This window comes from Ovis canadensis, chromosome 1, assembly GCF_042477335.2.
Source record: "Ovis canadensis isolate MfBH-ARS-UI-01 breed Bighorn chromosome 1, ARS-UI_OviCan_v2, whole genome shotgun sequence".
NCBI classification, from domain to species: domain Eukaryota; kingdom Metazoa; phylum Chordata; class Mammalia; order Artiodactyla; family Bovidae; genus Ovis; species Ovis canadensis.
Genome location: NC_091245.1, coordinates 81576148 through 81648236, shown reverse-complemented (window position 1 = coordinate 81648236; position 72089 = coordinate 81576148). Strand labels below are relative to the sequence as shown.

The 72089-nt window shown below is 36.4% G+C and overlaps 1 protein-coding gene across 1 annotated transcript; it reads right to left on the bottom strand.

Moving 5' to 3' along the window:
- Positions 1 to 41486: 41486 nt before the first annotated feature.
- On the bottom strand, positions 41487 to 54356 carry LOC138445280 (alpha-amylase 2B). The gene is made up of 10 exons (XM_069599167.1): positions 54189 to 54356; positions 53688 to 53834; positions 48855 to 49052; positions 48244 to 48474; positions 47265 to 47398; positions 46327 to 46449; positions 46132 to 46231; positions 44353 to 44471; positions 43785 to 43910; positions 41487 to 41717 (listed from the first exon to the last, which is right to left on the bottom strand). The coding sequence occupies exons 1-10, from the start codon at positions 54354 to 54356 to the stop codon at positions 41528 to 41530; spliced, it is 1536 nt and encodes a 511-aa protein (XP_069455268.1). The 3' UTR covers positions 41487 to 41527.
- Between the last annotated feature and the right edge of the window lie 17733 nt (positions 54357 to 72089).

Sequence of the window (72089 nt, the reverse complement as noted above, 5' to 3'; positions counted from 1 at the left end):
TGTAACTTAATTATTCCTTAAGAACGTAAAATTTGCTGAGTTTAAAGCTGTTGTGCTATTCTTTCTAAAACTGTACTTTTAAACAACTTTTATCTCTCTTGGTAACTTCAGGCAGAAAGGTTGTTTTTAACATTATTCCTTTCTCTTTAAACTTGTGAAGGTGACTGTTTGCCTTTAGCAAACGTTTATTCTTATTAGTCTTTCCAGCCTGCTTAATGAGCGTCACCTCTCACCGTTTGGCTTCTGTAGCTCAAATACTTTTTATTCTGAAAGTGCTGCTTTCATGTGAAAAATGATACTCTGTAGCTGTAACTATAACTATAGAAATGACATGTACAGTGAAAATAAGTCTAAATGAATATTTTTCACAGAGACTATAGGAGTGCATAATGGTATTTTATTCTGTTTTTATTTTTACTTTGTGCATATGAGATGTACTTTGCTAGTAAGCTCTATTATACTGGCTTCTTTTCAAAATAACAATTTAGAAATATGAATTTTTCTCTTTCATAGAAATAATGTAATTACTAACTTTATGGAAAAAAGTTGATTGTCACACCCTAATAATGACATTAATGAAATTGATTATTTTCTTAACAAGTTAAAAAGACATGAAAGTCAAACACAGTAGTATTATGGCCTGAAGTATGTCTGTCTGCTTGCTTTTGTACCCTAGGGGCATTAGATTAAATTGGTATGTCTAAATTCATAGTCAGCTGTTAGAGACTGCGAACTTCACAAACCAAGATGGAAAAAAATAAAAAATGGGAAAATTATAGCCAATAGGCAACACTAATTGTGGATGTTACTCTAAAAGTTTATCTAGATCTAAGCTCCTTAAGGTAGTATGAAGTATTTTCAAAATATTTTAAATATTTTAAAAGATCACCCCAAAAAAGAGAAAGCATAGGTATAGCTTCATATTTGAAACAGCAGTGCCACCTTGTGACAAGCTACAACATAGTTCTGTTCCTTGTTTCCTTATTCCTAGCCAATTCTGTTTACTTATGCCATATAAAGATATATGAGAAAAATAATGCACTTTGATTTCCTTCAGTCAGTTCAGTTGCTCAGTCATGTCTGATTCTTTGTTACCCCATGGACTTCAGCATGCCAGGCCTCCCTGTCCATCACCAACTCCTGGAGTTTACTCAAATTCATGTCCATTGAGTCGGTGATGCCATCCAACCATCTCATCCTCTGTCCTCCCCTTCTCCTCCCACATTCAATCTTTCCCAGCATCAGGGTCTTTTCAAATGAGTCAGTTCTTTGCATCAGGTGGCCAATTATTGGAGTTTCAGCTTCAGTATCAGTCCTTCCAATGAACAGTCAGGACTGACCTTTCGGATGGACTGGTTTGATCTCCTTGCAGCCCAAGGGACTCTCAAGAGTCTTCTCCAACACCACAGTTTGAAAGCATCAGTTCTTCAGTGCTCAGCTTTCTTTATAGTCCAACACTCACATTCATACATGACTACTGGAAAAACCATAGCTTTGACTAGATGAACCTTTGCTGGCAAAATAAGATCTCTGCTATTTAATATGCTGCCTAGGTTGGTCATAACTTTTCTTTCAAGGAGCAAGCATTTTTTAATTTCATGGCTGCAGTCATCATCTGAAGTGATTTTGGAGCCCCAAACAATAAAGTCTGTCACTGTTTCCATTGTTTACCCATCTATTTGCCATGAAGTGATGGGACCAGATGTCATTATCTTGTTTTTTGAATGTTGAGTTTTAAGCCAACATTTTCACTCTCCTCTTTCACTTTCATCAAGAGGCTCTTTAGTTCTTCTTCACTTTATGCCATAAAGGTGGTGTCATCTGCATATCTGAGGTTATTGATAGTTCTCCCAGAAATCTTGATTCCAGCTTGTGTTTCAACCAGTCCAGCATTTGTCATGATGTACTCTTCATATAAGTTAAATAAGCAGGGTAACAATATACAGCCTTGATGTACTCCTTTCCTGATTTGAAACCAGTCTGTTGTTCCATGCCTGGTTCTAACTGTTGCTTCTTGACCTGCCTACAGATTTCTCAGGAGGCAGGTCAAGTGGTCTGGTATTCCCATCTCTTGAAGAACTTTCCACAGTTTGTTGTGATCCACACAGTCAAAGGCTTGACATAGTCAATGAAGCAGAAGTAGATGTTTTTCTGGAACTCTCTTGCTTTTTTGATGATCCAACAGATGTTGGCAATTTGATCTCTGGTTCCTCTGCCTTTTCTAAAACCAGCTTGAACATCTGAAGTTCACAGTTCATGTACTGCTGAAGCCTGGCTTGGAGAATTTTGACCATTACTTTGCTAACATGTGAGATGAGTACAATGATGTGGTAGTTTAACATTCTTTGGCATTGCCTTTCATTGGGATTGGAATGAAAACTGACCTTTCCCAGTCCTGTGGCCACTGCTGAGCTTTCCAAATTTGCTGGCATACTGAGTTCAGCACATCACAGCATCATCTCTCAGGATTTGAAATAGCTCAACTCTAATTCCATCACCTCCACTAGCTTTGTTCGTAGTGATGCTTCCTAAGGCCCACTTCACTTTGCATTCCAGGATGTCTGGCTCTAGGTGAGTGACCACACCATCATGGTTATCTGGGTTATGAAGATCTTTTTGTACAGTTCTTCTGTGTATTCTTGCCACCTCTTCTTCATATCTTCTGCCTCTTTTAGGTTTCTGTCCTATATTGTGCCCATCTTTGCATGAAAAGTTCGTTTGGTATCTCTAATTTTCTTGAAGAGAGCTCTAATGTTTCCCATTCTATTTTTCCCCTCTATTTCTTTGCATTGATCACTGAGGAACACTTTCTTATCTCTCCTTGCAATTCTTTGGAACACTGCATTCAAATGCGTATGTCTTTCCTTTTCTCCTTTACCTTTCGCTACTCTTCTTTTCATAGCTGTTTGTAAGGCCTCCTCAGACAACCATTTAGCCTTTTTGCAAATTCCTTAGGACACTATAAAGTCATTTAATTAAGGAAAGTGTCAATTTTCCTTTATAAGTAATCATCAGACTAACAGTCATTAACAGTTTTAAGCAGTCCTATACTAAAACATTTTTCTAGGCTAATTTTTAAAATTAAAAGTAAAAAGATGAAAAGGATCAATAGAATGAAATTCCTTTGTGCTGGAGGCCTACACTAACAGACACTTTAGAAACTTTTTAATGTTTTCCAATGTTGTTTTTTTTTTTTTCCTCCTGATGAAATCGCTATATTTAAAGGGAGATTTTTAAATCTACTGAATAATTAAATTATTATATAACATGATCTATGTTCCTAATTGTGCCTAGTTGTTCATTCATATCTGACTTTTTGAAACATGATGGAGTATAACCTGCCAGGCTCCTCTGTCCATGGGATTCTCCAGGCAAAAATACTTGAAGGGGTTGTCATTCCTTTCTCCAGAGGATCTTCCTGAACCCAGGGGTTGAATCTGGTCTCCTGCATTGCAGGCAGATTCTTCAGCACACAAGGGAAGCCAAACATGATCCATATGGGTCTACCAACTACAATGAGGTTTAGTGCATATGGCTTAATCCAAACCAACCATTCGTATTGAAGGTCTACTGACAATAAAAGGGATAGCAAGTACATTTATCTTCCTGGTGTGCAAGTTAGAGTTAATAGCAAGAAAAATTGCCAATTTCTCTGCCCTAAAATCCAACTTCATTTACCCTCCTATTGTGGGGCTAGGCTAGACTACTCTGGAGCTGGACTAATCTTAATTTTGGAACACTAAAGAGAAATGAAAAGAAAGCAATATAATGAAAACTACTGCTAGTTCTTCCCTGGTGGCTCAGACGGTAAAGCTTCTGCCTGCAATGCGGGAGACCCGGGTTCTATCCCTGGGTGGGGAAGATCCCCTGGAGAAGGAAATGGCAACCCACAAATGGCAACCCACTCCAGTACTCTTGCCTGGAGAATCCCATGGAGGGAGGAGCCTTGTAAGCTACAGTCCATGGGGTCGCAGGGATTTGGACACTACTGAGCGACTTCACTTCACTGCTAGTTCTTATCTTCCAACCCGTCAAAAGTATTGTAATTTAATCTGTTTCTACAATATCTAATTTGGTAACAAAAAAAGCAAATCAGTAAAAGGATAGGAAAATTGGTCAAACGCGTTTTTGTTTTTTTTTTAATTCTAAGCTCTTTGCATACTCAACATTTTCTTGTTCTCTGTGATACTGTAAGGTGTCAGTTCAGTCACTCAGTCGTGTCCAACTCTGCGACCCCATGAATCGCAGCATGCCAGGCCTCCCTGTCCATCACAAACTCCCGGAGTTCACTCAGACTCATGTCCACCCAGTCAGTGATGCCATCCAACCATCTCATTTTCTGTCGTCCCCTTCTCCTCCTGCCCACAATCCCTCCCAGCATCAGAGTCTTTTCCAATGAGTCAATTCTTCGCTTGAGGTGGCCAAAGTACTGGAGTTTCAGCTTCAGCATCATTCCTTCCAAAGAAATCCCAGGGCTGATCTCCTTCAGGATGGATTGGTTGGATCTCCTTGCAGTCCAAGTGACTCTCAAGAGTCTTCTCCAACACCACAGTTCAAAAGCATCAATTCTTTGACATTCAGCCTTCTTCACAGTCCAACTTTCACATCCATACATGACCACAGGAAAAACCATAGCTTTGACTAGATGGACCTTAGTCGGCAAAGTAATGTCTCTGCTTTTGAATATGCTAGCTAGGTTGTTACAATGATAAATAGCCATTCAATTATTTTTTTAATTCTTTCATCAATACTCTTAATATATTTCAAAATTCTTGGAGTCATTTTATGGACTGGCAAATGAAATTTAGCATTAATCTGAAGGATAACTATGTCTTTTCTAATTGGAGGAAAATAGCTTTACATGTTGTATTGTTTTTTTAATATACAACAAGAATCAGTCATAATTATGTATTTATCCCCTCTCTCATGAGTCTCCTTCCTCTCCCCCCTCCCCACCCCAGATAACTGGGTCATATCCACTAAATAATTCTTTTACAGCAAATGGATATGTTTCAGACATTCAGTAGTTTTGTAATTCATATTTAATTATAATTTTAAAATAATCTAAGAGGATATTTCCCCCCTAAAGACTGCTAAAAATATGACATCATCTCTGAATCCACTGATATTTTAATACAGAAAATTAAAGAGAAGTATGTTTTTCCCTTAGGCTAATCTACTGAAAAGGTGCAGACTTTTTGCCCATATTGAATATTTTTTCTCTTCCCTTGATTTTTTGGGTTCTCTTCCACATGTCATTGCTACCTTACAAAAAAAAGTATTTTATCTAAATACTTTAACCTTACCATCTCTCTCTGTAATTTGTATATATATTCAGTATACATATATTTCTATAAATATAAATACATGCACAGATTCACATGCTTTCCCACCACATTCTCACTTTTAGAGCTTACTTACTAGTCATTATTTAACAACATATTTACTATGTTACTTAGAAAGTAGTTTTCATTTTCTGGCAGAGGTTGAAGCAAGTTTATGAATCACTACTTTTAATTATAAAAGGTGTTTAATATGCTGCCATGGATCTAAAATATAATTTAATTAACATATTCTAAAAGTTAAGCTAGTTGTTGGTGATAAATATTTACCTTTTTTAGCTGGTTAAAATTGCGTTGACATGCAGAGGTAACAGAAGATAAGCTCTCTTTGGGTTCCATTTCATAACAGGATCACTTTAGGTGACAAAGCAGATGGTCAACAATGTGTAAACAGACCACTGATTTAACCAGATAGATTCAAGCATTGGTATAACTCAGATGCATTTGAGACTCACTCTCATCATTTAACTCTGCCTATATCAATTCCTCCCATTCCCTGATTCATAATAGTTTTCATAGAAAAGTAACTAATAATTAAAAGTTTATTTATGCTATGATCATTACTACATACTATTTTATATACCAATGTTACTAGCATTACAAATATGCTCAGAATTATTCATTTTAATTTCATTTACTTTAATCTTACATTGGATATGTTTATTTGACTCAATCATAGGTAATATATATGGCACCATATTCTTTTATGTAACTGGTCATGCAAAAAATAATATTTAAGAGTAAAGAATACAGTTGTATTGTTTTTGTTCAGTTTTTTCTCTTTCTGTTGCTACATTTGGTATGATTTTTACCCTAAAAAAATGTATGAGGATTACATGTGACACATCTGATTGCTCATGGTTAAATTTTGAAATAGAAATGTATAATCTTTGTTAATTTTGAAGTGCTAAGTGAATATTTCTCCAATTCTTCCTTTAAAACACATTAAAAATAAGCTGTAGTTTTATTTTAACCTTAATTTTTAAAATTTTATACATTGTCCATTCACATTTGAAGTTTTATATTGACAGAAATAGAACTGGATATTAAATAAATATATTTTCTGTTATAAATGAAAACAAATTTTAAAAAACTGACAAATTATGGGGAAATCTACATTGAAATGATTTTGAAGAGCCCTAATTTTTCATCCTTCATACTCATTCTTCTTCTCTCCCCAGGTTGTATCTCTATATATTTCCTGCTTATGGCTCATAATTGTCTTTTATGGTCAAGAGGGAAAGTGGTTCATCAACGTTCAAATTCTCAGGGGAAATTTTTTCTATTTTTCTTACAAGCTATGTAGTGAGAAATTTCTTTTTTAATCTTTCTCATTTCTACTTAATCTAGCCTAAGGGAAAAACACAATTACTCTTTAATTGTTTGTGTTAAAATTCCAGTGGATTTAGAGAAGGGGTTATGTTTAGCAGTCTTCAGGGAGGAAATATTCTCTTAAATTATTTTAAAATTACAATTAGACATGAATTACAAAGCAGCTGAACATCTTAAAAATATCTATTTGCTATAAAAGAATTATTTAGAGGAAAAGTCCCAGTTATCCTCTGGGTTAATGCTAAATTTCATACTATGAGCTTCCCTCATAGCTCAGTTGGTACAGAATCTGCCTGCAATGCAGCAGACCCAGGTTTGATTTCTGGGTTGGGAAGATCCCCTGGAATGGCAACCCACTCCAGTATTCTTGCCTAGAGAATCCCCATGAACAGAGGAGCCTGGCTGGCTACAGTCCATGGGGTCGCAAGAGTCAGACATGATTTAGTGACTAAACCACCACCAGGGTAATAAAAGGACTCCTAGAATTTTGAAATATATTAGGATTAAGAGAATTGATTTTAAAAATTTTAAATGAATTTAATGAATATTTATTATTGTTAAGCCTCCATGGAATCATAGAGAACAATATGTTTCGTTTCTAAGGAGTTTGATATTTTAAAAAGTTTTTTGACCAATTTTCCTATCCTTTATTCTTACTGACTGCTTTTTTTTATTACCAAATTAGATAATATAGATAAAGATTAAATCACAATACTGTTGACTGGTGTTAGGAAGGCAAGAACTAGCCACAGTCTTCACTGTACTGAAATCATCTAAAATTCAATAGACAATATTGAGAACTCTAATTGACCACTCTGTCCTTTAATATAAATATCTCACTGTGAAATAAATTCAACCCTGAAAACTTAACTCTCTTTTTAATTCAGTTCTATTTGTAATAAATAGCTACAATTTATATTCTTTCTGTGTGTGTTCAGACCAGTTTATTTGAATAAATCAAATGTTCAAATCTATATTAGTCATCTGGTTTAGTTTCTAAGTTGATTCTGACTCTTTTACTATCACATGGACTGCAGCCTGTGAGGCTCCACTGTCCATGGGAGTTCTCAGGCAAGAATGGATTGGGTTGCCATTTCCTTCTCCAGGGAATCATCCTAACACAGGGATTGAACCCAAGTCTGCATTGCAGAGAGTCGTCTGCATTGTAGGCAGATTCTTTACTGCTGAGCCACCAGGGAAGCCCATATTAGCCATCTATATCTAGGCAAACCACTTCCATCTACGCTAACCACTAATGTGTCCAGATAATAGCAAACAAGAAATTTTCAAAGCCATTGTTGTTGTTCAGTCACCCAGTCATGTCCGACTCTTGTGACCCCAGGGACTACAGCAAGCCAAGCCTCCTTGTCCCTCACCATCTTCCAGAGTTTGCCCAAGTTCAGGTTCATTGCATCAGTGATACTATCCAGCTGTCTCATCTGCTAATGCCCTCTCTTCCTTCTGCCCTTGATGTTTCCCAGCATCATGGACTTTTCCAATGAGTTGGCTGTAATAGATTACCAAAATAGTGGAATTTCAACTTCAGCATCAGTCCTACCAGTGAATATCCAGGATTGATTTCCCTTAAGATTGACTGGTTTGGTCTTGCTGTCCAAGGGACTTTCAGGAGTCTTCTCTAGCACCACAGTTCGAAGGCATCAGTTCTTTGGTGTTCTGCTTTCTTTTGGCCCAGCTCTCACAACTGTATGTGACCCCTGGGAAGACCATAACCTTGACTATATGGACCTTTGTCAGCAGAGTAATGTCTCTGCTTTGCAACACATTGTCTGGATTTGCCATCGCTTTCCTGTGAAGAAGCAATTGTCTTCTGATTTCATGGCTGCAGTCGCCATCTGCAGTGATTTTGGAGTCCAAGAAGAGGAAATCTGTCACTACTTCCACCTTTTCTCCTTCTATATGTCATGCAGTAATGGAGCCAGATGCCATGATCTTAGTTTTCTTAATATTTAGTCTTAAGCTGGCTCTTTCACTTTCCTTCTTCACCCTCATCAAAAGGCTCTTTAGTTCCTCTCCACTTTCTGCCATGAGTGGTATCATCTGCATATCTGAGGTTGTTGATGTTTCTCCCACCTATCTTGATTCCAGCTTGTAACTCATCCAGCCCAGCATTTCTCATGATGTACTCAGTGTATAGGTTAAACAGAGTGACAGCAGACAGCCTTGTCATACTCCTTTCTCGTTTTTGAACCACTAAGTTGTTCTATACAGAGTTCTAACTGTTGCTTCTTGACCCCCACACAGATTTTTCAGGAGACAGGTAAGATGGTTTGGTATTTCCTTCTCTTTAAGAGCTTTCCACAGTTTGCCATGATCCACACAGTCAAAGACTTTAGCATAGCTGATGAAACAAAGAGATGTTTTTCTGAAATCCCTTGCTTTCTCTATAATCCAGTGAATGCTGGCAATTTGATCTCTAGTTCCTCTTTTCTAAACCCAGTTTGGACATCTGGAAGTTCTTGGTTCACATAATGCTGAAGCCTAGCATGCCAGATTTTAAGCATGACCTTACTAGCATGGGAGATGAGTGCAACTATCTGATGGTTAGCACATTCTTTGATACTACCCTTCTTGGTAACTGGGACTAGGATTGATCTTTTCTGATCCTGTAGCCACTGCTGGGTCTTCCAGATTTCTTGACATAATGAATGCACAACCTTGATGGCATCATCCTTTAGGTATTTGAATAGTTCTGCTGGAATTTCATTACATCCGCTAGCTTTATTAACAGCAGTGCTTCTTAACGCTCACTTGACTTCACACTCCAGAATGTCTGGCTCTGGGTGACTATACACCATTGTAGTAATCTGGTTCATTAAGATATTTTTTTATACAGTTTTTCTGTGTATTCTTTCCATCTCTTCTTGATCTCATCAACCTCTTTTATATCTCTACCATTTTTACCCTTTTTATGCCCATCTTTGGGTGGAATGCTCCCTTGACATTTCCAATTTTCCTGAAGAAACCTCTAGTCTTTCCCCTTTTGTTGTTTTCTTCTATTATTAAACACTGTTCACTGAAGAAGGCCTTCTTGTCTCTTCTAGCTATTCTTTGAAACTCTATATTTAACTGGATGTACTTTTTCCTCTCTCCCTTGCTTTTTGCTTCTTTGTTCTTCTGCTATTCGTAAAGCCTCCTCAGATAGCCACTTTGACTTCTTGCTTTTCTTTTTCTTTGATATGGTTTTGTTTACTATCTCCTTTACATCATTATGGACATGTGTCCATAGTTCTTCAGGCACACTGTAATCTAGATCTACTCCCTTGAATCTGTTCGCTATCTCTACCGTAAATTCACGTGGGGTTTGATTCAAGTCAGACCTGACCAGCTTAGTGTTTTTCTTGGTTTTCTTTATTTTAGGCCTGAATTTTGCTATGAGAAGCTGATGATTTGAGTCACAGTCAGCTCCAGGTCTCGTTTTTGCTGACTGCATACAGCCTCTCCATATTTGGCTACAAAGAATGTAATTAGTTTGATTTCTGTATTGACCATTTGGTGATGTTCACATGTAAAATCATCTCTTGTGTTGCTGAAGAAGAGTATTTACTATGACTAGTGAATTCTCTTGGCAGAAATTTTAAAAGTCATATTTATTGTAATTGGATGTATTCATGGCACAGCAGCAAATCTCTTAAAGTTGTTATAAACCATGCAGAACCACTTCCTTGAAGCTTGTTGAACATTTAAAGGGAAATCAGAGAACCTAAGCTTTCTATTTCAATCCAGCTAACAATTCTGTGAAGCTTGCGATGTAAAAGCCACAACATTGTAAACCAAATATATTCCAATAAAAATGAATTTTAAAAAATCTAAATGCTACAGTACCATCAAACATTTTCACAATTAAATTAAAATATATAAAAATTACCTTACCTTCAAATACTAATCTCCTTGTAAACATATATTTCTTTTACAAAATCACGTACACTATATAATGACCACATTATGTGTATTTTCTTCAAAATGCTTTTATATTCTGATTCAATTTAAGCTTTAGATTTCTAAAAATGGTTATTTGAAATTGCTTATCCTCCCCATATGATTCTCAGAGGGGAGGTTTCCAGTTGCACCACTCTAAGGAAACTACTGGCTTCCCTGGTGGCTCAGAGGTTAAAGCGTCTGCCTGGAATGAGGGAGATCCAGTTTTGATCCCTGGGTTGGGAAGATCCTCTGGAGAAGGAAATGGCAACCCACTCCAGTACTCTTGCCTGGAGAATCCCATGGAGGGAGGAGCCTGGTAGGCTACAGTCCATGGGGTCGCAAAGAGTCGGACACGACTGAGCGACTTCACTTTAAGGATACTACAAAAGTCATCAATGGCAAGGTAACCAGTTGTTTATCCAACACTTCTGCCCCTGTATGTTTCCTGTGACTCTTTTCCTTATTTTAGTTCTTTTGTTTTATTACACTAAGACCTAGTTCTCCATACTGATTTCTCATCCTTCTTAAAATTTCTTCTTCCAAACTTTGACTGTTTCCATTCCCATCTTTTCCATTGCTATTTTCTTTTTTTTCTTACCTTCATTTCATCGCTTTTCACTTTATAAATATAAGAACTCCACATGAGGCCTCAACTACCATTTGTATATTGAAGACTCCAATACATATAGCAAATATTTTTCTAATAAAGCCTGAATCTGTATGTTCAGTTGTGCACTGAAAAAAACTACCTAGACACTCATGTGTTCAAATCTGAATTATCATCTTTATCCCATTTCATTCACCTCCAGTTCTTTATTCTTTTTCTTTTTTCAACTCTTCTCCAGTTCTCCATTCATATTCAGCATGTTCTCTGTTTTAGTGATAGCACCATCTATCTTCTAAAGTAAATAAGAAATTTTAGAGACTATTCTTAAGTCATTCTTCTTCATCATCTATATTATCTTAATCAGAAAACATTCTTAATTATACTTCCTGAACATTACAAGGACTATTTTCTTAATTTCTATATTCACAATACTGCCTGTATTCAGTTTCTCCCCATCTTTCACTAGCAACATCCTGACTAGTTTCCCAACCTCATCAAAATTATCTCCCTCACTAAAAACACACTTTCTTCTCTTTTCTTTTTCAAAATAGTACCTGTTATAGATATAGTAAATACATAGAAAACATAATAGACTCTCCGGAACCAACACTAATAAAGTGATATTCTCTTCTTCTTGCTCATATATTACCAAGCATTTAACAGTGAGTGTTTACCTAATCAGAGGTCATATAATTGGTGAGAGAAACACAAACACTGGTTTCTCTGGGAGCATGTCTAATTTCTAATGCTGTGCCCTATAATTCTTCTATATTTATCCTTCACTTTCATACTCTAAGCATTCCACTCTTTTGCATCTTACAAACATTCCTATCAGAGTAACACTTGCCTCATATAATGAGCTCAAAAGTACTCCTTCTTTTATTTTTTTGGAAAGAGTTTGAGAAAGACTGATATACTTCTTTTAGTGTTTAGTGGAATTCACCAGTTAAGTCATCTGATCCTGAGCTTAGATTTTCTATTTATTCTTTATCGAGTATTGATAGATTGTACATTTCTAGAAATGTAGACTTTCTTCTAGGTTATCTAGTATCTTGGCATATAATTGTTCCTAGCAGTCTTTTGTGATCCTTTTTATTTTATGGTATCAGTTTTAAAATCTTCTTTTATTTCATCTTTTATTTGTATTCTCTCCTTTTTCTTAGTTATTTTAGATAAAAGCTTGTGAATTTTATCTTTTCAAAAACCCAGCTTAGTTTCATTGATCTTTCTATTTTTTTTCTAGTCTGCATGTCATTTATTTTTGTTCTAATCTTTATTATTTTATTCCTTCTTCCTACTTTGAGTTGTTTTTCCTCCTTTTCCAGTTCCTTAAGGCATGAGGCTAAATTGTTTATTTGCTATATTTATTCTTTCTTAATGTAGGCAATTATTACTATACTTTTCCCTGATAATTGCTTTACTGTATCTTGTGTTTTAGTATGGTGTATGTCATTCTCATTGAGGTAACATTGGTTTATATATAAAGTTTCATATGCATAACATTATATTTCTACATATATATATACCCTCCAATATGGTCACCGCCAAAAATTGATTTTCCATCCATTACCATACAGTTGGTCCCACGCATTTCACCCTCCACCCTAACTCTCTCTGTATTTACATGATTGTTGTTGATTTCTTTGTTCATATATTTTCTTTTTTAATTCATGAGCACAGAATATCTTTCCATGTACTCGTGTCTTTTTCAATTTATTTCAACATTGTCTTTAATTTTCAGTGTTTAAGTCTTTCATTTCCTTGGTTAAACTGATTCCTAGACATTTTTGTTGTGGTTGTAAATGGGATTGTCTTTAAATTTCTCTTTCTACTATCTCATTTTCATCATATATAAATACAACAGATTGTGTATATTGGTTTTATATCCTGATACTTTACTGTATTCATTTATCATTTCCAATACTTTTTGGTGAAGTCTTTAGGGTTTTCTACATATTAAATCATTTCATCTGCAAATAGTCACAATTTTGCTTCTTTCTGTTCAGCTTGCAAGTGTTTTATTTCTTTTTCTTGCTTAATCACTCTGATTAGGATTTCCAATACTATGTTGAATAGCAGTGGTGATAGCAGGCATCCTTGTCTTGTTTCTAATCTTAGAGGGGTAGTTTTCCATTTTTCACCATTGACTATGATGCTGGCTCTGGGTTTCTCATACATGTCCTTTATTATTTTGAAGTATCCCTTCTATACCCACATTATTAAGTGTTTTTTTTTTTTAAATGAGAAATAGGTGTTGAATCTGTCAAATGTTTTATACATATCTACTTTTTATCTGATCATATTATTTTCATCCTTCATTTTGTCAATGTGGTGTAACTATATTTGCATCCCTGGAATGAATCCCAGTTGACCATGGAGTTTGATTATTTTAATGTATTGTCAAATTCATTTTAATAATATTTTGTTGAAAATTTTTACATCCATTTTCATCAGAGATATTTGCCTGTAGTTTTCTCTTTTTTGTATTGTCTGGGTACTGTTGGCCTTGCAAAACAAGTTAGGAGGTGTTCCCTTCTCTTAATTTTTGCAATGGTTTGAGAAAAATAAGCATTAGATCTTCTTTGAGTATTTGGTAGAATTCAATTCTGAAGTCATCTGGCCCCAGAATTTTGTTTTGAGGGAGCTTTTTGATTATTATTTCAATCTCTGAACTAGTGCTTTGTTTATTCAGAGTCTCTTGTAGCTTGGTGTGACTTAGTTTGTCACTCAGTTGTGCCTGGCTCTTTGCAACCCCTTGGACTGTAGCCTGCCAGGCCCCTCTGCCCACGGAATTCTCCAGGAAAGAATGCTGGAGTGACTAGCTATTCCCTTCTCCAGGGAATCTTTCTGAACCAGGGATCAAACTTGAGTCTCCTGCATGGTAGGCAGATTTTTCATCACTGAGCCTCTATTTCTTCCCATTTCAGTCTTGGAAGATTGTATGGTTCTAAGAATATGTCCACTTCTTCTAGATTGTCTACTTGCTGATTTTATTTATCAGAGCCTTCTCTCTTTTTTTCTTACTGAGTCTAGCTAACAGTGTGTTGGTTTTGTTTATCTTCAAAGAATCAGCTCTTCACTTCTTTGATTTCTATTTTTTAGTCTCAATATCAATTACTTATTATTTGATCTTTGTTACTTCCTTCCTTCTATTAACTCTGGGCTTCATTGTTCTTTTTCTAGTTCCTTTAGGTGTAGGGTTAGATTGTTTATTTGAGATTTTTCTTACTTCTTGAAGAAGGCCTGCATTGCTATAAAACTCCCCTCTCAATACTACTTTTTCTGTATTCCATTAATTTTGGTATGTCATATTTTCATTTGTCTTCAGGTAATTTCTGATTTCCCCCTTGATTTTATTTTCATTGATCCCAAGTTTATTCAGTATCCTGTTCAGTTTCCACATATTTATGATTTTTCTAGTTTTCTTCTTATAGTTAATTTCTAGTTTCATTCCATTTTCAGAGGAAATGATGTTGGATATGATTTCAGTTTTGTTAAATTTATTGAGACTTGTTTTGTGTCCCAACATATACTCTGTCCTTGAGAAAGTTCCATGTGAACTCCAGAAAATGTGTACTCTGCTGCATTTGAATGGAATGTTCAGTATAAATCTATCAAATCTATCTAGTCTAATGTTTCATTTAAAACTGTTTGATTGTTAAGCTCTGTCTGGATGATCTGTTCAATGATGTAAGTAGGGTGTTAAAGTCCTCTACTGTCATTGTATTGCCATCAATTTCTCTCTTAGGTCTGTTAATACTTTTTTTATATATTTTAACTCTTGTGTTATGTACATATATTAATTATTGTTATATATCTCTTGGTGAATCATCCCCTTTGTTTTTTATACTGTCCATATTGTCTCTAATTACCTTTATTTGATTAGAAGTATATTTTGTCTGATATGAGTATCGCTACACTAACTTTCTTTCAGCTGCTATTTGTTTGAAATATTATCTTCCATCCCTTCACTTTTAGCCTATGTTTGTCTTTAGTGATAAATTGTATCTCATAGAGGAAGCATATGTTGGATTGTGTTTTTCAATCTATCCAGCTACTCTGGGTCTTTTGATTTCCAAATATGATCCATTTACCTTTAAGGTGATTATTGACAGGTGAGGACTTAATGTTGTCATTTTTTCTTTTGTATTTTGGTTGCTCTATATCACCATTATTTCTTTTTTATTGTAGGGGGGATAAAAAATTAACAGATTTTTAAAGACAATTTAGCCAAACATGGAGAAGCTCTCTACCGTCAGTGAAAACAAGACTGGGAGCTGACTAGGAAAGGCTAGACCTCTCTTCAAGAAAATTAGAAATACCAAGGGAACATTTCATGCAAAGATGGGCTCAGTAAAGGACAGAAATGGTATGGACCTAACAGAAGCAGAAGATATTAAGAAAAGGTGGCAACAATACACAGAAGAATTGTACAAAAAAGATCTCCATGACCCAGATAATCACGATGGTGTGCTCACTTCACCTCGAGCCAGACATCCAGGAATGTGAAGTCAAGTGGGCCTTAGAAAGCATCACTACGAACAAAGGTATTGGAGGTGATGGAATTCCAGTTGAGCTATTTCAAATCCTGAAAGATGATGCTGTGAAAGTGCTGCCCTCAATATGCCAGCAAATTTGGAAAACTCAACAGTGGCCACAGGACTGGAAAAAGTCAGTTTTCATTCCAATCCCAAAGAAAGGCAATGCCAAAGAATGCTCAAACTACTACACAATTGCACTCATCTCACATGCTAGTAAAGTAATGCTCAAAATTCTCCAAGCCAGGCTTCAACAGTGTGTGAACTATAAAATTCCAGATGTTCAAGCTGGTTTTAGAAAAGGCAGAGGAACCAGAGATCAAATTGCAGATGTCCATTGGGTCATGGAAAAAGCAAGAGAGTTCCAGAAAAACATCTATTTCTGCTTTATTGACTAAAGAAAAGCCTTTGATGTGTAGATTACAACAAACTCTGGAAAATTCTTAAAGAGATGGGAATACTAGACCACCTTCCCTACCTCCTGAGAAATCTGTATGCAGGTCAAGAAGCAACAGCTGAAACTGGACATGGAACAACACACTGGTTCCAAATTGGGAAAAGAATACATCAAGGCTGTATATTGTCACCCTGCTTATTTAACCTTTATGAAGTGTACATCATGCAAAATGCTAGGCTGGATGAAGCACAAGCTGGAATCAAGACTGCCAGGAGAAACATCAATTATCTCAGATATGCAGATGACACCACCCTTATGGCAGACAGTGAAGAAGAACTAAAGAGCCTTTTAATGAAAGTGAAAGTGGAGAGTAAAAAAGTTGGCTTAAATCTCAACATTCAAAAAACAAAGATCATGACATCTGGTCACATCACTTCATGACAAATAGATGGGGAAACAATGGAAACAGTGACAGACTTTATTTTGGGGGGCTCCAAAATCACTGCAGATGGTGACTTCAGTCATGAAATTAAAAGATACTTGCTCCTTGGAAGAAAAGTTATGACCAACCTAGAAGTATATTAAAAAGCAGAGACATCACTTTGCCAGCAAAGGTCTGTCTAGTCAAAGCTCTGGTTTTTCTAGTAATCATGTATGGCTATGAGAGTTGGACCATAAAGAAAGTTGAGCGCCAATGAATTGATGCTTTTGAACTTTGGTGTTGGAGTAGACTCTTGAGAGTCTCTTGGACTGCAAGGAAATCAAACAAGTCAATCCTAAAGGAAATCAGTCCCGAATATTCATTCGAAGGACTGATGTTGAAGCTGAAAATTCACTACTTTGGCCACCTGATGTGAAGAACTGACTCATTTGAAAGCCTCTTGTACTAGAAAGATTGAAGGCAGGAGGAGAAGGGGACAACAGAGGATGAGATGGTTGGATGGCATCACTGACTCAATGGACATGAGTTTGAGTAAACTCTGGGTGTTTGTGATAGATAGGGAAGCCTGGAATACCGCAGTCCATGGGGTCACAGAGTATCGGACATGACTGAGCTGTTGAACTGAACTCATCATGCATTAAATAATTCTGATCATCAGTTCCTCAGTGTATACACACAAATATCTTTATGCAACATAAATTGGGACTCTGTGGACTTCACTTGTGTACTGAAGATAGTAAAGATTATCTCTTACAATAAAGACTGACACTTAATTAAAAACTAGATTTCTAGCCAAGTCACTATACTTTTATATAACACCTGACTGAGTTACCTAAGCTGAACAAATCTTAACTTAATTTTCCCAGGTTTTCCCTTTGACTTCTTGAAGATTCTCCACAGAACCACTGCCTAGGAGCTTCCTCTCATGCCTTGCAGTATTTTTTTTTTTTACTTTATATTTGAATTTAACCAATTTACAAAGTTATGATAGTTTCAGATGGACAGTGAAAGGATTGTCAATGATCATTGACCATATATGTGTTCATATCCATACATATTTGATATGTAGATATATGATACACACACACACAACAATTTAAGATGAGGAAGGAACCTGAATAAACATTTTTCGGAAAAAAAAAAAAGCATATAAATGACGTGTACGTATATGAGAGTTGTTCACCATCACTCATCCTCAGGGAAGTGCCAAACAAAATCATAATGAGATATCACATCAGACTTTTCATAATGTCTGCTATCAAAAAGACAAGAAATAGCAAATATTCACAAGGATGTGGAGAAAAGGAAACCCTGTACTTTGCTGTTAAAAATGTAAATTGGTATAACCTTTATGGAAAACAGTATGAAGTTCCTCAAAAAATTAAAAATAGAATTACCATATGATCTGGGCTTCCCCAGTGACTCAGACAGTAAAGAATGTACCTGAAATGCAGGAGACCTGGGTTCAATCCCTGGGTTGGGAAGTACCCTGGAGGAAGGCCTGGCAACCCACTCCAGTATTCTTGCCTGGAGAATCCCCATGGACAGAGGAGCCTGGAAGGCTACAGTCCATGATGCCACAAAGAGTTGGCCACAACTGAGAAACTAAGAACACACATATGATCTAGGTATCCTGCTGTGAATATATCTGAAAGAAATAAAGTCAGTATCTTGAATTGATGTCTGCACTTTTATGTTCATTGCAGCATACTTACTATAGCCAAGACATAGAAATAACTTAAGTGTCCCTCGTGGATGAATATATAAGAAAAGATGAATTATCTGTACATAATGAACTACTATTCAGCAATAAGTAATGAAATAGGGCCATTTGTGATAATGTGAATGAAACGGGAGGACATTATACTAATTGAAATAAACCATACAAACAGAAACAAACCTGTGTGATCTCACCTGTATGTGGAAATTTTTTTTTTTAAGGTGGAACTCATAGAAGCAAAGAGAATATGGTTCCCGGGAGCTAGCTGGTGGTAGGGGTGGGGCGAATGAAAAGGTGTTGGTATATGTTCTGATTATAAAATGAATAAATTCTGGGGCTATAATGTATATTCTGTGGCTATGGTTAATAATACTGTATTGTATACTTAAAATTTGCTAAAAAACAGTAAATCAAGTATTTTACCACACTCAAGAAAGAAAAAATGAACTATATTAGGTGAGAGAGGTATTATTTTACTTAAATGGGGTAATTATTTAATTGTTTAAGGATCAACATAATTCTACTCTATTCATGTACCAAATACTTTGTTATTGCTGGCTCAGTTTGAGAGTGGTGACTTAATTTAAGACACAGTGGGGTTTCAAAGCTTTAGTTTACATGATCCTGGTTAGGTTCTCAAAATATGGGCCAGATATCATCTAGGGTTTTCTTTCCCTTTGAGAGCTACCTAAGACTTTATAAATTACCCATGCTCACTCACTTTGGAATCCTGATATTTTCTGCTGTCAAGATTTCTGTTGATGTATGGTAGGAAGAGAATGAGTTTATGTCCTCATGGTCATCTCATATGGCTTTACTGGCTTCTAACTCTTTTCCATCTTCAGTCCCTGATTTTATATCTTTTCCTGGGAAAAAAAGATCCCATTCTTTCTAGTAAAGACCTAGAAAACCATGTTTATCCTCTTGAGGTCTTGTCTCAGAGTCTCACTCTATCTGCCAATGGCTTTTCATATCTTATTAAAGACGAAGATTTTTATCTATGTGATACTTCAGATGCCAGATACTAAAATAATATATTTTCACTTTCTAATAATTGTCCACAACAGTTAGAACTGGACATGGAAAAACAGACTGGTTCCAAATAGGAAAAGGAATATGTCAAGGCTGTATATTATCACCCTGCTTATTTAACTTATATGCAGAGAACATCATGAGAGATGCTGGGCTGGAGGAAGCACACTAGAATCAAGATTGCCAGGAGAAATATCAATAACCTCAGACATGTAGATGACACCACTCTTATGGCAGAAGTGAAGAAGAACTAAAGAGCTTCTTGATGAAAGTGAAAGAGGAGAGTGAAAAAGTTGGCTTAAAACTCATTATTCAGAAAGCTAAGATCATGGCATCACTTCATGGCAAATAGATGGGGAAACAATGGAAACAGTGACTGAATTTATTTTTCTGGGTTCCAAAATCACTGCAGATGGTGATTGCAGCCATGAAATTAAAAGACGCTTACTCCTTGGAAGGAAACTTATGACCAATGTAGAGAGCATATTAAAAGCAGAGACATTACTTTGCCAACAAAGGTCTGCCTAGTCAAGGCTATGGTTTTTCCAGTGGTCATGTATGGATGAGAGTTGGACTGTGAAGAAAGCTGAGCACTGAAGAATTGATGCTTTTGAACTGTGGTGTTGTAGAAGACTCTTGAGAGTCCCTTAGACTGCAAGGAGATCCAACCAGTCTATCCTAAAGGAGATCAGTCCTGGGCGTTCATTGGTGGGACTGATGTTGAAGCTGAAACTCCAATACTTTGGCCACATGATGCAAAGAGCTGACTCATTTGAGAAGACCCTGATGCTGGGAAAGATTGAGGGCAGGAGGAGAAGGGGACGACAGAGGATGAGATGGTTGGATGGTATCACCAACTCAATGGACATGGGTTTGGGTGAACTCTGGGAGTTGGTGATGGACACAGTGGCCTGGCGTGCTGTGATTCATGGGGTCGCAAAGAGTCAGACACGACTGAGTGACTGAATTGAACTGAACTCAGCTTCTATAATTTAGTAATTTATTTCTTAGCTTAACGTGGCTCCATGGATGGCAGTCCCTTTCAAGTACCTTAAATATCATCTTGTCCAGTATCCCGAGACATGTAGAGGAAAATGTCTTTCCCCGGATCATACTGATGGTATCAGAGCCTCTGAATTCTCATGCCAGTGTTCTTTCCATCACTTCATGCTGCACTAATATTCCAAACAAATGCAATCATTATTTAGGTAAACCACTAAAAGAATTTTCACATTTATTCAAATGATAAATACTCAAATTACTTAACAAGAAGATCTTAAATTTATATTTTACTTTGACTATTGAAATTGATAGTAACCACTCATGGAGCAGATATTCTTTGTGACTTTACATAAGAAAAGCAATTATTTATGCTTGTAATTTACTGCTCTTTCAAAGTGTAGTTCAAAATGCCGCAGTAATACAATTAGTAAATTAATCAGTGTTGTAAAATCAACTTTTATTTATAGTACTTGAATTTTTAATTCAGATTATAGGCAAACTTAATTTTATAAAATAAAGCACTTGGAAATGTTTAAGTAGAGACTCCATTGAAGCAATTAAATTAAATTGCTTGTATCTACTCAGTTTATGCAAATGCATTATTCACTTACTCTTTTTAGTCAATATAAGGTTTATTGGATGATAACTATAATTTATTGCATATTTAATATGTCAGGCACTGTGCCCTATTTATATACATGCTGTTTCTGTAACTTCCCTGTGAGTTAGGTGTTAGGTGTTATTTATCACTACTGCCTAGGAACACAAAGGTGCATGCAGAAAGGTTAAGTAAATTGCCCACAGACACACAACAAAGTAGCAGTTATTGAATTCAGACCCAAATCTGTCTCACCTAAAACCTTTCACACTTTTAGGGATGTGAAAATTGATTCTTTATCCACAGTGACCAATATTTTTTTACTTTCTCTGTCTATTTCTATGTAGATTATTTTCCAGAGGTTGAATGTTAGTATCTAATGAAGAACTACATTTTTTCAATTACTCATTATTAATGAATCACATAATTCATTAAACCTTGTTCTGTGTCAGCACATTTGGTGCTAAAGACTTAATGTATGCTTAGATGTAAATAAGTACTTGAATAATTAAGATTTTTCCTCCTAACATTTTATGAGCTTTTGTCAAATTACATATTAATTAAAATAGATAAAACACTTATTTTATTAAAATAGTTATAAATATTTTACATATATTTATAAAATAGATGAATATTTATTTTATTATTTATTAAAATAGATAAAATACTACTAATGCAGTAATAAATTTTGAAAACATTTTTCTAAATGCCCAAGATATTCCCCCTCCCCCCTTATAATCCTTGCCAGTGCCTTATTTGAACTTTTTCCTCCAAAATCTCTGGAATAGAGAGTGCAGCTTTGCCTGACTTGTAAATGGGCTTACTTTCCCAATATATTGAACACATTTTCTTAGCTTTGTTAACTGTCCCTAACATACTGGTTCATACTTGCATAGTATTCATCCTTAAGCAACAAAATCTAGGACAAGGATGATAGGAAGATTCACCTTAATTGGCGATATGTCAGCATTTTTCTAGGTAACAAGCAATGATTGAATTGGATGGCAATAAGAACACAAACGTACCTGACCTAGTAGCATGAAAAGCAGTCACACAGCACAGATGATTTAACTCTGTGACCAACCAATACTCTCAGCATAAATCTTTTTTTTTCTCAAACTAAACCTATCATTTTTAAAGTTTAAAACGTATTAAAATACAGATTTGACTTTAATAATCTAACAAGGATGAACTAAATGATACAAACCCATTCCAAAATGCAATATGACTTCAATTAGTTTGGTGGAAGATAAAAGATACAGAACAACAGCACCTTCTCGGACATACTTTTTTATTAATATAAATTTATTTATTTTAATTGGAGGTATCCATTTATGATAAAAACTCTCCAGAAAGTAAGAATAGAAGGAACATATCTCAACATAATAAAAGCTATATATGATAATATCGGACATACTTTAATTTGCACCTAAACTAGATTTCAGAGTAATCCTAGGCTTGCAGAATGGTCTAGGTCCTACACGAATATCTCCATATTGGCTTCTGCACCTACTTCTACTTCAAATACAAGATGATGTAAGATATTATCTGAGACATGTGAGAGAGAGAGAATACAAAATCCTTATAAGATAATTCTAGAAGTCCTGAACTTTTACTCTCCTGAGTATATGTCAGTCATTTCTGAAGGTTGGGAGAGATTAGAGCCGAACATACAAAAGCAGAAATTCAAGACAGTGAACCTGATTTTCCCCATAGTCCAAAGGAAATAAAAAACACGGAACAGATAAACCCTAACACAGAATTTCTGCCTGGACACAGCTCATTCCTAAAGATTAAGCCCATCTAGTCTGCTTTTTCTAGGAGTGCCTATTTCTTCAAAGTGCCATAGTGCAAATCTCTAACACTCATTATTCAACTATCTGCCATGCTGGTCAAGCTGTATGAAGTGTTTTCTCATGTAGACCAAAGCAGAACTGCCTAGGTTTTAACCTGAGATGGATCAGGCAAATTACATATGTGTTTGTGGCTTCAGGAACAGAAAATAGGAAAAAAAAATTTTTTTGAGAAAACTTGTATTTATATTTTCAAAAAGAAAAGCATTAAATTGAAAGTCAAAGTGTAGTTACTCAGTCGTGTCCGACTCTCTGCGAAACCTGTGGACTGTAGCCTACCAGGCTTCTCTGTACAAGGGATTTTCCAGGCAAGAATACTGGAGTGGGTTGCCATTGTCTACTCCAGGGGATCTTCCCAACCCAGGGATTGAACCCGGTCTCCCACATTGCAGGCAGATGCTTTACCCTCTGAGCCACCAGAGAAGCCACATTGAATTATCATAATACAAAACTCAGAATTTTGTTAGAATTCCTTGCCTTAGAAGAAAAATTAGTATTTTTTCTGTTTCTTTTTAAAAACTATTATTAAAAAGGAATGTTGGTTGTAAATGGTTTCAGTAATTAGTGACTACTAAGTTAGAATCTAGCACTGATTTTGGCTTGGCACTCTAATTCAAGTGACCATTGATGTTTAGAAATGCATGTGAAGTGAAAAGTAAGATTTATTTTTTTCTAGGAAAAAAGTTTTGGTCTGTCTTGTCTTTCTGCTTCTCTGTGTTGTATAAATTGTATTGATTTCCAAATGTAGCACTGTAATACATCCCTCTCATATGCACATTTTGTGTTTCCCATCTTCCCAATATGGTTTTATTAATAAAACCCCAATTTACTGTTATTAATATTACGTCTATGTAAACATTTTTCATTCTGAGTCAAGTACTATGACAACATTCCATTACCTTTCTTAGATAAGAGTTTTTACTTTTCCAAAAGTTATTTTTCATTTATTTTATCTGCCTGGTATTCTTCAAACACATATCTTATTTTCTTCTTTCTGGTTTTGATTCATTTCTGTGGCATTCTTCAAATACCTGATTATGTCTTCCAAAATTTCTTACAGTTGTCTAAAATGCTGATCAATCAATGCTTTTCAAATTATTCACAGGCTCAAACACTTTAACTTTATTTTATTTTTCTAAAAATACTTTCCTCACAAAAATCCCACTAATGAACTTATATCATATTTTCTGGAGTCTGCTTGAGCCCTACACTCTTGGAAATTTCTTGTTATTATATTAAGAATTCCCTTAGTCTCTCTTCTATATTGGATTATCTCTATTTCAGAGAACTTATTTTCCTCTTTCTGGGTTTAACTCCTCATTTCTATGAAAAAAAAAAAGAAAGCATATGGCAATTAGATATTTTTAAATTTTTTAAAATATGATAAATATCAATGAAAGTGGAAGTGTTAGTCACTCAGTCGTGTCAACTCTTTGTGATCCATGGACTATAGCCCGCCAGGCTCCTCTGTTCCTGGAATTCTCCAGGCAAGAATATTAAAGTGGGTTGCCATTTCCTTCCTCAGAGGATCTTCTACCCAGGGGTCAAGCCTGTGTGCCCTGTATTGCAGGCAGATTCTTTACTGTCTGAGCCACCAGAAAAGCCCAAATATCTATTCTCTCCCACAAAACATAGCTGATGGTATGGATAGCCACAAAATTCTAAGTTGTAAATCATTTTCCTAAGGATTTTAAACAGATTTTTCTACTGTGTTCAAGCTATCAGTTATTGTTAATCATTTCAGTTAAGTCACTCAGTCGTGTCTGACTATTTGTGACCCCATGAATCACAGCACCTAGGGCCTCCCTGTCCATCACCAACTCCCAGAGTTCACCGAAACCCATGTCCATTGAGTAGGTGATGCCATCCAACCATCTCATCCTCTGTCGCCCCCTTCTCCTCCTGCCCTCAATCTTTTCCAGCATGAGAGTCTTTTCAAATGAGTCAGCTCTTTGCATCAGGTGTCCAAATAATTGGAGTTTCAGCTTCAACATCAGTCCCACCAATGAACGCCCAGGACTGATCTCCTTTAGGATGGACTGGTTGGATCTCCTTGCAGTCCAAGGGACTCTCAAGAGTCTTCCCCAACACCACAGTTCAAAAGCATCAGTTCTTTGGCACTCAGCTTTCTTTATAGTTCAACTCTCACATCCATACATGACCACTGGAAAAATCATAGCCTTGACTAAATGGACCTTTGTTGACAAAGCAATGTCTCTCCTTTTCAATATGCTATCTAGGTTGGTCATAACTTTCCTTCGAAGAAGTAAGCGTCTTTTAATTTCATGGCTGCAATCACCATCTGCAGTGATTTTGGAGCCCAGAAAAATAAAGTCAGCCACTGTTTCCCCATCTATTTGCCATGAAATGATGGGACCAGATGCCATGATCTTCGTTTTCTGAAGAGAAAAAGAGATTTAAGCCAACTTTTTCACTCTCCTCTTTCACTTTCATCAAGAGGCTCTTTAGTTCTTCTTCACTTCTGCCATAAGGGTGGTGTTATCTGCATATTTGAAGTTATTGATATTTCTCCCAGCAATCTTGATGCCAGCTTGTGCTTCCTCCCGCCCAGCTTTTCTCATGATGTACTCTGCATAGAAGTTAAATAAGCAAGGTGACAATACTTTTCCTATTTGGAACCAGTCTGTTGTTCCATGTCCAGTTCTAACTGTTGCTTCCTGACCTGCATACAGGTTTCTCAAGAGGCAGGGCAGGTGGTCTGGTATTCCCATCTCTTTTAGAATTTTCCACAGTTTATTGTGATCCACACAGTCAAAGGCTTTGGCATAGTCAATAAAACAGAAATAGATGTTTTTTCTGGAACTCTCTTGCCTTTTTTGATGATCTATCGGGTGTTGGCAATTTGATCTCTGGTTCCTCTACATTTTCTAAAACCAAGTCGAACATCTAAGTTTTCTATATAGCTATTATTGGGCTTCCCTGATAGCTTAGACTGGAAAGAATCTGACTGCAATTTGGGAGACCTGGGTTCAATCACTGGGTTAGGAAGATCCCCTGGAGGGGAGCATGGCAACCCACTCCAGTATTCTTGCCTATAGAATCCCCTCGGACAGAGTAACCTGTCAGGCTGCAGTCCATGGGGTCTCAGAGGTGGACATGACTGAGTGACTAAGCACAGCACATAGCTAATATTAATTTATCTCTTTCTGTATACCAACTTCTGTATTAGCCTGTTTATTTTTCAAAGCAAATTTATGGAAAAGTATTATTATCCCTAAGGACAGATGAGGAAATTGAGGTCTAAAGAAATAAAGAAGACTGTCTCAGGTTACTTAGCAAATAAATTGTTTAGTTAAAATCTGAATCCACACTCTATTAACTGTCTTGTACTGACCCTTGGGTACTAAACTTATTCTAATCCACCATATGCAAACTAGTCATTCTCTTTCACTGCAAGTTTTTAGAATCATCCTTTCCCCTTTAATTTTCTGAAATATTATAATATGCATTGTTTCCAACATTTTATTTTTATTCTACATATTCATATTCTTGAGCTCATAATTGCCTTCTTCCTGTTTACTGTATAGTCTCTTAAAAAATCTTTTATTATAATTAGAGGTTGAAATTCCTAATATTCCAGCATCATCCATTTATAATAATTTCAAAGATACAGTCAATCAAGATGTTCAGACAAAACAGAGAAAGGCCTGAGATACTAACAGTAGCTCTTTAGTCTCCATATTTCTACACTAGGAATTAGTATCTAACTGAGAACAGTAGATCAGATTTTGTAACTGTTTCATGGGGTTTACCTCAGACAATAGGAGCACTTAAGGTATAAAAATTTTCCATTTATATCTCAGAGACCTGTATAACTTACAAGATACACAGCATACCTTATAGATTCTAGGTTCTATTTATCGTAACCATTAGCCAGGAGCACTCTCTCTCTCTCTCTCTCTCTCTCTCTCTCTCTCTCTCTATATATATATATATATATATATATATATATATATATATATATATATATATATATATATATAAAGGGCATTTCAGAGATAAGTTTTCTTCCCCCAGCCAATACCAATAGTACCTTTTCCCAGAAGTACACATGTCAATGAGAGTAGATCAGGTCACTTGTCTTCTGTTCTTTCTCCCAGGGCATCTGACAGTAAAGAGAATGAATAGACTGTAGTTTAATGGCTTTAATTACTTCTTTATACTCCTGATAGGATTTTAAACAACTATCAAGCTGATCATCAAATATGTTACTTGGTAATACTTGCAGCTGTTACTAACTTCTGGAAAATACAGGTTTTCTTTGTGGCTTTTCTGCTCTCAAAGTATAGGATAGGGTTTTTCTATAGTTTCAAGGCTCACCACATCATGATATCTCACTGTTCAAATAAAAGAGTATTTGATTAGAACTTTAAGGTCAGAGACTTCCATATTTCTAAGCAGTTTGGCCATGCACAAAGTCTGTTGATACTATTTCCTCCATAGATGAGTCCAAATTCCACTCTACTGAAATTTTTATGCTAGACATTATAGTTTATTATTTGGGCTGGAAATCTCAGTTTTATTAGAGATGAAGGGGATTATTCCCTATAGCTTTTGCTCTTATTACTTTCTTATTTCATTAAGGAGGGGTTTGGAGTAGAAATAACTTTGTGATTTTCAAATGTAAGAAAAAGAAAAAATTTTAAAGAACTTATACTGCTATAACTAAAACTTCTATGATTTGAGGTTTTTAAAACAAAATTTGCTTCAAACTCATGGTTTTCATGTTCTTTGAAAGTATCAATTTTAAAAATTTTAGAATTAACAAAGACCCTATATAAACAGAAAATATGCAAAAAATTTTTGAAAACCAAGTTGTTAAATTTTGTGATAATTGTTTTAGATTCTGAAAGTATATAATTGATACTTGTAAACATAACAGTTAATAAAGGAAAAACAAAACTAAGATTTATTTTCAGCTATTTTAAATCAGTAGCTATAATTTTAAATTATATGTGTAGCAATAAGGAACTTAATTAATTTCAAGGACACACTAAAAATATTGTATTCTACTATATGGTTCTTCTTTTTTCCATATTTTAGATTAGCCTTTTATACTTTGAAACAAGAGAATCAGACACAAAACTTTCTGAGGGTATAGAGAATTAACAGTTCTACTAAATGATAGGTCTTCCAGAGCAAAAGCCATACCTTATCTCTTTACCCCTCATAATTATCATCCTGCCTTGCTGGTGGTAGTTAAGTCTTCAAGTGGGTGTGCACTGTACTCACGTCAGTAATGTGATGAAAATATTTAAACAATATATTTTATTGACACATTTTCCAATTAATTAGTATATGTCAATTAAAATATTGGCACTTTCTTCATAAGTACCATCTCATTTATTTCTAAGAAATCTAAAGATTCTTTTAAATGAATTAAAAGACAACAAGTTATTCTCTATTAAAAGAGGAATAGCAAATCTTCAGCAAAATAACAATTGGCAATAAAAAGATATATCTCAGTCAAATTAAATTACAGAGAGTATTAACACTGATAGAATATAACTTCCTATGATAAATGGTACAGAATTCCTAAAGTAACACCTGGTTCTTATAAAATGTACTATCAGGAAACAGAGGTTCCATTTTACATTTCATTGCATCTTCACCAAGCAATTACCTTTAACAAAGTCCCAACATCCCTCTTCAATTTCAATATGACATTTTATTCTCAGGTTAATACATATTAATAATATGTACAATCATAGAATATCAACTATATCAAGACACTAAATATATGGAGGTAATTCTTTGGCTTCTATTCCATTAGGACACCATCCTAGGCCCCAAATCTGCCCAGATATAAGATCTTTAGAGTCATTCAGTCTCCTACTACACCACAGATTATCCGAGCAAGCCTTTCAGTGACAGTGTTGTACCTGAATATTCTTCCAGACTAATTTCCTCTTTCACAGGATTTCACAGCAATAAAATGTTGGAAACTAATAGGTTCTATCATACAAAGCAGTGTCACTGTGAAAAACTTTGGGTTCAGATAAGAACAGTTACTAAATGCTAATAATAATCATAGTACTGAAGTAAAGCATATTTCAAAATATAAGCATTGATGCATCTAAATTGTACTGCTAACCTTGTAAATACATAAGGGTAACTGAGTGAAGGAACAAGTCAATTCTCAGTAGAATTATTCATATGTAGGCAGGGTAGGGGGCTTGGAGCAGTGTTAGGTGCCAGAGTTAGGTCCAAAGTGGCAATTCCAGACAGTAAAATAAGGAGACAAAGAATAGATGGGATGATTGAAATAATTCTGCTGCTGCTGCTGCCAAGTCACTTCAGTTGTGTCTTACTCTGTGTGACCCAGACGGCAGCCCACCAGGCTCCCCCATCCCCGGGATTCTCCAGGCAAGAACACTGGAGTGGGTTGCCATTTCCTTCTCCAATGCATGAAGGTGAAAAGTGAAAGTGAAGTTGCTCAGTTGTGTCCGACTCCTAGCGACCCGATGGACTGCAGCCCACCAGGCTCCTCTGTCCATCGGATTTTCCAGGCAAGAGTACTGGAGTGGGTTGCCATTGCCTTCTCCTATATAATTTCTAACACTGAATAATGGAGCCATTGAGAATACTAAAGTGATTCTGCTTGGCTACAGGGTATGTTCCATTCTATTTTGCTGTTACGTTTCTATGATCTCAATCTGCAGTATATATTCATTGTTCTAAGAATAAGAGAAGATTATGGAATTGTATCTTGGAATTCAGCCTATAAATTTAATGTCCATAAAAATCCATGAGTCCAGTATGCCCAATCAGAAATGTCCTGTGGTAGGATATCCAACATTATCAGAAGCTGTAATACAGATAAAAGTCAACCATAAAAAAGAACTGAGAGAGATAAGACCTCTCTCTTTCCCCCCAAATTAGGAAATATTGAAAAACTAACTCATAAGGAGGCAAAGGCTCCTTAAAGGAAAGGAGTGAGTCTGAGTACTATAATGCTTCTGTCTCTCAGCTGGTTTTTGGTCAAGTTCCCACAGTTTGATTGCTAAAGCCTGGGTAAGGAAAATATGCATATAAACTGAAATTCTTTGAGATATATTTGAATTTAGAGGCAGCACTGATTTGAGACTTAAGACAGCATAGTGTTGCAGGAAAGAGATTCTTCCCAAATAAAACAAGACTTTGTTGGAACATCAAGAACTCTATTAATGGCTTTGACCTGGAAGTGTACTTCAACAACATGGTCTTTTCACAGGAAGAATTAGTAGCAGCAGAGAAAGGACTGGTGGTCTATATTAGTCAGAAGGTAATTTCACATGGTAGCTTAAAAGGCCTCTAGGAAGCCATAATGTAAAGTAGGAAAGTGGCAAGTTCCCACACAGTTCAGAAGAATATAATCATGTTTGAGATACAGCATCACAGCTTCCAGCTACAGAATCTATAAGAATTCGAGGGCAAGCTGTCAGTGTCACAGTAAATAAGTGTAGTCAGAGTTTCAGACATACCATGAAACACATGAGTCTTGGGAGACATCTCCACTGAGCCCGGGGAGTTAACTGAGAAAACAAAGATACAGGTTAAAGAACCCATCATATTCACCACATCTGCACTTTCAGGAAAAAGAACAAATGAGTTGATTATGAATTCATAACATGGTAATATATTAAAATATCATGGAAGTTTATGACCCTTGAAATGACGGGTCATGTGTGTGCCAGCAAAGTGATATGGCGAGTCCAGAAAAGAGAATTTTGGAGAGACTGCAAGAGCAAAAAGAAGCATAGGTATTAGTATGAATGCTTGGATTTTGAGTGACAAAAATGATCAAGAGAAATTTGTTACCTTGATGACTGGGAAGTAAGGGATACAGATAGCTTTGGACTGGAATTAAAAGCTCAAAAAACCTCAAGATGTTTCCTGTCTCTATCTCTTGGCTCTGCATTCCAATGTCTTGGCTTAATTCTCAGACAGGTTTACCCCACCCAGTAGCAAAGCTTTTGAACGCAGTGTGTTCGAAACTTACTTTCCACCTGACTGGCAAACTCAGAGAAAAAAGTAAGCATCTCTTTCCCAATAGGTTAAGCCAAAGACTCAAGACTGAACCCTCGATTGGTCTGATTTGGTTATAAACCCAGCCCTGAACCGAACATTACAACAAGGGAATGGAAAGCCCTGATTGTTTCAGCACAGATTACATGCTACCCCTGCAGGTGAGAAATAAGGCTAACTGTGCCTTACAGGATGGATGAAACATGATCCCTCTGTGGTTCATTAACAGGAAAGCTATGTACTGTTATCAATAAAGGAGGAGATGCTTTACAGGGATAAACAATAAATATTCATCACATGCACATGTTAAAATCTCCTAATTCATGTGGGAAATATCTTAGAAGATATTTTCACTAGAAGTTATTGCTAATTGTAATAATTAATTACAAAGGAAACTATATAATCTGAGAATTATGGTAGTAGAAAGTGTTCATGTACATGTATGTTGTCCAATACTTGCTAATTTAGTATACCATATTTGTCCTGAAATATCCAGAATAAAATCTGAGTTTGGTTTTTGCTTGTACTTGCCTTTAATATTTTTTATTTGGGTTAATATTTTAAATTGTGTAGTTTTTCAATGTTTAGAAATATACACCCATATCTTTTGTCATATGACTTTGCGATGCCTCCTGATAAAGTACATAGAGTGTAGTTTCTCACTCAGTTGGTAATACTTCTTACTCAAAGCCACTGACAGAACTCTTGGGCTTATACATACGTTTTCCTTTAACCAATGGAATATTTTCAGACTGAAGCAAGCAAAGGCTTTACGTGTTCTTTCATGATTAGACTTGGTCCCTGTATTTCTGAATTGCACCGTGCAAATAACATGCCTTGGACTCCAAAACCACTGCAGATGGTGACTGCGGCCATGAAATTAAAAGAGGCTTACTCCTTGGAAGAAAAGTTATGACAAACCTAGATAGTATATTCAAAAGCAGAGACATTACTTTGCTAACTAAGGTCCGTCTAGTCAAAGCTATAGTTTTTCCTGTGGTCATGTATGGATGTGACAGTTGGACCGTGAAGAAGGCTGAGCACTGAAGAATTGATGCTTTTGAACTGTGGTGTTGGAGAAGACTCTTGAGAGTCCCTTGGATTGCAAGGAGATCCAACCAGTCCACTTTGAAGGAGATCAACCCTGGGATTTCTTTGGAAGGAATGATGCTAAAGCTGAAGCTCCAGTGCTTTGGCCACCTCATGTGAAGAGTTGACTCATTGGAAAAGACTCTGATGCTGGGAGGGATTGGGGGAAGGAGGAGAAGGGGACGACAGAGGATGAGATGGCTGGATGGCATCACGGACTCTGGACGTGAGTCTGAGTGAACTCCGGGAGATGGTGATGGACAGGGAGGCCTGGGGTGCTGGGATTCATGGGGTCTCAAAGAGTCAGACACGACTGAGCGACTGAACTGAACTGAACTGAACTGAGTAACCACTGATTGAAGAAAATGGATCAGGTATCACTTCAACTCATAGCCTGAAGTCAAGCCCAGGTAAACTGTAGCATAAATCAGAGCTGTCAAGTAACCTGCAAGAAAAATAAGCATTTGTTTTTCTAAAGTCCTGAGATTTTGAGGTCCATGATTATGCAGCATTTTTGCAGCTAAAAGAATAAATATGCAATGTTTATAACTACTTGTGAATTACATTTCACTAATTTTCAGCATATCACAAAATTGTGCTATTAAAACTAGTAAGAAATTTTGACATATTATAGATTATTTCATAATATTCTTTAAAGAAATTTAATTTTTATTAAACATTTCAAAAACATTTTTCAAATAAGGCATTGAAATTAAACACAAAAATACAGCGTTTTAAGATTTTTTCCTGTACTTGTTTAAAAGCAACATATTATGCTCCTATGGATCTTTTCAAGATATGCTGGCCAAGGAGGGAGAATGTGAGGACAGGCAATCCAGCCCCCAAAAATCCCACTGTAATTCCAAGAGAGAAGCCTCATTATGATATTTTTACACATTGATATTCCACATAAGATTGCAATTTTAAGAGTGGAAAGGAAAGGAGATTCTTCCAATAAGTTAAAAAAACAAATTTGTAACTTTCGCCCACATAGTCATCTTCCCAAGAAAATTACAAATTTCCTCTTTACTCCTAAGAGTAATTTATGTATACATAAATTAAACCCAAATATAAATAGCTTAAAAATAAATATTATGCTAAATTACACATTATAAAGGAAATATCCTTCTTCTCTTCAGCCCAAGTAATCACATTATAAAAAGTGTCTTTCCTATCACCCTTTAACCATGCCATTACCAGAATATGTTCCATGTTAGATAGATAAAGTCGCTCAGTCGTGTCTATCTCTTTGCAACCCCATGGACTATATAGTCCATGAAATTCTCTAGGCCAGAATACTGGAGTGGGTAGCCTTTCTCTTCTCCAGGGGATCTTCCCAACCCAGGGATCAAACACAGGTCTCCCACATTGCAGGCAGATTCTTTACCATCTGAGCCACAACGGAAGCCCATTACCAGAATATGTTCCATGTTAGATAGATAGATAGAATATGTCCCATGTTAAATGTTGTCAACTTAAAAGATCCAAGCTTCATGTAAAGGGTACTCTTGAGAGAGGAAATGAGATATTCTATAATTTTGCATTTATGAGTTTACACCTGTGGAATATTACTGCTAAATAGAAAATAAACATACTCCCATGCAACTTTTCAGCAGATGTGTAAGTAGAAATTACTAGTACAGATTTCGTCACTCAGAGAATTCTGTAGTCTTAAGTAGAAAATCATAGAATAGGCAGTGACTGATATTCAGTGATTGGAAGACTGCTCAGAGTCTACTTAATTGTCTTCCCCAATATGACATTACTACCAGTACAGTCACACCTCTGAGTTAACACATTATTTCTAGGAAATTTTAAAATAGCTATTAAAATAATTCAGTTAATATAAATATAAATGATAGTAAGCCATTAACATCGATGAGATTTTTGAGGCAATAAAAGGGATAAATTTGATCCTCTTTGAAGACTCATTACATCTTGTCTTTTGGTAGGTCACTAAGATTGACTCCTCAGGTCTGAGTGAGCTCAGTGGAAGAACAGGTAATACCACAGGCTGAAGTCATAAGTCATCTTTTCTAAGAAAGCCACTTATTTGTTGTTCCCTCCTCATATTTGTGTCATTTGTGGGAATGGCAGTCTCTGCCTACTGAAGCACTTTCAGTGGGCACCCAGTCCACATGTGCTAGCTAAAGCACCATTCTCTGTGGAATAATGAAAGCTCTGAGGCATTATATTTGTTTGTAACATTTCCTAGTAAACCCTCTTTTACATTTACTATAATGAAGCTGTGGGTTTCCCAGGTGGCACTAGTAGTAAAGAAACTGCCAGTACAGGAGACATGAGACATGGGTTGGATCCCTGGGTTGGGAAGGTCTTCTGGAGAAGGGTACGGCAACCCACTCCAGTATTCTTGCCTAGAGAATCCCATGGACAGAGGAGCCTGGTAGACTACAGTCCACAGGGTTGTAAAGAGTTGGACATGACTGAAATGATTTAGCACACACAAAGGGAAAATGAAATTATATCTCCTTTGAATGACAGATACGTTACTTTTTGAGATCAATTAACAAAAAGGGAATAAAAGAGTTTTAATGGAAGAACTTGGGAGCTGCTAAGTCACTTCAGTCGTGTCCGACTCTATGCGACCCCAGAGACAGCAGCCCACCAGGCTCCTCTGTCCCTGGGATTCTCCAAGCAAGAACACCGGAGTGGGTCGCCATTTCCTTCTCCAATGCATGAAAGTGAAAAGTGAAAGTGAAGTCGCTCAGTCGTGTCCGACTCTCAGCCATCTCACGGAATGCAGCCCACCAGGCTCCTCTGTCCATGGCATTTTCCAGGCAAGAGTACTGGAGCGGGTGCCAGTGAACTTGGGAGAGTAAAATTGTAGAATCATGGGATGCTATCCTTGTGAGATCTCCCTGACCAAATATTGCATATGGGTGGGAAGGTTCCGACGGAGAAGGAAATGGCACTCCACTCCAGTACTCTTGCCTGGAAAATCCCATAGACAGAGGAGCCTGGTAGGCTGTAGTCCATGAGGTTGCTAAGAGTCGGACACGACTGAGTGACTTCACTTTGACTTTTCACTTTCATGCATTGGAGAAGGAAATGGCAACCCACTCCAGTACTCTTGCCTGGAGAATCCCAGGGATGGGGGAGCCTGCTGGGCTGCCATCTATGGGGTTGCACAGAGTCAGACATAACTGAAGCGGCTTAGCAGCAGCAGAAGCAACAGGAAGGTTCCGAAAGGGAGAGAAAAGCAAAGACATAGGCCATGGGCCATGGGTAGGAATTCCAGGGATTCCAAAGTAATGAACTATTAGAGAGAGCTCTGAGTATTTATGAAAACGTCACTAACAAGGAATAGTCAAAATATATAGAAAGAAACTGTAATTGAGGGTCTCTATTTTTTCATATTCTTTTTCTTCTTTAAAATTATTGATTTTAGCAAAAAATATTTATTACCCTCCTAAAACACCAAGGACCACAAAAGAGATATTTTTCCTTACTCATTCTTTTTTTGTTTTTTTAAGGAATAACTACATTTACAGAATGCTTTGACTTCTCTGCCACTTCACTCTCTAAAGGAGTGGATAGTGTTTTTAATTAATTTGAAAGGAAATATTGAACACATGTAGCCTAGCTGCTTGTCTTTCTCTTGGCAGTGATTTATATGTCGATAAAGATACTCCGCATTTTTCTTCTGGAGAAACTCTGCCTGCTCCAGTTTAGGCTGTTGAGTATAAATGTCTATCTAATTCTTTGAGTCACTGTTAAGACTGCCAATTGCCCTATCATAAAAGCTACCTGAGGTCCAAGGAAATCCTCAGGCAGAAATACTGGAGTGGTATAGCCACCATTTCCTTCTCCAGGGGATCTTCCCGACCCCAGTATCAAACCTCAGTCTCATGCACTGCAGGTAGATTCTTTACTGCCTAGTCATCAGGGAAGCCCTCTCTTACATTACTAGCTTTTAAATAAAAATAATATTTTGATTTCTATCTTCCTTACACTTCTGTTTGTTTTCTCAGTAAACTTCACCCTAGGACCTGAGAAAATGTACTATTTATTGGACACCTTTAAGCTTGCACACTAAAAACGTTCCCATATAGTAACTCTAAAGTTAAACCTCTATAAAATAAAGCTATATTTTACAGAAAATAGTCTCTATATAAGAAAAAAAAAACTAGTTAGATGTTAGTCCTTTTTATTTTTCTTCTACTTTTTGGCTGTTTTTTTGACTAAAAAAAAAAAACAGACACAAATTTTTTCATTGATTTGGTAATTTTAGAATAAAAGGCAGAAAATACTTTACACCAAATAAGGCTGTTTCTCCTCAAGTGAAAAATTTTATTAAGTTTATTCTCTTTGAAGCAGAATTTTGCTGGATGTAAGCCTTTATTTTTATTTTTTTAATGTGCTCATGCTCATTATGATATCAGTTCAGTTCAGTTCAGTCATTCAGTCCTGTCCAACTCTTTGCGACCCCATGAATCGCAGCACACCAGGCCTCCCTGTCCATCACCATCTCCCGGAGTTCACTCAGACTCACGTCCAGAGTCCGTGATGCCATCCAGCCATCTCATCCTCGGTCGTCCCCTTCTCCTCCTTCCCTCAATCCCTCCCAGCATCAGAGTCTTTGCCAATGAGTCAACTCTTCGCATGAGGTGGCCAAAGTACTGGAGCTTCAGCTATAGCATCATTCCTTCCAAAGAAATCCCAGGGTTGATCTCCTTCAGAATGGACTGGTTGGATCTCCTTGCAATCCAAGGGACTCTCAAGAGTCTTCCCCAACACCACAGCTCAAAAGCATCAATACTTCGGCGCTCAGCCTTCTTCACGGTCCAACTCTCTCATCCATACATGACCACAGGAAAAACCATAGCCTTGACTAGACAGACCTTAATCAGCAAAGTAATGTCTCTGCTTTTGAATATACTATCTAGGTTGGTCATAGCTTTTCTTCCAAGGAGTAAGCATCTTTTAATTTCATGGCTGCAGTCACCATCTGCAGTGATTTTGATAGCTGAAGTTTCTTCTACAAAGCCATCAATGTTATTATAGCCATTAACTTCTGGGAGGTTGAGGGTTAGGGTTAGGATTTAAAATGTTTAAAAATTTATAGTATGCTTGAGGCGTTATTTGAATGACAGTTATCAAGACTTCAGGCTCTACTACAAAGCCACAGTCATCAAGACAGTATGGTACTGGCACAAAGACAGACATATAGATCAATGGAACAAAATAGAAAGCCCAGAGATAAATCCACACACATATGGACACCTTATCTTTGACAAAGGAGACAAGAATATACAATGGAGTAAAGACAATCTCTTTAACAAGTGGTGCTGGGAAAACTGGTCAACCACTTGTAAAAGAATGAAACTAGATCACTTTCTAACACCGCACACAAAAATAAACTCAAAATGGATTAAAGATCTAAATGTAAGATCAGAAACTATAAAACTCCTAGAGGAGAACATAGGCAAAACACTCTCAGACATAAATCACAGCAGGATCCTCTATGATCCACCTCCCAGAATTCTGGAAATAAAAGCAAAAATAAACAAATGGGATCTAATTAAAATTAAAAGCTTCTGCACAACAAAGGAAAATATAAGCAAGGTGAAAAGACAGCCTTCTGAATGGGAGAAAATAATAGCAAATGAAGCAACTGACAAACAACTAATCTCAAAAATATACAAGCAACTTATGCAGCTCAATTCCAGAAAAATAAACGACCCAATCAAAAAATGGGCCAAAGAACTAAATAGACATTTCTCCAAAGAAGACATACGGATGGCTAACAAACACATGGAAAGATGCTCAACATCACTCATTATTAGAGAAATGCAAATCAAAACCACAATGAGGTACCACTTCACACCAGTCAGAATGGCTGCGATCCAAAAATCTGCAAGCAATAAATGCTGGAGAGGGTGTGGAGAAAAGGGAACCCTCCTACACTGTTGGTGGGAATGCAAACTAGTACAGCCACTATGGAGAACAGTGTGGAGATTCCTTAAAAAATTGCAAATAGAACTACCTTATGACCCAGCAATCCCACTTCTGGGCATACACACCGAGGAAACCAGAATTGAAAGAGACACATGTACCCCCATGTTCATCGCAGCACTGTTTATAATAGCCAGGACATGGAAACAACCTAGATGTCCATCAGCAGATGAATGGATAAGAAAGCCGTGGTACATATACACAATGGAGTATTACTCAGCCGTTAAAAAGAATTCATTTGAATCAGTTCTGATGAGATGGATGAAACTGGAGCCGATTATACAGAGTGAAGTAAGCCAGAAAGAAAAACACCAATACAGTATACTAACACATATATATGGAATTTAGGAAGATGGCAATGACGACCCTGTATGCAAGACAGGGAAAGAGACACAGATGTGTATAACGGACTTTTGGACTCAGAGGGAGAGGGAGAGGGTGGGATGATTTGGGAGAATGACATTCTAACATGTATACTATCACGTGAATTGAATCGCCAGTCTATGTCTGACACAGGATACAGCATGCTTGGGGCTGGTGCATGGGGATGACCCAGAAAGATGTTATGGGGAGGGAGGTGGGAGGGGGGTTCATGTTTGGGAATGCATGTAAGAATTAAAGATTTTAAAATTTTAAAAATAAAAAACTAAAAATAAATAAATAAATAAATAAAATGTTTAAAAATTTATAGTATGCTTGAGGCGTTATTTGAATGACAGTTATCAAGGGATAGTTCTATTATTTCCATTCCCACTGATATAAAAATAGTAAGCAGGATGTTGGCTGTCATTTAAAATCAGTTATTTCAACACATGACAATAGAAGCCTGGAATAAGGACTGATAAATATATGTTTATGCATCCGGTCCCATCACTTCATGGGAAATTGATGGGGAAACAGTGGAAACAGTGTCAGACTTTATTTTTGGGGGCTCCAAAATCACTGCAGATGGTGACTGCAGCCATGAAATTAAAAGACACTTACTCCTTGGAAGAAAAGCTATGACCAACCTAGATAGTATATTCAAAAGCAGAGACATTACTTTGCCGACTAAGGTCTGTTTAGTCAAGGCTATGGTTTTTCCTGTGGTCATGTATGGATGAGAGAGTTGGACTGTGAAGTAGGCTGAGCGCCGAAGTATTGATGCTTTTGAGCTGTGGTGTTGGATAAGATTTGAGAGTCCCTTGGACTGCAGGGAGATCCAACCAGTCCATTCTGAAGGAGATCAACCCTGGGATTTCTTTGGAAGGAATGATGCTAAAGCTGAAGCTCCAGTACTTTGGCCACCTGATGTAAAGAGTTGACTCATTGGCAAAGACTCTGATGCTGGGAGGGATTGGGGGCAGGAGAAGAAGGGGATGACCAAGGATGAGATGACTGGATGGCATCACGGACTGGATGGACGTGAGTCTGAATGAACTCCGGGAGATGGTGATGGACAGGGAGGCCTGGTGTGCTGCGATTCATGGGGTCGCAAAGAGTTGGACATGACTGAGCGACTGAACTGAACTGAACTAATGCAAATCTGAAATGATTCACAGATTTGTAGACTTCTGTGCTACTGCTCTACAGTAGAATTCAGTTTATTTAAACTACACAGATGGGGTCAGGTAGGAGGAGAGAAGTAAACCATAAATGTAATGCAAACTAAAACTAAATGAACGAATTCAGTATTACTATCAGTATAAGAAATGATAATTTCTAGAATTTCCCTTATGGTAACATATGATTATTTTTCATAGTGATAGACTATATCATTAGAAATGCCATTGCTGGTATCAATATATCAAATCTAATAGGGAAGCTTTGACAGGAAATGTATTTGTATGTAGTTAGTCTCTTTCTACCCATTCAAACTATTTCCTACTAGTATCCCATGGATCTCTCTCTTTAGCTTCACTATTTTGAAGATAAAAATTAATAGATGATGCTAAGTTTTATGTGAGGAGATAGGGCAAATAGTTAAGAGAAAGGGCGGGGGGTGGGGGGGAATCAAGGAAATACTTCAGCTTTCTAAGTGAGTGGCGAAACACAGCAGTACCAAAAGCCTTGCTGAAGACAAAAATTGAAGGTCACATTTTGGATATGTCAGGTATGAGATGTCTGTGAAATACTGAAATAGAGATGTGAAGCATCTGTTGTAAGATGAAGTTGAGTCCCAAGAAAAGATCTGGTTTGCAGATATAGGCCTCCATGCTAAAGTATGTGTTTTAAACCCATGGAAACAATTGAAGTCACTTAGAAAGAGGATACAGAAAGAAGAAAATTCGATCCAAATGAGATTTTAGGTCAAACAGAAGCCAAGTCAATAAAACAAAATCTGAAAAAGAGTAATTAGTGAGAGAAGGAAAAGAAAGAATAGAATCACAGAGATCAAAGGAAGAGAGGATATGAGATTGTCTCTCCATATTGAGTAGTATTGTGAAATAGAAAAAGATGAGGACAGTGAAGTATGTTGTATGAGTAACATAAATAATTTTTTATTATGTTGACGAGCAATGAAGTGACGATGGAAACTGAAGAGTAAGGAGATGAAAAATGACTAGTGTTGAGGATGTTGAGACTGTGTGATGAAAATTCCAAAGTTCGACTAGAAAGAGAAAAATTGAGGTTATGAATTTTTTTTTAGTTGAAAGGATCTGAGGGGACTATTATGTCAATAAAAGAAAGACTGTTAAATCAGGAGAGAAAGAAAATCTAAGCAGTAAAGTCCTCAAAAAGGTAAAAATGGAGGGAGCAGACTTTAGTGAAATGCACTTTGTTCATTATGACAAGAGGAAAGAAGAGAAAGATAGGGCCAAGTATAGGTAGATTTGTGAGTAAAAAGGAGAGAATTTCCAAGTTATGGCTTCATTTTCTTATCCAACTATGAAAATAGAACACCTGAGAGTTATAAGACTACCTAGCTGAGAGCCTTAATAAATCTCACATTAAGAGTCAAGGAGAAGAAGAATAAACAGCTAAAGGATCAGGAGAAAAGAAAAAAAAAAACACTAAATATAGGGAGTCATGAGAGCCCTATGAAAATTAACATTAGGGATTAAGAGATGAAACAAAAGTCATACAATACCATCATGCTAAAGCTATTGGAAAGAGAAATAAAGAAATGAATATAGAGAAAGTAGGAGAAGATTCCTGTGAGCTCAAGATAATTAAGAATTATATACTACATAATTTAGTTTTCTTTTATTTTTTCACTTATTAACTATGAAAGGGCCTTTTATATTGTAAAAAATATACAAATGTTATGACTTTGTATGCAAACCATCATTAAAATAGCTACCCTTAACTAATTGTTAGAAATACCCTTTGTAAGAAATATAAACCTGGATTAGAGATATGTAGCTGGGCAAGTGGTATTAATGGTAACAAATTTTTCATCATGCTTTTCTGAGTTCTTAGAAATTCCTTTGACAAATAGCTTAAAGAGAATCTTCTAAAATGTAACAAAATGTGGATTGTAATTACAATTATTAAGTATATGTGTTTTTATGCTTTTTTGGGTTTTATAGTTTGAATACTTTTTATAGCTTTTACCAAAAATTAATGAATTATGAGAAGTTATTACATACATAGAAGAAACAGAACACATTTTATTTCTCTGGGTGTATGTATTTAATTCAATTCAAATTTTATAATTTAGAATCAGCATGAATTGCAATAAATGGATCTTCAGCAGAGTTACTAATAGAAAAATGAGCTTTGCCATCACTGGAAACACTGATTTGAATTCCTGTACAACGGTTGCCACTTTTATCTCCAGAAATAACATCACAATATGTACCAGCAGGAAGACCAGTTTGCAAAGTTGCAGATAGTGTACTGTAAAAATAAAATTTAAGATTTAATATGAATTCAACACAATTAAAAGCAAGAATACAGACTCTAAAATAGCTTAACTGTATGCTATAGAACTTGAAGCAGTCAAGGTCTCAATGAAAATAAAATTTAAACATAAAAATTTCTCCAGTGGTTAGTTTTCTCAGGGTCAACAAAATTCTTATAGAAGATATGGAAATTTCCTGCTATTGCTACTGCTAAGTTGCTTCAGTCGTGTCCGACTCTTTGTGACCCCAATAGACGGCAGCCCACCAGGCTCCCCCGTCCCTGGGATTCTCCAGGCAAGAACTCTGGAGTGGGTTGCCATTTTCTTCTCCAATGCATGAAAGTGAAAAGTGAAAGTGAAAGTGAAAGTGAATGTGAAGTCATATCCAACTCTGAGCGACCCCATCGACTGCAGCCTACCAGGCTCCTCCGTCCATGGGATTTTCCAGGCAAGAGCACTGGAGTGGGGTGCCATTGCCTTCTCTGAGAAATTTCCTAGTCAATAGTAAATATTATACAAAAAATAAAGCTGAAGAGTATCAGTGAAGATTTGAATGACCTGCTTCACTTAGAGAAAATAATTTTAAATTACTTTAAATGTATCCTCATCTGAACTTAAGAAAATACTGATTATTTTCAAAAACTTAAATTTGGTTATTTCCTGAAAAATCTCATTTTTTCAAGACGTTAAAATAAATTTGGGCTGGAGATAAAAATAATCTTGCATTTCTATAAAGAAATATATAATTTTAAAATATAACGCTGTCTCATAAATATGTTTCTTCCCTCTCCCTGATAGCTCAATTGATAAAGTATCTGCCCACAATGCAGAAGATGTGGGAGACACAGTTTTCGTGCCTGGATCAGGAAGATCGCCTGGACAAGAAAATGGCAATCCGCTCTGGTATTCTTGCCTGTAAAGTCTCATGGACAGAGAAGCTTGGCATGCTACCATCCATAGGGTCGCAGAGTCAGACAGGACCTAGCACGCATGCACATATAACAAAAGACAGGAAAAAAAAAAAAAGGACTAGTAATGGATTCTTGGAGAAGATAAGTATATACTTTATTTATTTATTACTATGATTTTTTTGTCAGTAAAATATCATTTGGGCAAAGAGTGAGCTAAACATGGGTGGAATCTAGTTGGGACTAAAACATTGTAAGTGCTTGCAAAGATGCCTTCTGAGCTACAATTCCATATGTGAGGGAAACAGTATAATGAAGGCAGAGAGTATAAGTTTCACAAATTAAAAGGCAGTAATGAGACGTCTCAGAACTAAAAGTATTAAGTCTCCTGAGGTGAATCAATGACCATAATATACATATTCATTATAAATATATATATGCTTTAAAGAGTATTATTTGTCACAGAGAGATGGGAATGTGAAAAACAAGACTAAAAAACTACATACTAAAGTAGGTGAAAAAAAGAGAGAAAAAAAGACATTTCAGATCTGAGGCAGTATTTTTCCATTATTGATTTTAAAAGGTTTATAAGACATTCTTCTATGGATTTCATGACCTTTTATATTAATGACTTTGTATATTTTGGGGGCTTCTCTGGTGCCTCAGAAAGTAATCTGCCTGCAGTGCAGGAGACCTGGGTCCAACCCCTGGGTCCAACCCCTGGGTCAGGAAGATCTCTTAGAGGAGGAAATGGCTACCCACTCCAGTATTCTTGCCTGGAGAATTAAATGGACAGAGGAGCCTGGTGGGCTACAGTCCATGGGGTCGCAAAGAGTTGGACATGACTGAGTGACTAACATGTATATTTTATGAGAAGTGTATATGTAAGCAGTACACATGCATCACATCTGCCCATGATGTGAAGAGTGCACAAAAAATGACTCCACTTAGAAAAGAAAGCCATTAGAAACAGAAGAGATTTAAAAAAAAAAAAAAATCAGTCATCATCATTTTTCTTCTGACCCTTTTCTAATTGTTATGTTTTCTTAATCTGCCATCTAAAGAATTTTTCAGATGTGAAGAAAGTAAATGAGCAGGAAAAGAATAAACCAAAACATATTAGCATAAAATATTATTTCTAATTGATCTACTTACCTGTCATCATTGTTAAAGACAATGAATCCTTTGTTTCCTCTTCCAAAAGCTACTTGGTTGCTGCCATTATCCCACCAGTTTGTAAAAGATTGACCATCAACTACATTACGGAACATAACCATGTTCCTAAAAACAAAAGAGCATGTGAAACGCTGATGATACTTCAACAATTTAAAACAAAACAATGGACTTCCTTGGTGGCTCAGTAGTGGAGTATCTGCCTATCAAAGCAGGAGAAACTGGTCTGATCCTTGACCCAGGAAGATCCCACATGCCACGGAGCAACTAAGCCCATGAGCCACAAATGTTGGTCCTGTACTCTAGACCTTGGGAACTGCAACTACTGAGCCTGCAAATACCCTAAAGCCCATGCTCCACAACAAGAGAAGCCACCTCAGTGAGAAACTCCCACACCACAACAAAGAGTAGCCCCGCTCACTACAAGGAGAGAAAAGCCTGCATAGCAACAAAGACCCAGCTCAGTCAAAAACCAGTAAACAAATACAGGTATTTTAAAAGAGCTAAGAAAGTTTATTATTAGAGAATGTGTCCAAATAAGTATTCCTACCTTATCTGACGCCATCGATGTTCACAGACCCAGTCATTGCCACAAGTAGTATCTGCATTAATAGTAACTTCTTTAATTACTCCATTATTATTTGGTGGTCCCATCCAATCATTAACATCCTCAATTAGTAAAAAAAAAAAAAAATAATAATAATAATCAATTTTAAAAGCTCACATTTTTAACATTACATGTGTCCTTATTTAGGACATCAAACCCAATCTGTCCTATTTGTGTTTTTGTAGTGGCTTCACTTAGAATTCAACTTTTTCAGGATTTTTACTAAGCATATCTTCTCTCTAACTTCTCATTCCCTAGTGCCATATTTCAAAGAAGAATATGATTTTTTTAGTTTCTCATTTTTTTCCAAGGAATTGTAATGACTTTCCAACATCACTATAAGCAGTGTGATGTTATTGAAATGGCAAGGACTTTAGTGTTAGAAAATGCAGGACTAAAAGATAGGTTCCATTACTACTAGCTCAAAGACTTAGTTAATATACATAACGTCTATGCCTCATTTTCCTCTTCTGTAAAATGATGATATTATTAGTTACTATAAAAATTAAATAAGGTGTGTAAAAATCTTTATACATGATAATTGCTAATAAATAACTGTTTCTTTCATCTTTTTTTTCAATAAAAGTTCTAATCAAAATATCAAAATACTCTTTACTAAATTGACCAAATTTTATTACTGTGCTTTTCTGACTGGTACTTTCAAGGTGATTGTAGGAAAAAATAGATTATGTCTAGGAAGGTTATCAATATCTGTCTTAAATCATATGGTACAATAAATGATGGACAAACTAAGAGCTGTTAGCATGCAGAAGTCATGAAGAAGACTTTATGGGAAAAGGGGAAATGAACATATGCCATGACTCTTGCCATCAGAAATAAAACTAATTAGTGGAAATTGTAAGAAATTGATTCAATATAAAGGGAAATATCCTAAATATTTAGGATATCTAAGGCTATCTAAGAATAGAATGAGTTGTTATACAAAGTAGTAGTGGACTTCTCAATTTGTAAAGAGCCTACTAGAAACTAGAGGAATATCTATCTGGTTCAGAGTGAAGAGAATTTTCTACTTCAGGTATGAAGTTGCTGTATAATGCTGCATTTGAAATCTTCAGTTTGAAAAGAAAACTTCCCACTAACTTTCCAAATAACTTAAATTCTTATTTCTCAGTTTTTTTTTAAAATATGTACTCAGATTAATGTCTTTACCATACTGCTTAAATTTTTCTGATTTTTAACATTTTCAGAATAGTTAGCAAATTTCTCTTTAGTAAAGGTATTTTCCTTCCTGCTATACTTTCCCTACAGAATTTGGCTCAGTTAGATAATGCCTTTGCAGTCCACAAAACTTTCTTTAAAAAAGTATTTAACAAATACTTATATTGCTCATACCATGAGCAGGTACTGTTTTAAATTTCTTTGAAGTGTTAATTTGTAATCCTCATATCAACTCTATAAGCAGGTACTTACGAGTACACATTTTATTCATTGTATCCTTATTTTTAAGTGGTATTTTTTAGAGTGGGTGGGCAAATTTCTCATACTTTGAAATAGCTGACATACTCTTTATCAACAGAGATCATTCATTTCAATTTTTTTATCCACTGCATTGTTACAAGAACCTTGCCTCAGGTTTTCACTTAATAAATATTTGATAAAATAAATAGTGAATGTTATAGCAATATGTGAAGTTATAACAAAATTAACTTCTATTTCTTGAGACTTTTGTCTCAAGATATTTTGTACAACACCAAAACTTACTGTTCCATCCACAAAATGTCTTGTCCAACGGTAGCTTGACATTACTCGTGTAAATCCATAGGGATGAGCAAGCATAAATCCAACTGCCATTTTGTACATTCTAAAAGACATAAAATTATCTTATTATAAAAGAAAAATAATACTTTTAATACCATTAAAATGGTAGGTTTAAAAATGGGGAACTTTGTTTCTTACCTAGGATCCCAGAATGTAAGAATAGATGCTCCCCCAGCTCCATGCCCTCGCTGATTGTCATGGTTATCAACAAAGACAAGTGCCCTGTTAGAAGGCATGAAACCCCAGCCTTCTCCCCAGTTCCTATTAGAAAAGAAAATCTTAAGAACATATATATGTATTCTTTTACAATAACTTTAGAGTAATCAAAATGTGCATTTCTTTCAGTATTGCACTCTTTAATGATATTCTCTCTCTCTAGTTAAATGATTATTCTGTAGGGTTTTAAAATTTTTTAATTTTTAAAATTATTTTAATTGTAGAATAAACTGAGCTTTTAAAAATTACAAACTATATATATATATATATATAATCTACAAATACATTCCATGCATGTATATATGTAGAAATTACTTGAATTACATTCATGTTATAGGAATTTTGCTATAAAATTTATATTAGAAGTTTTAGTGTATTATAATTTAGACAGACTTCAGAAGGCCCAACATACGCACCATTTTATACAGAATTTCAAATTAGAGTAAATAAGTTTCAAAATTGTATTGTTATAAACATTTCAATATTTGAAATTAATTAATATATGTAATGTCTATAGAATGGCCACATTGTAGGAACTTCATAAATTATAGCATCACTTTAACAAGAACCTGGCTTTCACAAATTATGTGCAAACATTAATTAAATATAGTACAGTCATATAATGCATAAATTACAATCTCTAGATTGGTGTTGGGTCCCTTAAAAAGCTTCCTTGTGATTGATATTCTAAATAATAAAGATGATCACTTGGAATGTGGGGATATACAGCACTTGTTATTAGTAAATGAATCTTTGAAATTGTTCTAAATAAGAAGGCATTATGAAGAAAACTCATGTTGGGGTAACATCACCAAAAAAATCTGTGAAATAATTCAAAGGATAAAGCATATTTTATTTACTTTAAGTAAGCCATCTTCTCTCCATTCCACTTGCGAATAACTGTTCCTAGTTTTGCACCATATTTAAATTCTGTCACACGGCCATTACCAAAGTACTCACTGCTTGTAATTGCCTCACCACCCAGATCAATGACCTTGTAGAAATGAAGAAGAAAATAACAATTTAAATAAGAATTTTAAAGAATTTAACTAAATTATAATTATATAAAAAATAGCTTTATACTATTTTATATTATATGAAATACCCCAAATGGTTTTCCTTATATCAAGATTCTCATTTTTATTCCCTAAAATATATCTATCTGTCTTACAATAGTAAAAGTAACATGACAAACAAACTTGTCCTGTGAGAATGCTGACCTAATTTAGACTTGCACATAAATGATAAGACCAGTTCATACTTGTACAGCACTTAATATCTGGCTGGTAATATTTCTTGCTACTTGATAAATATTACCTCTTCAAATCTCCAAAGAAAACAAAGACATAATCATTATCATTATTCCTTTCAATAACTTCTAAAAAACTTGTTGCTCAGAGAAGTTAATGAACCAGCCTAAAGAAACACACCTAATGGTGATCTAGCCAAAATTTAGAGTCCGATATCCTGTCTTAAGACAACTATATTACTATCTGTCTTCTATAATGGCCTCTGGGGAAATGATACATGGCATGGAGATTTTTGCAGCCTAAATAAATTTTTGTCATTTGGATAACAAACCTCTTGTGATAGAGTTAGATGTACTGTCCCTGAATAAAAGTAGGTTAAGGAACATTCTTCTATGTAAATGATTCAGCCATTAAGATAAAGAAACTGCATTTTAAATAAAATCTGCCATTTATTTTCTGATGAATTATTGATGATGAATGATTTTCTAAAGAATAATAAATTATTGATGATGAATGATTTTCTAAAGAATAATAATTTTATACGGATATATATATATATATATATACACACATATATGTGTTGACATACCTCCTGGTAAATGAAAGGTTTACTTCCTGAAGGAAACCACTTTGTGTTTAGATTATTCAGTTTATCCAAAACTGCCTTTATGTCTCCAGGCCACATGTGCTTAGAAGCATCAATTCGAAACCCTGCTACACCAATGTCAATGAGATGATTTAGGTAGTTAGCAATCGTGGAACGCACATAATCTTTCTCCAGTGCAAGATCAAGAAGACTAACGAGACGACAATCCCTGACCTATGGAGATAAAAATTTTGTGATTGATACATAAAACATCGCCTTCACTTGAGAATCCATTCAATTATTCATTCATTTATTCATTAATAGATATTTCAATAGTGATTTCTTTGCACCAGTCTCTGGGGATATTGACATTCTAGTACTGACATGTTTTTGAAATATTTATTATTATAAAAATGGAAAAAATGGAGAAAAAGTGGATGAGTTTTTCCATTTTGAAAAATTAAATTGGGGAAAATGATTTGAATGTTGATATGAGATTCTGAAGTCAGACTTGGAATGCTGTTTTCCTAAACACTCTAAACTAACATTTAAAATGGAGATCAGTAAGCTACATATGGATGATAAAAGGTGTAGATAGATATTTTGCTAATTACCTGATAAGCATCATTATAGCTCTCAATATCTCCACTTCCAGTTTTACATTTTCCATCATTAAAATCCCAACCAGAGTATGGGACTGCTGGAAAATCCTCACTTCCAGGGTTGAAGTAACTTCCACAAGTACTTCTTGTTCCTGCACTCACACCACTTCCAGTCATATGATTAATTACAGCATCCACATAAATGCGGACCTGAAAGGCAAAATTTCCATTTCAGTTTGGCTTACAGAGAGATAGAAATTTATAATATTATTAATTAGATTGTACAGCACATTGATAACATTCCAAAATACTTCATTATTTTATAACTTATCTTACAAGAAAACAGTCAAAGGTGAAAATAAATCATTGTGAATTGAAGCCCTATAAGCATTCTAGGCACTTGGAAGATGTTTATACATATAATAAACTAAGAGAACCCCAAACTAATAGAACTGTGAAAAAATGCAAAGAGACTTTTTTTGGCAGTATCTGGAATCAGTTGAGGCAAGAGAGATTATTAGTTTTTGAAGTTTCCATAGGTCATCCTAAGAAATAAGAAGCCAGACTCTACTATCTATTTAGGATCAGAAGAATAAAGGTAGATATTGCCTCTCATCTCCTTCATGGATCACAGCCATGTTGTGGCAAAAAGGGTCTTGACTGAGTTACAACTCAGTGAATCTATGAGTGATGTCATGAATGGCCACCTCAAGATGGATGGGTCATAGTGAGAAGTTCTGACAAAATGTGGCCCACTGGAGGAGGGAATGGAAAACCACTCCAGTGTTCTTGCTGCAAGAACTCCATGAACACAAAGAGGGAAAAAGATATAGCACCGGAATATGAGGACCCCAGGTCAGAAAGTGTTCAATATGCCACGGGGAAGAGTGGAGGGCAATTACTAATTGCTCCAAAAGGATGAAGCGGCTGTGCCAAAGTGGAATGATGCTCAGTTTTGGATGTGTCTGGTGGTGAAAGTAAGGTCCGATGTTGTAAAGCACAATATTGCATAAGAACCTGTTAAATTAGATCCATGAGTCAAGGTAAACTGGACTTGGTCAAGCAGGAGATAGCAAGAGTAAACACCAACATCTAAGGTATCAGTGAATTAAAATGGATGGGGATGTGCAAATTTAATTCAGATGACAATTACATCTACTACTGTGGGCAGGAATCCCTTAGATGAAATGGAATAGCCCTCATAGTCAAGAAAAGAGTCTGAAATGCACTACTTGGATGCAATCTGAGAAACAACAGAATAATCTCAGTTTGTTTCCAAGGCAAAAAATTCAACATCACAGTAATCCAGTCTAAGGCCCAGCCACTGAAGCTGAAGGACCTAAACTTGACAGGTTCTACAAACCTACAAGACCTTCTAGAACTAACACCAAAAAATGATATCCTTTTCATATGTGATTGTAATGCAAAAGTAGGAAGTCAAGAGATATCTCGAGTAACAGGCAAGATGACTATAGATTCTTTGTAGCTGAAGATGGAAAAGCTCCATATAGCCAGCAAAAACAAGACCTGGAGCTGACTGTGGCTGACATGAGGTCCTTATTGCAAAATTCATGCTTAAATTAACAAAAGTAGGAAAAAACCACTTGGTCATTCAGGTATGACCTAAATCAAATTCCTTATGATTATACAGTAGAGGTGATGAATAGATTCAAAGAATTAGATCTGATAGACAGAATGCCTGAAGAACTATGGACAGAGGTTTGTATCATTCTTTAGGAGGCAGTGACCAAAACCATCCCAAAAGGGAAAAACAGAAAAAAAAAAAAGATGCAAGAAGGCAGCATAGCTGTCTGAGCAGGCTTTAGAAATAGTTGAGGAAAGATAAGAAGCAAAAAGCAAGGGAGAAAGGGAAAGATATATTCAACTGAATGCTGAGTTCCAGAGAGCAGCAAGATTAGAAGGCCTTCTAAAATGAACAATGCCAAAAAGGAGAGGAAAACAGTACTCTTCAAGAAAACTGGAGATACCAAGCAAACAGTTCATGCAAAGATGGGCTTGACAAAGGAAAGAAATGGTAAGGATTTAACAGAGGCAGAAGAGATTAAGAAGAGGAGGCAATAATACACAGAAGAACTATATAAAATAAAAAAGGTCTTAATGACCCAGATAACCAGGATGGTGTGGTCACTCACCTAGAGCCAGACATCCTTGAGTGTGAAATCAAGTGGGCTTTAGGAAGTATTACTACAAAGAAAGCTAGTGGAGGTATTGGAATTGCAGTTGATTTATTTAAAATCCTAAAAGATGATGCTACTAAAGTGCTGTACTTAATATGTCAGCAAATTTAGAAAACTGAGCAGTGGACACAAGACTGGAAAAGGTCAAGCTTCATCCCAATCTTAAAGAAGAGCAGTGCCAAAGAATGTTCAAACTACAGTACAATTGCTCTCATTTTACATGCTAACAACGTTATGTTCAAATCCTTCAAGCTAGGCTTCAGCAGTATGTGAACCAAGAACTTCCAGACATAAAACCTGGATTTAAGAAAGGCAGAGAAACCAGAGATCAAGTTGCCAACTCTCATTAGATCACAGAGAAAGCAAGGAAATTCCAGAAAAACATCTGCTTCATTGACTATGCCAAAGCCTTTGACGGTGTATATCATAACAAACTGGAAAATTCTTAGAGAGATGGGACTAACAGACCACCTAGCCTGTCTTCTAAGAAAACTAAGTGCAGGTCAAGAAGCAACAGTTAGAATCTTACATGGAACCAATAAATGATTCAAAATGGGGAAAGGAGTAAGACAAGGCTGTATATGGTCACTGTGTTTATTTAACTTCAATGCAGAGTATATCACGTGAAATACTGGGCTGGATGGGTCAAAAGCTGTATTCAAGGATGCCTAGAGAAATATCAATAACCTTAGATATGCAGATGATACCACTCTAATGGCAGAAAGTGAAAAGGAACTAAAGAACCTGTTAATGAAAGTGAAAGAGGAGAGTGAAAAAGCTGGCTTAAAACTCAACATTCAAAAAACTATGATCATGGTATCTGGTCTTATCACTTCATGTCAAATAGTAGGGGAAAAAGTAGAAGCAGAGACAGATTTTATTTTCTTGGGCTCCAAAATCACTGTGGATGGTGACTGCAACAATGAAATTAAAAGATGCTTATTTGATGAATGATTGGTTCTGAGGTCCCTGCCACACTCCAGAAATATCAGTGTGGCTGCTTTAAAAAAAAAGAAAGAAAAAAACTGTGTGTCTGGTCACTTATTTCTCTAAAATCTCATTTCCTGGGATTCAATATTCTCTCAATATATTTGTTCTAGAACATTATGTACACAGCAAATGTAAACAGATTTGAAGGAGGACCAGGAAAGACAGTTAATATTAAAGAAAAATGTATGTTTTGGCTTCACGTTCAACTTGTTTTTTTAAGTTTCATGAATGGATAAAACAAACAAATTTTGTATACAAGATCTGTAAAACTATCTTGTCTATTTAAGTTTCTTGCTCATACCCCATGCAAACTAGAACTCAGTGTGGTATATGGCCATATTCAAGCACCTAAGAGACATGCAACTGACACTTTGGTTTGAAGCATCTAATCCTTTCTTTCAAAGTAGACACAACCATACTGCATTCTTACTGAGGATTTTGTCTATCAATATGTTGCCATGAATTATCTCTACCACCTTTCCTGTCAAGAATCAAAACCAGCTTGATTTGGGAATCTTCTCTTTTCCAAATGAAATAGAGATGCAATACTTAACTTTCCTTGGTGTTTGTAGATATTGCCTTGTGCGTTCCATTTAAAACCATAATCTAGTTTGTAAAAGAGATGGTGACACCTGTCAGTAAGGCATCAATGACCAAAAAAAAAAAAATGCTTGGAAGGAAAGCTGTGACAAATCTAGACAGTGTATTAAAAAGCAAAGACATCGCTTTGCTGAAAAAGTCAGTATAGTCAAAGTTATGTTTTTTTTCAGTAGTCAGGTATGGATGTGAGAGTTGGATCATAAAGAAGGTTGAGCGCCAAACCACTGATGCTTTCAATCTGTGGTGCTGGAAAAGATTCTTGACGGTCCCTTGGACTGCAAAGAGATCAAAGCAGTCAATCCTAAAAGAAATCAACCCTGAATATTCACTGGAAGGACCGATGCTGAAGCTGAAGCTCCAATACTTTGGTCATGTGATAAGAAGAGCCGACTCGTTTGAAAAGACCATGATATGGAGAAGACTGAAAGCAAAAGGAGAAGAGGACAGAAGAGGGTGAGATGGTTAGATAGCACCACTGACTCAGTGGACATGAATCTGAGCAAATTACAGGAGATAGTGAAGGACAGGGAAGCGTGGTGTGCTGCAGTTCATGGGGTCACAAACAATTGGACACAACTTAGGGACTGAACAATTGTCTCTCATTATGCTCCTCATCAAAGAGAAAATAATTACAAATGATCATAGTACTTGTGGGAAGGAATATCCAAGAATTATGGGTGGCCATACAATTCACATAAAAGAAACAGCAAATGTTGTAAATGGAACTTCTAATTCCTAACTGGAAAAGAGTTCCCCCAAAATGTGTACAACCATAAGGGTTGAAAGTTGATGTTCTGCTTTATAAAATAAAACTTAAACATACATTAGTTGAAGTCTGTGGCCTTAAACTTTTAATTACATCTTCTTTAGTGGATAAATGGTACATATAAAAATAGTTATAATTAAACATAAGGTAACAATTACATTTTAATTTATAGCTAAAGCATGAGGTAACTTTTATATGTATGAAAATTGTTCTTCTTAAAAGGAACAAGAGACAAGAGAGATAAATTATTTTTCTATATCATATGTTTAAAGGAAACTTTAAGTCACTTACACCAACGTTGTTACATCTAGTCACCATGTCTTTGAATTCATTTTCATTTCCTGATCTTGTACATAACTTGTAGCTAACTGGTTGGTATCTTTCCCACCAAGGTCTTGAAGGGTCAGTAATCACAGCATTTTCATTGGGTGGGGAGACCTACAAATAAAACAATGTTAATAAGTATCAATTTATGACTCACTTTATATCACTGAATATTCTACAAAGTAATCAATAGTCTAAAATTATTTCTGAATCTTTGGCAACTACATTTCTTTACAATTGTTTGAAAATATTAACCTTGCATTGGAAATATCCTGCTGAAAAAAATTATCTTAGAAATAAAACATAGAGTCACCGACAATTCCAAATTTTTTTCTTCCTCAGAAAACTGTTTTACTTAGAGTACTTAACTGTGAAGTAAAATGGTGTCCCAGCTTTCAGACACAGAGCATACTACCACTTACTTTCAGCACAGCAAAGTCTGCAACTTATACAATGAACAATACTCACCTGAACCCCTCCAAATCCTTTGGGGGCTAAGTATCGCTCACATTCAAGAGCAACATCAACCCAACGCCATTCAAACAGATGAACAATGGATGTCCGTCCAGATTTGGTGTGTGGGTCATACTGAGCCCAGCAGAACCCAATCGCTGAAAGCAACAGAAAAAACCTCATTTTGCTTTGAAGTTGTCAGTGTTCTTTCCAGCAACTATTTATATTCCTATAAGAAGTATATATTACAAAATAAATGTTAGATGAGCAAACACTTGAACACAAACTGTTTATTCATAATCTGAAAAGAAATATTGATAATAATTTAAACAGATGAAGAACATCCATAAAATCTCCCAAGAATACAATCTAAATGAGCTTTAATAACAATGCTTTCCTTATCGTGGGAATATTAACCTTTTAAACATCTGGCATTAAATATTTATAAAGTGTGTAATCATGTATTATTTAACTAGGATTAGATCTTATATCTAAAGTCCTTCACTAACAGAAGGAAAATAACAATTAGAGTCACCTGAACTCACAGTCAAAATATTTCCCTACCTATCTATCGCAAACATTTTCAGTGTTTCAATTTCAAAATGAACAAAATATTTAGTTCAGTCTTGGTTTTACCCCCAACCAAAATTTTTCATTATTGAAGTTTTTGCCTTAAGAAATTACGTTTCAATATGACATTTTATTCTGAGGTTAACAATAGATATTAATTATATATACAGTCATAGAATATCAGATATATCAAGAGACTAAACAGACAGAAGTTAATTCTGTGGCTTCTTTTGCATTAGGACATCATCACAGGACTCAGGTTTGACCAAGTATAAGATCTTTAGGCTTATTTACTCCAGGAGTGCACACAGAGCATCTGAGCAAACCCCTTATTGAAAGTATTGCATCAAAACATCTATTCTGATGTTCTGGATTTTTTTCAAAACTATAGATTTCACCATCAAGAGCAGTGTCAAAACTGTCAAAAACTTTGGATTCAGATAAAGTAAGTAATTAAATGCTAACGATCACAGTACTGAGGTAAAGCATATTTCACAATATAAGCATTGATGCATTTACATTCTATTTCTAATCTTAAAAAACACATTAGGGTAACCAAGTGAGGCAACAAGTCAATTCTCAGTAGATTTATTTATATGTCGATTGAGCAGGGGGTTTTGAACAACATTAGGGATCAAAGTGAGCCTGGAGTGATGATTCTAGATAATCAAAAAAGAAACAAAGAATAGATCTGATGTTTGAAATAATTCTAATAGCTCTCTAATTTCTAACAGAAAATTATAAAAATCATTGGGAATTCTAAAGTGTTCTGCTTGGCTACACAGGATGTTCCATCTATTTTAATGTTAAGATTCTATTATCTTAATCTGCAGTAATACAGTTGTTTGTTGTTCTGAGAATAAGAGGAGACAGTGGAGTTTTATCTCAGAATTCAGGAAAATTAAACGACCATAAAATCCATACACTCAACATTTCCAGTCAGAAATATTTTGTGGTCGGATTAACATGATCAGGGACTGTAATAACAATAACATTCAACTAATTAAAACAAAAACAAAAACTGAGAGCCAAGACTTCTCTCTTTCCCAAGAAATTAGGAAATCCTGAAGAAAGGACTCATGAAAAAAAATAAAGGCAAAATTTGATCAAATGATTAAAGGTAAGGAGTAATTCTGAATAATATAAATGCTCTGTCTCTAAGATGGATTGTGGTCAAGTTCCCATAGATTGAGTGGTAAAGTCTAGAGAAAGAAACTATGCATGCAAAGTGAAATTCTTTCTCATATAAACAAATTAAAAGGTGATGATTGGATACTTAGGCAATATAGTGTTGCAGGAAAGAGATTCTTAGTAGACTAAACAAGACTGGCACTAAAAAGCCCTATTTGGGCTTTGGTGTGGAAGTGTGGTTTCAACAGCATAGTCTTTTAACAAGGAAACAACATCAGCAGGAAAGGGGCTGGTGGTCTATATCAGTTAAGAGGTAGTTCCACATGGTACCTTAACAGGCATCAAGGAAGCCATAATGCAAACAAGGAAAATGGCAGGTTGCCACATAGTTCAGAAGAAAACAATTATGTTTGAGATGTTGTACCACATCTTCCAGGTAGAGAATCTGGAAGGCTTTGAGGGCAAGCTGTCAGTGCCACAGTAAATAGAGTTTGAGACATATCATGAAACATGTGAATCTTCTGACACATCTTCACTGAGACCAGAGTGTTGATATGAATAATTAACTGAGCAAAGAAAGATATTGGCTAAAGAATCTATTTTATTCAGCAAATTTGGACTGTCAGGGAAAATAACAAATTAATTAATTTTGACTCTAGGATATAGTGAAAAATTAAGATCACATGGACTAGATCACCCTTAAAATGAGGGATTATATGTATGCCAGCAAAGTGATATGACAAGTGAGTCCAGAAAAGAGAATTTTGGAGAGATACTGTAGAGCAAAAAGAAGCATAGGAATTCATAGGAATGCTTTGGATTTGAAGTGATTAAAAAAATCAAGTATAATATGTTAGTTTTGTGACTAGGAAGTAAGGGATACAGATAGCTTTGGACTAGAATTAAAAACTCAAAAAAACCTCAAGACATTTTTTGTCTCTGTCTCTTGGCTCTGCATTCCTATGTCTTGGCTTAATTCTCAGGCAAGCTTTTGCTGCACAGTGGCAAAACTGTTCAAATGCAGTTACTTCCCACCAGTCTGGCAAACTCAGAGAAAAAAAACAAGCACTTCTTTCTCAACAGTTTAAGCCAAAGACTCAAGACTAATTCTTCACTGGTTTATGACTTGGTTTATAAACCCATCCCTGAACAGAATATTGTGACAAGGAAATGGATTGTCTTGATTGTCCTATCCTAGATCACATGCCTACCACTGCAGGTGAGAAATAAGGCTAACTATGCATTAACAGACAGGGCTTCCCTGGTGGCTCAGACCATAAGGAATCTGCCTATGATGCAGGAGACCTGGGTTCGATTCCTGGGTCGAGAAGATCCCCTGGAGAAGGGAATGGCAACCCACTTCAGGATTCTTGCCTGGAGAATTCCATGGACAGAGGAGTCTGGTGGGCTACAGTGTAAGGGGTCTCAAACAGTCAGACACAACTGAGTGACTAACACTTTCACTTTCATGCCTTCTTAATAGAACGGGTGAAATATGGTTTTTGTGTGATTTCTTAACAGGAAAGCTATGTGCTGTTACCAATAAAGGAGGAGAAGAGGCTTGACAGGGATAAATATACATCACATTGCACATGTTGAAATCTTCTGGTTCATGTGGATAATATCCTAGAAGATATTATCACTAAAAGTTATTGCTAACTATGGAAGCTATATATCAGAATTATGGTAATGGAAAGTATCGTGCACATATAAGTATACTAATACATTGATGATTTTGTATACAATATTTGTCATGAAGTGTCAATGACAAAAGCTGAGTTTGGTTTTTGTTTGATATTTCATATATATACTTGCCTTTGTTATTTTTGTCCTATATTATTATTCCAAATTCTGAAGGTTTTTTTTCCATATGCCTGAGATTAAAGTATACAGAGTATATTTTCTTACTCAAATGACATTATCCTCAAAGCCACTAAATATAGCTCTTAGGCTGATCCACATGTCTTCCTTTAATCAATGGAACATTTTCTCACTGAAGCAAGCAAAGGCTTTATGTGTCCTTTCCTGATTAGACTTGGTCCCTGTATTCTGCCTTGAACCATGCAAAGAATATACCTTGAGTAGCCACTGACTGAAGAAAATGGATCAGCTGTGACTTTAATTGACAGCCTGAAGTCAAGTCCAGGTAAACTGCAGCATGAAGCAGAGATATCTCAACCTGCAGACCTCAGAGCAAGAAATATAAGCATTTGTTGTTTAACTGCCTGAGATTTTGAGTTTATTGATTATGCAGCATTATTAAAACTGAAAACTATTCAACTTTTTACACTATTTGTGAGTTACATTCTACTTATTTTCAACATTATACGTTGCTGTATAAAAATAGTGCTGTAAAAAATCGTAAGAAGATTTTGACATATTACAGATTATTTCATAATACAGGCTTCCTAGGTGGCGCTAGTGGTAAAGAATCCACATGCAAATACTGAAATGCAAGAGACAAGGGTTAGATCCCTGGGTCTGGAAGATCCCCAGGAGTAGGAAATGGCAACTGCTCCAATATTCTTGCTTGAGAAATCCCATGGACAGAGGAGCCTGGCAGACTCCATGGAGCTGCAAAGACCTAGACATGACTGAGCACACATACATACATTTCATAAATGACTTTACAAAAATTTAACAGTTAAAACTCTCAAAAATGGTCTTCTCTTGTGGCTCAGTTGGTAAAGAGTCTGTCTGCAATGCGGGAGACCTGGGTTCAATCCCTGGATTGGGTAGATCCCCTGGAGAAGGGAACAGCTACCCACTCCAGTATTTTGGCCTGGAAAATTCCATGGACTATGCAGTCCATGGGGTCGCAAACAGTCAGACACAACTGAGTCACTTTCACTTTGCGCTTCCCTATTAGCTCAGATGGTAAAGCATCTGCCTGCATGCAGGAGACCCAGGTTTGATCCCTGGGTTAGGAAGATCCCCTGTAGAAGGAAATGGCAATCCACTCCAGTATTCTTGCTTGGAGAATTTCATGGACAGAGGAGCCTGGCAGGTTACAGTCAATGGGATTGCAGAGAGTTGGACATGACTGAGTGACTAACACACACCCTCTCAAAAATATTTCCCTTGTAAGGTATTGAAATTCAATATAAAAATATAATATTTTATACTTAAGTTTAAAAGAAACATATCATGCTCCTATAGATGTTTTCAAGCTGCCTAGGAAAAGGAGGGAGAATGTGAGGACAGGCAATCCAGCCCCTAAACATCCCTTTGTGACTCCATACATAGTAGCCTCATTACCATATTTTTCTTTTGGTATTTCACATGATGTTTTAATTTTAAAAAGGGCAGAGTGAGGATATTCTTCTGATAAGTTAAAAAAAAATTTGTAACCTACTTGACTACATAATCATCTTTAATAGAAAATTAAAAATTTTCCCCCTATTCCTAAAGGTAATTTCTTCATATGTACACTAATTAAATCCACATGTAAATAGCTAAAAAATAACAAAATAACTATGCTAATGATTCATCAGTTCGGTTCACTTCAGTTCAGTCACTCAGTCGTGTCCGACTCTTTGCGACCCCATGAATCGCAGCAGGCCAGGCCTCCCTGTCCATCACCATTTCCCGGAGTTCACTCAAACTCACGTCCATTGAGTCCGTGATGCCATCCAGCCATCTCATCCTCTGTCGTCCCTTCTCTTCCTGCTCCTAATCTCTCCCAGCATCAGAGTCTTTTCTAATGAGTCAACTCTTCGCATGAAGTGGCCAAAGTACTGGAGTTTCAACTTTAGTATCAGTCCTTTCAAAGAACACCCAGGGCTGATCTCCTTTAGAATGGGCTGGTTGGATCTCCTTGCAGTCCAAGGGACTCTCAAGAGTCTTCTCCAGTACCACAGTTCAAAAGCATCAATTCTTCAGCGCTCAGCTTTCTTCACAGTCCGACTCTCTCATCCATACATGACCACTGGAAAAACCATAGCCTTGATTAGATGGACCGTGGTTGGCAAAGTAATGTCTCTACTTTTGAATATGCTATCTAGGTTGGTCATAACTTTTCTTCCAAAGAGTAAGTGTCTTTTAATTTCATGGCTGCAGTTACCATCTGCAGTGATTTGGGAGCCCCCAAAAAATAAAGTCTGACACTGTTTCCACTTTTTTCCCGTCTATTTCCCATGAAGTGATTGGACAAGATGCCATGATCTTCGTTTTCTGAATGTTGAGCTTTATGCCAACTTTTTCACTCTCCTCTTTCACTTTCATCAAGTGGTTTTTTAGTTCCTCTTCACTTTCTGCCATAAGGATAGTATCATCTGCATATCTGAGGTTGTTGATATTTCTCCCAGCAATTTTGATTCCATCTTGTGCTTCTTCCAGCCCAGAGTTTCTCATGATGTACTCTGCATATAAGTTAAATAAGCAGGGTGACAATATACAGCCTTGATACTCCTTTTCCTATTTGGAACCAGTTGTTTTTCCATGTCCAGTTCAAACTGTTGCTTCCTGACCTCCATATAGGTTTCTCAAGAGGTAGGTCAGGTGGTCTGGTATTCCCATCTCTTGAAGAATTTTCCACAGTTTATTGTGATCCACACAGTCAAAGACTTTGGCATAGTCAATAAAGCAGAAATAGATGTTTTTCTGGAACTCTCTTGCTTTTTTGATGATCCAGTGATTCATCACAGAGGAAATTTTCCTTTCCTGTGCAGTCTAAATAACAACACTGTAAAAAGTAGGCATTTTCCCTATCACCCCTTTAACCAAGCCTTTACTAGAATATGTGCCATGTTAAATATTGTTAATATAAAAGATTCTACCTACTTTTGAAGGGTACTCTTGAGAGAGCAAGTAAGATATTCTATCATTTGGATTCATAAGTCTCCATCTGTGGAATATATATGTTACTACTAAATAGAAAATAAAAATACTTCCAAGCAACTTTTTGGCTGATGTGTAAGTGGAAATGATTAACACAGGTTTTGTCACTCAGAGCATTCTTCAGTCTTAAGTGAAAAATGATAGAGGAGGCAGAAACTGATATTTAGTGGTTGGAAGACTGCTCAGAGTCTACTTACATATCTTCCCCATTATGATATTACTACCAATGCAGTCACACCTCTGAGTTAAGATTATTTCCAGGAGACTCTTAAAATAATTATTAAAATTTAATTCAGTTAATATAAACATTATTAAGCCTTTAAAGCTATACTTTTCCAGTAGTCATGTATGGATGTGCGTGTTGGAATATAAAGAAAGCTGAGCACCTAAGAATTGATGCTTTTGAATTGTGGTGCTGGAGAAGACTCTTGAGAGTCCCTTGGACAGCAAGGAGATCAAACCAGCCAATCCTAATGGAGATCATTCCTGAATATTCATTGGCAGGACTGATGCTGAAGCTGAAACTCCAAAACTTTGACCACCTGATGCAAAGAACTGACTCATTGGAAAAGCCCCTAATGCTGGGCAAGATTGAAGGCAGGAGGAGAAGCGGATGACAAAGAATGAGATGGTTTGATGGCATCACCGACTCGATGCACAGTTTGAGCAAGCTCTGGGAGTTGGTGATGGACAGGGAAGCCTGGCATGCTACAGTCCATGGGGTTGCAAAGAGTCGGACATGACTGAGCAACTGAACCTAACTAATTCTTGTGAGTTCTGCATGACCAAATATTGCATAAGGGTAGGGAGGTTTCAAAAGAGAGATAAAATCAAAGACAATCATGGGTCATAGATAGGAATTCCAGGAATTCCAAAGCAAATTAAGTATTAGAGAGAGCTCTAATTTATTAGAGCTGACATTTATTAAAATGTCAGTAGTAAATAATAGATGGAGAAGTCATTGGCACACCACTCCAGTACTCTTTCCTGGAAAATTCCATGGACGGAGGAGTCTGGTGGGCTGCAGTCCATGGGGTCTCTCAGAGTCGGACATGACTGAGCGACTTCACTTTCACTTTTCACTTTCATGCATTGGAGAAGGACATGGCAACCCACTCCAGCGTTCTTGCCTGGAGAATCCCAGGGACAGGGGAGCTTGGTGGGCTGCCGTCTCGGGTAACACAGAGTCGGACACAACTGAAGAGACTTAGCAGCAGCAGCAGTAAAGAATAGAGAAAATGTATAGAAAGAAACAGTAATTGAGGTTCCTTTTTATTCATATTCTTTATAAATAAAATTCTAAATAAATAAAATTATTTATTTTGACACAAAATGCTTATTACACCTTTAAAACACAAAGAACCATGAAGGAGATTTATTTGTCCTTACTGAATTATTTTTTAGTTTTTAAGGAATAGCTACCTTTACAGAATGCTCTGGCTTCTTTCTGCCACTTCACTCACTAGAGGAGTGGGTAGTTTTTTGATTAGCTTGGAAGGAAATATTGGACACATATAGCCTAGTTCCTTCTCTTTCTCTTGGCAATGATTTTTATATGTTGATAAAGATATTCTGCATTTTTCTTCTGGAGTCACTCTGCCTTTCTAGGGGCCCTGCTCCAGTTCAGCTTGTTAAGTATAAATGTCTATTTAATTCTTAAGTTCACTACTAAGACTGTCATTTCCCACTAATAAAAAGTAAAGAGTGAAGTAAGTCAGAAAGAAAAACACCAGTACTGTATATTAATGCATATATATGGAATTTAGAAAGATGATAACTATGACCCTATATGCGAGATAGCAAAAGAGGCAAAGATGTAAAGAACAGACTGTTGGACTCTGGGAGAAGGTGAGGGTGGGATGATTTGAGAGAATAGCATTTAAACATGTATGCTATCATATGTGAAATAGATCGTCAGTCCAGGTTCAATGCATGAGGCAGGGTGCTCAGGGCCGGTGCACTGGGATGACCGTGAGGGACGGGATGGGGAGGGAGGTGGGATGGAGGGTCAGAATGGGGAACACATGTACACCCATGGCTGATTCATGTGAATGTATGGCAAAAACCACCACAATATTGTAAAGTAATTAGCCTCCAATTAAAATAAAAAATAAATAAATTTTAAAAAGAAAACAATCAAACAAACAAAACTGTCCTCTGTCCATGAAATTCTTCAGGCAAGAATACTGGAGTGGGTAGCCCTTTCTTTCTCCAGGGGATCTTCCCAAGTCAGGGTCTCCTGCATTGCAGGTAGATTCTTTACTGTCTAGTCACCAGGGAAGCTCTCTCTTATATTATTAACTTTTAAATAAAGGCAATGTTTTGGTTTCTATCTTCCTTACACTTTTCTTTGGTTTTTCAATAAATTTAACCCCAGAAACTGGGACCATTTGGTAAATTTAAAACTAAACCTCTATGAAATGAAACTATATTTACCAAAATATGCTTTTCTCAGAAAAAATTTCTATTTAAATATTAGTCATTTTTATTTTCTTTCCCTTTGTTGGCTGTTTTTTTTTTTTTTAACAAAAATGGATACCAATTTCCTCATTGATTTGGTAACTTTAGAATATATAAGGCAGAAAATGCCCTGTAACAAATAATGTTTTTCCTTCTCAAGTGAAAAAAAAAAATTATTTTCAGTTAAGAAGGATTTTGTTGGATAAAATTTATTAATACTCATTATGATACAGGAAAACATTTTATAATTGAGCTCTCTCCTACAAAGCCAGGAATATTCCTAAAACCATTAGTTTCTGGCAGATTGAGGGGCTTTCCAAAATTTTATATTAAGCTTGAAGTGTCCCTTGGCTGACAGTTAAATCAAGGGATAGTCTTATTATTTCCATCCCCAGTGATACAAAAATAGTAAGTAGGAAGTAGTATGTCATTCAAAATAAAATATTTTAACACATGGCAATAGAAACTTGCAGTGAGGACTGACAAATAAAGATTTACACAAACTTGAAAGGTTCATATATTGGCAGACCTATATGCTAGTGGACTACAGTATAATTTAATTTCATTTAAACTGCACAGCTGGGGGCTGATAGGAGGAGTATGCAAACCATAGAAGTAAGGTAAACTAAAACTTAATAAACTCATTCTGATTATATCAATTAAGGAATGATAGTTCCTAGAATTTCTTCATGGTAACATATAATTATCTTGCCTAGGTAAAGATATTCCATATATTTGAAAATGCTACTGTTGGTATTAATACATTGAACTTAATAGGAAAGACTTGAGGGGAAATGTATTAGTCTCTTTCTACTTATCCAAAATATTTTCCAATAGTATCTTATAAATCTCCCTCTATAGCCTCAGTAATCAACCGATCTATTTATCACCACACAGTCTCTTTCATTCCTTTGTGCCTCTTTCACACCTTTCTTCTTGGAATACTCCTTCCTCTTTTATCCTCCTTTTAAAACCTCCTTATCTAATTATCAAGACCTTCCTTCTCCACAAAGCTTTCTCAGACCATCTCAGAACATGCATCATTTCCCTCCTTTGAAGTCAAACAGCCTATTTGTTGTTGTTCAGTCCTAACTCTTTACCACCTTAAGGACTGCAGCACTCCAGGCTCCCCTGCCCTTCACTATCTCCCAGAGTTGACTCAAATTCATATCCATTGAGTCAGTGATGCTATCTAACCATCTATCCTCTGCCAGCCCCTTCTGCTTTTGCCTTCAATCTTTTCAAGCATCAGAGTCTTTTACAATGAGTTGGCTCTTCGCATCTGGTGGCCAAATTATCGGAGCTTCAGCTTCAGTGTTAGTCCTACCAGTGAATATTCAAGGTTGATTTCCTTTAGGATTGACTGGCTTGATCTCCTTGCTGTCCAAGGGACTCTCAAGAACCTTCTCCAGCACCACATTTTGAAAGCATCAATTCTTCAGGATTCAGTCTTCTTTATGGTCCAACTTTCGTATCCATATTGGAAAACCCATAGCTTTGGCTATACAGAGCTTTGTCAACAAAGTGATGTCTCTGCTTTTTAACACACTGTCTAGATTTGACAGCTTTCCTTCCAAGGAGGAAGCATCTTTAATCTCAGGGTAGCAGACATAGTAAGCAGTGATTTTTGGAGCCCAAGGGAAAAGTCTATCACTGCCTTAACTTTGACTTTTCCTCTTCTTTTCATCAGGAAATGATTAGACCAGATGCCATGATCTTAGTTTTTTGAATTTTGAATTTTAAAACAACTTTTTTCACTCTCCTCACTCACCCTCATCAAGAGGCTCTTTAGTTCTTCTTTACTTTCTGTCACTAGAATGGTATCATCTACATATCTGAGGTTGTTGATATTTCTCTCAGCAATCTTGATTCTAGCTTTTGATTCATCCACCTGGCATTTCTCATGGTGTGGAACCATGAGCTCGATGGACATGAGTTTGAGTAAGCTCCAGGAGTAGGTGATGAACAGGGAAGCCTGGCTGCAGTCCATGGGGTCACAAAGAGCTGGACAAGACTGAATGATTGAACTGAACGGAACTCTGCATATAAGATAAATAAACAGGGTGACAATATACAGCCTTTCATACTCCTTTCCTAGTTTTTAACCATTTAGTTGTTCCATGTTTCATTCTAACTATTGCTTCATGACCCACACCCAGGTTTCTCAGAAAACCTGTAAGGTGGTCTGGTATTCCCATCTCTTTAAGAATTTTCCAGTTGGTTGTGATCAGCACAGTCAAAGGTTTACTGTAGGCAATGAAGCAGTTTTCCTAGAATTCCACTGCTTTTTCTATGATCCAACAAATGTTGGCAATTTGATCTCAGGTTCCTCTGCCTCTTCTAAATCAAGCCTGTACATCTGGAAGTTCTCAGTTCGCATACTGCTGAAGCCTATCTTGAAGGATTTTAGCATAACCTTTCAAGCATATGACATGAGTGCAATTGTATGATAATTTGAACATGCTTTAGCTTTGCATCTGGGATTGGAATGAAAACTGACTTTTTCCAGTACTGTAGCCACTGCTGGGTTTTCCAAATTTGCTGGCATATTGAATGCAGCACTTTAACAGCATCATCTTTGAGGATTTTAAATAGCTTAGCTGGAATTGTATCCCCTCCACTAGTTTTGTTCATAGTAACACTTCCCAAGACACACTTAACTTCACTCTCTAGGATGTCTGACTCTAGGTGAGTGACCACACCATCTTGCTTATCTGAGTCACTATTCTACCTGAAAAACAAATTATGTGAGTGGCTCAATAAAATGATTTTGTATAATTCATCTGTGTATTCTTTCCACCTCTTCTTAATCTCTTCTGCTTCTTTTACATCCTTACCATTTCTGCCCTTTAACATGCCCATACTTGCATGAAATCCTCCCTTGATAACTCCAGTTTTCTTGAAGAGATATCTAATTTTTCACATTCTATTGTTTTCCTCTATTTTTTTGCATTGTTTATTTTAAGAAGGACTTCTTATCTCTCCTTGCTATTCTCTGGAACTCTGCATTCAGTTGATCTTTCCCTTTCTCCCTTGCCTTTCACTTCTCTTCTTTCCTTAGCTATTTGTAAAGCCTTCTCAGACAACCACTTTGCCTTCTTGCAATTTTTTTTTTTTTTTTTTTTTTAGGATCGTTTTGGTCATTGCCTCCTGTGCAACTTTATACTGTTATCCTTATAGACTGTAGTGAAGTCACTCAGTGGTGTCTGACTCTTTATGACCCCATGGACTGTAGATGACCAGGCTCCTCTGTCCATGGGATTTTCCAGGCAATAGTCCTGGAGTGGATTGCCATTTCCTTCTCCAGGGGATCTTCCCAACCCGGGGATCGAACCTGGGTCTCCCGCATTGTTAACAGATGCTTTATCATCTGAGCCACCAGGAAGTGCAACATTATGAACCGTCATCTATAATTCTTCAGGCACTCTGTCTAGCAGATCTAATCCCTTGAATTTGTTCATTACCTACTTTGTATAATCACAACAAATTTGAGTTAGGTCTGGTTTTTCCTGAATTTGTAGAGCTTCTCCATCTTTGGATGCAAAGAATGCAATCAATTTGATTTTGGTATTGATCATTTGTTGACATTCATATCATCTCTGGGGTTGTTGGAAAGGGTTGTTTGGTATGACCACAGTATTCTCTTGACAAAATTCTGTTAGCTTTTGCCCAGTTTCATTTTGTACTTCAAGGCCAAACTTGCTTGTTATTCCAGGTATCTCTTGACTTCCTACTTTTGCATTCTAATCCCCTATATTGAAAAGGACATCTTTTATTTTTGGTGTTGGTTCTAGAAGGTCTGGTATGTCTTTGTAGAACCAGTCAACTTCAGCTTCTTCAGCATTAGTAATTGGGGTATAAACTTGGATTACTGTGATGTTGAATTGTTTGCCTTGGAAATAAAATGAGATCATTCTGTCATTTTTGAGGTTGCACTACATTTTGGACTCTTTTGCTGCCTATGAGGGCTACTCCATTGCTTCTGAGATTCTTGCCCACAGTAGTAGACATAATGGCCATATGAATTAAATGCTTCTATTTCTGTCCGTTTCAGTTCATTGATTCCTGATGTTGATGTTGAATCATGACATCTCCTTCTTGACCACATCCAATTTATCCTGGTTCATCAACCTAACATTCCAGGTTCCTATGAAATATTGTTCTTTATAGCATTGGATTTACTTTCACTGGAGACACATCCACAAAGAATGCCATTTCTCCTTTGTCTCAGCCACTTCATTCTTTCCGGAGCAATTAGTAATTGCCCTCCACTCTTCCCCAGTAGCATGTTGGACACCTTCCAACCTGGGAGCCTCAATTTCCTGTTTTGTATCTTTTGCCTCTCCATACCGTTCATGGGGTTCTCCAGACAAGAATACTGGAATGGTTTGTCATTCCCTCTGCCAGTGGACCAGGTTTTATCAGAATTCTTCATGATGACTCATCCATCTTGGGTGGCCCTGCATGGCATGGCTCATAGCTTCATTGAGTTATCCAAGTCTCTCACCATGACAAGGTTGTGTATGTTCCATGGAGCAGCAAACAACACATTACCTAAATTTTATTGTGCAATGTTAAGTATTTCCCTCTATTTTTAGAAATGTGTGATGCAGTTCTATTTTGTTCTCCCAACTACACTGGTACAAAAACATGGATAACAAGTTTTAAAGTACCTAAAGTGTTCTATGCACTTAATAAATATACATTGGATTGATTGATATGCACTTGGATTAAAACATACAGAGTTTACTTACTTTACTTGTAGCCCTACCTACAGCACATGTAAGAAAATATACAAAGCTAAGTCTGACATTTCTGATAGTGGCATTCCTACACAACCTATGATCTAGAACTGAATTAGAAATACTAAAATGAAGACAGAGATTTTCTGTCAATGAACATTTAGCTAATGACACAGACTGACTCTGGCAAGATTTCAAATTAGAGTTGCATTTTACTTTCTGCTCCAATTTCAGTGCTTTGTGATTTTCTTATTTGAGTTAAATTTTAGGAGAGTTCATGTTGCCTGACATCAGCATTAACAATAAATAACAGCTTCCTAGCCATTAAAAAGAATGAAATGATGTCACTTGCAGCAATATGGATAAACCTAGAGAGTGTCATGGGTTTTCCTGGTGGCTCAGTGGTAAAGAATCTGCCCTTAATGCAGGAGCTGCAGGAGATGTGGGTTTGATCCCTGGATTGGGAAGGTCCCCTGAAGGAGTGCATGGCAACCCACTCCAGTATTCTTGCCTGGAGAATCCCAGGGACAGAAGAGCCTGGTGGGCTACAGTTTATAGGGTCACAAAGAGTCAGACATGACTGAAGCGACTTAGCATGCACACACACACAGAGTGTCATATTGAGTGAAGTTAAGTCAGACAGAGAAGGAGAAATATTGTGACATACCATACATGTGGAATCTAAAATGAGATGATACAAGTGGATTTAAAAACAGACTCACAGACTTCGAGAATGAATTTGTAGTTGCTGGGGGAAAGAATGGGGGAAGAGATAGTTAGGGAGTTTGGAATGGACATACAGACACTGCTATATTTAAAATGGATAACCATAAAGGACCTACTGTATAACACATGAACTCTGCTCAGTATTATCTGGTAGCCTAGATGGCAGGGAGTTCAGGGAGAATGGATACATATTTATGTATGACTGAGTCCCTTTGCTGTTCACCTGAAACTATCACAACATTGTTTATTAATCAGCTATACCTTAGCACAAAATAACAACAATTTTTAAAAAGAATAAAAACCACATATTTAGTGAGAAGTTGAAGAAGTACGCATTTATCCAGGAATAATGGTTAGTATATTATATCAATTCAGTTCAGTTCAGTTCACTCAGTTGTGTCCAACTCTTTGTGACCCCATGGACTGCAGCATGCCAGGCTTCACTGTCTATCACGAACACCCAGAGCTTGCTCAAACTCATGTCCATCAAGATGGTGATGCCATCCAACCATCTCATCCTCTGTCATCCCCTTCTCGTCCTGCCTTCAATCTTTCCCAGCATTGTTGGGAGCCAGCGTGAGGAACTCCACCCATGGCAAAGGTCATGAGGAAGGAAGCTCGGCATACACAAAGGCGTGATCAAGCCTCAGGAAACCCCCTGTTCCTGAGCATCTACCCCCAAACCAAAGTACTTTATGGGGAGCTCTCCCCCATAACCATTTCTCTCAGAGAAGGAGTTAACTTGCAGCTCCAGTTAATAAAAATTTCTGGACGTGACAAGAGTTTCAACTTACGAACTCTGGAGGTTCTCTAACCTGCCTGATCAGGCTCATCCGGCCGCATGTGATTGTTTACAGCCTCCCAACTGTGAGAGGCACGGGATGTTTTAAAACTTTCTAAATACAGACTCTTTTGAGAAGTTAGAAAATCATTAGCATAGTATTAGTAGGTTGATTAGGAATTATATTGGTGAAGGGTTTCTTCATTTGTCCTGCCAATAATTACTGCTAATTCCCTGCCCTGGGTGTGACAAGGATGTCTCAGGTCAAACCTCTCTGCTGACAGACTAGCTTGTGTGACAACCTCTCAACCATAAACAGCACAGAGAGTTTGGAGTATTAGCATAGGGCTTTTTTCATTGATGAGTCAATGATTGTCATCAGGCCTCCATATCCTTAGGCACCTGGGACTATATTAATCAATGTATTTGGAATATAGAAAAGGAAATATAGTAGTTTTTGATGTTAACAATACTAGACTTTTGAGTTAATGAATCTTCTCTTTTGTTATAGATCACTGTCCTTTGTTATAAATCACTATTAATCACTATGCTATGTAACTTTATCACTATCTTAAAACAAAATAGATCTTAAGGGGAACATTGGTGAAGGGTTTACATTTGTTGAGCCAATATTTACTGGTAAAACTTCATATTCCTGCCCTTATAATGAATATAACTAGCATATAGGAAAAAGATGTATTAACCTTTAAGATTAATCATGTTAAACCTTAGGTTAAGCAAACTCCTTTCTTGACTGTAACTCACTACGCCCTCACCCTATAGGAATGCAACTTTATTTGGAGGGTGGCGCCTGATTTAAGAAAAAATCACCCCTGGAAAAATAAGTTTTCTGGTTAACTGATAGGTATCAGAAAGGGCCATAAAATGTCAGCAGACCTCATGGCCAAAAGATGATGAAACTCATAAGACCTTTGTATAATTTTATATGAAGCACCTGATTGTGACAAGGGTCAGGTCTGCTGACCCCCGTGTGACTCTGTATTCATCCCTATGTATAACAAAAAGGTATATAAACAAACCTGAAAAATAAAGAAATCGGATCAGTTTCTGGAAAGACTGATTACCCCGTGTCGTTTCTTTCTTGCTCCCCACTTTCCTGGCTGAATTACCATCTGAAATGTGCGTATTCACCAAGCCTGCTAATTCTGCCTGGGCTTCTGAGATCAGACTGGGGAGGCCTCAGTGCCTCCTCTCCTTTGGGAGAATGGAAAGACGCCTGTGGCCTACATAGGTGGTGATTGGTATTCCATGTAAACCAGTTATTCAGCCTCTTTTCTCCACTAATTCTCCTACTATACTGTTTCTAATCTTCCTCTATATCTGTAATTAAATAAGTTTTTTCCAGGATGCTGACTCCGTCCTCACCTTTGAATTACCCTGGATCCACCGGGGCTGGACCCCGGCACAGCATCAGGGTTTTTTTCTAAGAAGTCAGTTTTTCACATCAGGTGGCCAAAGTATTGGAGCTTCAGCTTCAGTGTATTATACAATTTCTCATTTAATACACCAGGCTAAAAAAGTAGATATTATTTTAATTTTATTAAAATTAAACTGAGGTGAGGAAACTGAGGTTCAAAAAAGTGTTTCCAAAATGTCCATTAATTGAATTGAAGAAAATATAAGCATTTCATGACAAAAAAAAAAAAAGTCCTTTAAAAATATCCCTCCCAATGGGTTGCATTTTGCAATTACAGAGAAATAATAAATATTACCTTTCATTCTAGTGTAAATGGTGCTTTTTGTACCTAAACTCTTCCAACACACTAAAAACAAACTATGTGAGTGGCTCTTAGCCATACTTCACTTTTTCCCCAGAGTTCATGTTCAAGGACAAAAAGAGCAAACAGGCTGCATATTTGCCCATCTGTTCAATTTCTTGTGAAACACCTTTGAAGGTTTCTGTTTTTTTTTTTTTTTTTAAATATATCACTTTCCCTTCTGTTTTTTAAAGTATTATTTTTATTGGCACTCAATAATTTCTTCTAAAATTTTATAATTTTCTTCAACAAACTGTAAGCTGCATTAGATAAATCTAGATTTGTTTTCTCTTTATCTCTAGATTTTTAAAAAGAGGCTTGCACAGGGAAACAAAAGAAGAGAAAGATTAAATCAATTAAACCAGCCCTAAATAAAGGCCCTGAATTTTTTCCAGTTACTTTCAAATTGGAACGAAGGAATTTGTTTTGATACAGTCATAAGAACAAAAGGCAAATGTTCTAGAAAATTTGGTTTAAATAAAGATTTTTCTATTTTTGAAAAAGCCTTATGACATTGCTTGATACCACAGAATGTATAATCTCTTTGGTATTGAACATAAGTGTCTTTATGAAGCCTTTATCATATATTGGTCCTGCATCTAGACGCACTCTATTTGAGTTTCATTCTTTTGCATGTGAAAAGTGAAAGAGTTAGTTGCTCAATCATTTCCATTTCTTTGCAACTCCATAGACTATATAGTCCGACAGGCCCCTCTGTCCATGGAATTCTCCAGGCAAGAATACTGGAGTGGGTTGCCATTCCCTTTTCCAAGGGGTCTTCCTGACCCAAGGATCGAACTCAGGTATCCCACACTGCAGTCAGATTCTTTGCTATCTGAGCCATCATTTGTCTTTAAAGTCATTTCAAATTTTTTTTTTCCAGTGCTGT

Excerpts from the sequence above, each read along its gene's own strand:
- LOC138445280 (XM_069599167.1), bottom strand. The coding sequence starts at position 54,356 with ATGAGGTTTTTTCTGTTGCTTTCAGCGATTGGGTTCTGCTGGGCTCAG. Across the intron at positions 44,472-46,131 it reads GACATTTTGTGGATGGAACA|GATGTTAATGATTGGATGGG; the intron begins GTAAGTTTTGGT and ends TTACTAATTGAG. Across the intron at positions 41,718-43,784 it reads GTCTTTAACAATGATGACAG|TACACTATCTGCAACTTTGC; the intron begins GTAAGTAGATCA and ends TTATTTTTACAG.